Below are 69,723 nucleotides of genomic sequence, written 5' to 3' on the forward strand. Positions count from 1 at the left end.
TAGCAAAATTCTCGACTTACTTACCCAAACCTTTCGCGGGTTGTCCTCCCGGCAGCTTATTCTTGACTCGACGAACGGGTTGCCTCCCGCAAAGCGCTTCGTTTATAGTCTATAGCTAGACTTTCTTCTTCTTCACTTCGGACCAATGCTTGGTGATGGCACTGCAGTCTTGGGTACCCACTTCCACACAATCCATGGTGCAGGTTTTTCTTCTAGGTTAGTCGTCTTTTTGGTCTTCACAGGCGAGCTTTTAGCTTTCTTCTTGACGGGTGCAGCGATCTTCTTTGTCGCGATGGACGCGACGACTTCTATCTCCATCTTCGCTTCCTTCTTGTTCGGCTCCTCCTCTTTCTTTGGCTTCTCCTCTGTGATACGGCGGTGAGGTGGAACATATTTGACATTGATCATGTTGCATACCTTGAGGCGTGGACGAAACTTGAATTCGCTTGTGGTGCCATTGATGTCGAACTTTATCTCCCCCTTGCCAACGTCGATGTTCGCCCTTGCGGTCTTGAGGAAAGGCCTCCCAAGTATGAGAGGCGCCTTGCTCCCTTCTCCCATATCGAGAATCACAAAGTCAACAGGGACTAAGTGTTCTCCAATCTTCATGGGCACGTCTTCGGCGATTCCCAAAGGATAGCGAACGGAATTGTCCGCTAACCCTAGGCACATGGCGGTGGGCTCCGGTAAGCGTAGCTTCTCGAACACATTCTTTGGCATGACGCTCACACTTGCACTGAGATCACAAAGTGCTCTTTCGAACATAAGAGATCCAATGGAACATGGGATGGTAGGACATCCGGGGTCCCTCTTCTTTTCAGGAGCTTCATTAGCGATTGCCGCGCTACACTCCTCGGTTAGCTTGACGGTGCTTGGCAGTATCTCGCGCTTGTTTCCCATGATGTCTTTGAAGTAGCGAGAATACGTCGGAACTTATAGAGCATCGAAGAGCGGCATATTGATGCTCAACCTGCGTACCATGTCAACAAATTTGTTGAATTGCTCATCTTCATGTTTACCTTTGCGGTATCGTGGCCTTGGCGGTAGAATCTTTGTGTCTATGTCATCTAGCTCAAACTCTGGCTCTTCGGTGACTATCTCTGGCATAGGAGTAGGTACCTTCTCCTAGATGATGGTCTCCACTTCAACTCTTGGATTAGGCTTCCTTGCTCCCGCTGCATGTTCGGGTTCTTCGGTCTTCTTTCCCGAGCGAGTTTGAATTGCCTTAGCCGTCTCCGGACTTTGAGGTTGCCCGGGCAATTTTCCTTCGTTGCTAGATAGGCGTCCGGCGAGCTGGGCTACTTGTGTCTCTAGCATCTTCATCATGTTGAGTACTTGAAGGTTAGAGCTCCTGACCTCCGTCACCTTGCCATCAATGTTCTCCAAGATCTTGTCCATGGCCTTGAACTTGGTGACGGTGTCCTTGTTGATCTTGCCTTGCTCCTCCACGAACTCCTTCAATTGTATACGAAGAGGCACCGAGTTTTGAATGGAAGAGCTTGCATTAAATTGGGGTCTACCTTGCCCGTAGCGGAAGTTGGGTGGCGGAATCCATTCTCCCTTCTTCATGTAGTCGAGCATCTTGGCTTCCTCCGGGCAATTCTTTTGGATATGGCCATACTCTCCACATTCTTCACATGTAGACCTTGCTTCGGCCGCCTTCAAATCAATAGCTTGGGCTTCTCTCTTTTCCACTTCCATCTTCTCCAACCTTCTCATGAGCGAGTCGATCTTCCCTTCTAGCACTTCTTCACGTTCCACTTGCAATACACTCTTCGCGGCGCCCATGGCTTGGAGTGGTTGTAGGCGCCCCGATGATGCCCATGCGTCATTGTCTGTCACTTTCTTGAATAGCTTGAAAACTTGAGTAGGCGTGAGCTCAATGATAGAACCTCCGGCTGATGCGTCAATGATCCCCCTTGATGCAGTAGTGAGGCCTTGATAGAACTTCTGGACCACATCCTCCCATGAGAACTTGTGATGAGGTACGGCGCGGATGTAGTCATTGAAGCGCTCATAGGCTTCCGCAATAGTCTCCGTCGTGGCTTGCGCGAATGTTGCAATCGTGTTGCGCAGAATCTGGGTCTTGCCCGGCGAGTAGAACTCCGTCATGAACTCTTTGATCAAGGACTCCCAATTTTGTACCGTGCGCGGTGGTAGAGAATGAAACTATTGCAATGCTCTCCCAAGTAGAGAGAACGGAAAGAGTCTCGCTCTTATTTGATCTTGAGTCATCCCTTGCATGTCGAAGGTGCGGCATAGTTGGAGGAATGCTTGAAGATGTAGATTAGCGTCTTCTTTTCCAGTGAAGGGCGAGCTTTGCACCATCCTTATGATTGAAGTCTTGATCTCGAACGGAACTCCGATGTTGTCGAGATTTTGGATCGGCAAGTCCCGAATGTCCGGAGTGCATAGCTCTCCGATCGTACGCTCCTGCTCCGGTAGCGCCATCCCTTGGTGAAGTGGCGCCTCCTTTGGACTTGTTGGTGGAGTTGCTTGAGGTGAAGACGATGAACCGTCGGCTTCGACTTTTGGATCTACTAGTTCTGGCTTCCTTGATCGTGCTTTTCATCTCCTTTGCCTGTAAATTTTTTCTGGATCATCCACAAAATTTTCGGGTTTGTTGGAGAGGCTCCCGTCCATCTCCTGTTAGGGGTTACTGAAAAAGAAAAATATATACCAAATCTAAAAGATGAATATACAAGATCTAAAATATAAAAGAAAAATAAAGCAAACTCTAGATTAGATTGATTTTCGTGGAATAGATCCGTTTTTTTAGTTAGCTCAGAAAAATAAGGGATCTAAAAAGGTCAAAAAGAAAAATCAAGAAAAAAGAAATATTTACGAATACAAGTAAGATTGGATCTTAAATCGATGGTTCCCCGGCAACGGCGCCAGAAAAGCTTGTTGACGCTCCTTAGCGCCCCCGATTTGTATACCGCAAGCGCACGGTTCGTGTAGCTTTTCCCTTAGAGTATTCCCCCAAGGTTTATCAATCCACGGAACCAAAGATACAAGTAACAATCTACTAGCATAGAGATTCCTTTGTGTTGAGATGGTGAAAAACGAATCTAATCTACTAAAAACGACAAACACCGAAGGTAGCAAGAGAAAGTTAGAGATAACCAATCTAGATCACCTAGATCATGCATATGTTGTAGTTCCAGCTAGATGTAGTGAAGTAAGATAGATGTGAATCTCAATGAAAAGCATATTTAAACTCAAAATCCCCAATCCGATCCCTCGATACCCCACCTACTCAGTGGCAACGCCCTGTCACGACGCCGCCCCTTTGGACGAAAGTACCCTGAAGCAAGTCGAACCCCCTTGGGTAGTTCCACCATGGACCTCTAGCCACCATGACTACAAGATCATGCTATGCAATCTATCTCGATAATAGATCTAGGATGAAGCAAACCCAAAGAAAAGAACGAAATCGAAAGAGAGAACATGGTCGCTAAACATTCGGAATCACAAATAACTTCACCATGAATGATTGTACATCACAAGATCACAACCGGGGCCCTACCTTGATCTTGATGATCCTAGCTCCAGAACTCCGACGTGGTCTCCCTTGCAAGGTTCCCACGTCGGCTAGGGAAGCCCCTAGACAACTAGCACGACCCTCGGCTCTCCGAGAGGTGTCCCTCTATCTTCTCTGCTCCTTGGCGTCGTCTCCCGAATTGATCTCTGCGTGAACCTTGGGGAGGGGTCTTTAAATAGCCTCAGGGAACCCTAGGTCAAAGGGGAGGCCGAACCGACCTAAAAAAGGGCTGGGCCGGCCGGCCCAATGGGCCTAGGCCGGCCGGCCTGGCTCATTTCTTCGCCGTCTCGTGTCCTTCTTTCTCCCCAAGTCTCCTGGAATCTTCTAGAGTTTATGCCTTTCCCGATTGCACCCCATTAGACGTCGTTATCTTCGAGATTTCTTCGAGGAAAAGGATAGGATGGAAAATCCTTCCTTAAATATCTCTTTGCTTTGCTTAGCCCCGAAGTATCTTGATCTTATCTTGTGGGCTTTGTCCTTTGGGCTTCATTGGAGGGTGGATGTGCATGAACGGGCCTCTAATCATCATGGCCTTCGATCCTTTGTTCGGGCTTTGGCCTTCGTCTTTCTTCGTGTCATCGCGTGATCGTGGGCCTCGTAATTTCATGCTCCAAAATTGGTCAAAAACCTGCAAAAACGAAGTACCTCCAAAATATATGGGCAAACGCGAAAACGACCAATAATTGGGCCGAGGTTAGGATAGTTAGTGATTCTGATATTAAATTCATGCCATTCTCAAAGTTAAACAGGGGATAAAATGGATACTTAAGGAGCGCCAATAATTTGACAAAAAAATTAAAAAATACGAAAACATTTGAAAAAATAACCAAAATTTAACATAAACCAATTTATGAGGTCTATTGCGTATATAAAAAATTTAACAAACTTTAGCCAAAAAAATTCCATTATTTCATGCAGTAGAAGTTCAAATTCAATTTACATAGTACTAAAAAACTTTAATATTATCAAATGGCCTAAAAAAATAATGAATATTTACCATAAACCTATCCATCATGACCATTGCCTACACAAAAAGTTTTGAAGTCATAACTCAATTGGATGGTCTGTTGGACTCAAAAACTTAACTGACTCATTCAAATGTCTCTGGAACTTCTTCGGGATTCCTCATCCTGTAACCAACGTATGTGATAACTTTTTCGAAATCTTCTTAAACTTTTTCCACAGCCTCAAATTATGATATCATGATTTCACTACAAATTTCATAATTTTCTGACTTCATTTGTGTTTTATAGAATTTAAAATCTATTCGACCACAAATTTGTTGCTATGTTTTCTGAATAAGATGTTTGATTTTTTTTCTTTAAATTCTTGTACAAACCCTCAAATTTGACTCAATAACATGAATATAATTTTTCCATTAATTATCCACACCTTTGACAACATTTTGCAGTTTAAATTTGAATTATCCACAAAATATTCTTGTAATGAAATAAATAATCTAAATATAGTAAACATAAAGGATAATTTGCCAAATTTAAATATGATATCTTTCACATAGTATGAGAACGTAGGAAAAAGTTTGGAGGGTGTTGGAGAAAATTTTTGTATTTGTTTGCCGAGTGCCAAAGCAGATACTCGGCAAAGTTTAGTAAATGCCGAGTGCCTGCTCTATTGCACTCGGCATTACAATATATTTGCCGAGTGCCCCAAGCTGACACTCGGCGAAGCATGTTTTTGCCGAGTGTTACCTAGCTGGCACTCGGCAAACAATAACGGTAACAGTCGTGGAAAAATGGGAACGTTCGTGGCAACGGCGTGTGCGGGGCACGTGATAGAGTTTGCCGAGTGTCGACTGTGGGGCACTCGGCAAAGATCTATTTGCCGAGTGTCCCCTTGTAGGCACTTGGCAAACAAAAGCAGCCCCCACCGTAACGGTCGTCTGCGGGTGGGTGCGGTGCACATGACGGTATTTACCGAGTGTCAACTGGCCGGCACTCGGCAAAGTGTGTCTTTGCTGAGTGCCAACTGGCCGGCACTCGGCAAAGAGATATTCCGCCGAGTGCCAGTTGTTTGCCGAGTGCATGTTGTTTGGCACTCGGCAAATAGTAGCTTTGCCGAGTGCTCGTGATTCTGCACTCGGCAAAGAACCTGGTACTCGGCATACGTGGGTTTTCCGGTAGTGATTACACCGTTTTAAGTGCGTGGTAACTTGATTATTCATTAAGATGATTGTTAGCGCACTTAAGCCGGTTTAATTTGGGCGGATCTGCTACACTGTCGATGCTCTAGTCCCGAGGATTTCTTACAGTTTCATTTGGGTCGGCTTCCTGATATGCTTAGGAGGCGAAGATGGTGGAGGTGATCTCTGGACCTCAGAGCTTGCGTTTCAGTGGTTCTTCGGCATGGCGATGCGAGGAGGAAGAAAGACCTCGATATCATTTCTATATTACTTAGGGGCCCTTTTGTAACAAGGGGTTGCACTGAGCTTGTACCTGTCATCATCCTTTTAATGTGATGTTATCCCTTCTCGAGAAAAAAACTAATCATTGCTTAGCCACATCTAGTCAATCACTATAGTCATTCGGTGTGAATCAGATCTGTTAATTTTTTGGATAAATTTTTATGGGTACCTAATTGAGAGGATTTACTGAATTTTTTATGGACTTTACATCTTCAACTTAGCATATTATATGGTCAAACAGGGATTAGTCAGATGATTTGTGTGGCATAAATCGTCATTAGATGGACTAAACCATTGTTAAACTGAGATGAGGATGATACATGCACCGATTTAGTTAGTTAAGGGGTTAATTTGCACCATATAAAATATCAGGGATGAATGTCACACTTTTATAATACTTGAAGGATGCAAAATATGTTTTTTTCTTTATGTAAAGGCTAAACTAAGACTGTTAAAGAGTGCTTCATCGTAGCGCTGGCCGGAAGGAGAGAGCCAGCTGCAATGTTTCCTGTGATATGTACGATTTGGTTATAAAATACTTCCTCTGTCCCATTTTATTGGTCGTTCTGTCCATTTTAGGCCACATTAATTAAACCAACGAAATGCCATTTCTACCCTCTTTAATTTGAAAAGTGGAGTAGCTGGTCCGTCCAGCTGTACAAAGCACACGTCCCGCACGTCAGTCCAACTGTACAGACAATTTGAAATTCAAATTCCTCCCATGCTATGCTGCGTCCGCTCTCCAGCCCCGCGATCCCGCTCCCCCTCCAGCTCGTGCTTGCGTCCAGCAAGCAAGCAAGTGCGATCACCGCTTGTGCTGTCGTCGACGTGCGATCACCGCTTGTGCTGCCGTAAAAGTGCCGACCCCGTACTCTCCATCAAGCAGCAACTCTAACGTCGTGCTGGCCCGTCCAGCAAGCAAGTGCTGGCCCAATCGTTGCTTCCGCCGGCCACTGGTCGTACTCTCGAACAAGCAGTAGCTCTCGCGTGTGCACTCTATGGCAAGCAAGTCCTCGTGGCCAGATGTCCTCAACCCATCCGCAACAATTTTGACAGATTAGAGACACATCTTCACATCTATGGCAACTCTCCTACTGGACCTCAATGCTGCTCCTCCAGAAGAACTGGATGGTGGAATAATACCTGGAGGCATGGCTAAAGCTGATGATGAAGCCGATGCTCTCGCTCAGAATGCAGGCAATGCTCGAGAAGCTACAGGTACAACTTGTGCATTTGCCTCTCTCTTCTTTCTTGCATTCAAATGAAAATGTAAATCTGTGCCAGACTATACATAATCACTTCTCCGAATTGTTAGTATTGGTACTTGTCTGGATTCAGTAGATTATTTCTTTTCACATGGCCATATTCACCACAATTTGTTTGCCTTTGTAGATGTTGATATGGCAATGAGTGTTTCCCTGGACCTCAACACTACACTAGCAGAATCAGTCGATGAAATGATACCTGGAGGAAGTGAGTCTATATCTGACATGGAAAGCAATGCTATGGCTCAACATGAAGGCAGCCCTCCCGCTCAACATGCATGTACAACTCTTACTTTAGACATAAACAAAGTATGTTCCCACATGGTACTGGGCAACAAAATTTTAAACCATGGATCAATCATTCAATTCTACTTAGAATTACATACAATCTTTGCAAAGATCTGGCTCTGCATATTGTATTCCTACACAACCATGACTAAAAGATAAAATGAGTGATACAGAGCATTACTAATAGGTATACTATGAAAATATAACTAATAACAAAGAATCTAATGATATTTAATTGGTATCATAAATGTTATTATTTTGTTATATAAATTTAGTCAAACTTGAACACTTTGACTCTTCAAAATTCTTGGAATGACTTATAATTTGGAACAGAGGGACTAGTTAATTTGACTCTATCTGTCTTGTCTCACATTACCTTGCAAGTGTGCAACAACCAGAAATGAGGTTGAACAAATGGTTAACAGATGCTCAGCGATATGCTGCTTACACAGCACTACATGCAAAAAGCAAAAATGGAAAACTACCCAATAATGCAACAAAAGAGGTTGCTGCTTTTTTCCAGTAACATGTTCGAGTTATTCAAAAGATTTGGAAGCATGCAAGGGAGCAGATCGCAATGGGGCAAGAGGTTGATATCTCCAATAGAAAAACAGGTCAATGCGGTCGGAAGACAACTGAGCTTGATCTCTCCCGAATCACCTCAATTCCCCTAAATCGAAGATCCACCGTAAGGTCACTTTCTAAGTCTTTGGATGTCAGTATGTCAACATTGCATCAGAAATTCAAATTAGGAATGCTAAGACATCATTCTAATACATTAAAGCCGTTTTTGAAAGAGAGCAACAAGAGGGAGAGGCTCCAGTTCTGCATTTCTATGTTGGATCAGACCACTATAGGGGATGATGAACCTAGATTCATGATATGCGAAATATAGTGCATATGGATGAGAAGTGGTTTTATATGACCAAAAAGGCAAGAAAATATTATTTGCTTCCAGAAGAGGATGATCCTGTGTGTACTATTCAAAACAAAAACAGCATTGGCAAAGTAGCGCTCTTGACCATTGTGGCAAGACCAAGACATGATGCTCAAGGGAATGAGACATTTTCTGGAAAGGTTGGTGTATGGGCATTTGTTAAAGAGGTGCCTGCAGCTAGAAAGAGCCAGAACAGGCCTAGAGGGACTTTAGAGACCAAATCCATTATCGTCAACAAGGAGGTCATGATTGAATATCTCATTGAAAAAGTCATTCCAGCTATCAAATCTCTGTGGCCACAAGATGTTGTTCATGATACCATTTTCATCCAGCAAGACAACGCTAAAACGCATGTTTGTCCCAACGACCCAGCCTTCCTTGAAGTTGTGGGAGCTACAGGGCTAGATATCAAACTGTGCAGCAGCCACCTAATTCACCGGATATGAATGTGCTAGACCTTGGTTTCTTCAGGTCCATACAGTCCTTAACCAATTGCGGAAGCCATACTACTATTGAAGAGCTAATTCAAGGAGTGGAGGAGGAGTATGAAGGATATGACGTGGAAAATTTGAATTGAGTATTCCTAACTCTTCAGATGTCCATGAAAGAAGTGATGAAGATTGGAGGAGGAAATAAGTACAGAAACCCACATATGAGTAAGCGACGGTTAGAGCGGGAAGGGAGACTACCTTATTGACTGTCATGTGATAGAAGTGTCTACGAGAGTGCACCAGCCTATGTAGCAAAATATAGTTGAGGGTGGTCCAATAAACTAGTTGTGTAGACAAAATTTGTGCTATAATTCAGTTTTTGTTATAGTTGTTGTGTCATGGTTAAAGTGATCCTGTTACTATTCAGACATTTAATTGTTGTTAATCCAAGGAGTATATTTAACATAACAAATGAGTGTATTGCTGGGTTAATATCCTATATGCAAATGCAAGGACATGTGTTACTGTCCTCTAAGCAACTTCTGAAAATAGACAATACTGTTATGAAAAATAAACTTATCTAAAAATAGAGAATACTTCAAACTTTGGTTCTGAAGCCTTGAATTGGAACCTGAAAAAAAGGAGTAATTAGTAAATGATGGTATGGTGGCGAGATAGAAATGTTGGTCAAGAAACAGGCATAAACATTTTACTCCAAAAATATGTAGGTGATCTGTAGGCAATGACAGGTATCATGAAGGTTTTGTGATAGATACTCCAAAAGGTGACAGTAGAAGAGTGCTGAAAAACTATAGGTAGCGATACTTTAAAACTACCAAAATGATATATGCGCAATATGTACTTCAGATGTGGCAATTGAAAAGTTTACGTGCATCAGTTCCTACTCTCTCAGATGTGCTTCTTGCCCAAAATAGGGTGATTCGCTGAATGGGTTTCTGTTAAGGAGAAGTTCAGAGATGACAAAAAAAAATGGCAGAAAATCAATGTATGAGTATCATGCATGGCGATGTACTACTCCATGAAGCTGCAATCCGAGGCTTCAGTGAGCATTGCCACGACAGGCTGCAAATTCCCAGAAAAAAGATTTATTTTTTCCATCAAATAAATCTGCTCAAGTTTTTTTTCCTTTTTCTTTCATAAACCAATCAGCAATCTCTGTCAAGATTAAGAACTGAATCAAAACCGGCCACCAGACATCGCCCCATGGAGGTTTCATTGGGGATGAAGGTGTGGGCAGCAACTAAGAGGAGGGACATGGCATGCCCAGACCTTGGAGAGAATACCGATGAAGTCGTTGCTAGCGATGAAAACAGACGGAAAAATCTCATTTCTACTTCCGTTTCTATATTTTTTGGCGGAAACGGGATCGGGTTCGGAAAATACAGGTATGGAAACGGAATCGAAATACACAGAAGTACAGAAACGAACTAATACAGACGTTGAGTCGGAAAAAATAACGCGATCAAATATTCTCGAGTATACATTAACAAAGTCACAAAATAATATACACGTATGAAGTTATTAATCTAATATTCACTAGTATGCCATGTGTTAACATGCATACTTAGTGATTGGTATGTTTTTGAACATATCAATTTTTAGACATATCTTATGTAGATTAAAAACGGGATGAAAAACGGAATAAATACGGGTCAATTCCATGTAAAAACGGGATTCCTCGGAAACGGACGGAGAAACCTCATTTCTACTTCCGTAAATACAAAAACAGGACCCCACAAATACGGAAACGTACGGACAAAAATAGAAAACGGAACGGGTCGGAACGGAAATATTTCCGTCCGTTTTCAACCCTAGTCATTGCAGCGGCGAATGTAGGAGATGGAGACCTGACGGCGGGGCGGCGGATGGGGTCATGGCCGCCCCTCCTCCCTCTCGAATGGTGGGCTCCCCGGCGGCGGTGGTTCCCCTCACGGAGGCTGCATCGGCGGTGGGGGTGACCCCCTTCCTGGCCTCCACACCCGTCGCTCAAGGAGGTGGGGAACGATGTACCGCCACAGCACCCTTAATCGAGCCAAGGGATTCATCAATCGGTAGATCCAAAGGAGGGAAACTCGGATCTGCACTCAAAGTTGTGAGATTTAGGAGGATTTTTGGTGTTTTTTGTGGAATTGATAGAGGCAGCCAGTGGGAGTCGGAGAGGAGCAGCGGAGAGAAGAAAGGCAACCGAGAGAAGGGCAGTAAGTGTGAGGGTATATTTGGAAATGGTAAAAGCAAATTGAACTGCCGAGCTTAGGATGACGAATAAAATGGGACAAAGGGAGTATTAAATTGAGTTTTTTTTTAAAAAAAGAACATCAGCGTTTATTATATGATTTCGATAAAACCTTCGGAGCTATTTGGTATTTAGTTTATAAAAATGAAGATATTGTACGAGTATATTTATACTAAATTTACCAGTATTATAGTTTACAAGTCATTAATTTATTGTTCTTATACTAAAAGAATTATCTTCACCCGTGGGAATCTCCCCCACAGTTTCCGCTCAAAAAAGAATTATCTTCACAAATGAAGCATATGGCATAGATGGAGTGCTTGGGGCCATGAAGAGCTTTTCATTGATAATAAAATTGTGTCACTTGTGGTTGAGATGAGGGTTCACCCGAGACCTTTAGGTGTAAAATTATGTTTTTGCTTTTCTAGCGCTAGAAAAATACTACAACAAAAAAGATTTGTAGCAACACTCTGATTTTTTTAGGGGCAAACTAAAATATCACTCCTTCTACAAACGGAGCATGATTACTTTAGAAGTTGAACCGTCCCTGGAAAAGTGGAAATCCATTTCTAGGGGTAGGTGGGGTGATTCCCTCTACAAATGGATTTCTAGGGCGGTTCGCCCACCCTCCCCTAAAAATGCCTGATAAAAGCTTATAGACTCTCTTCTTCCTCCTCCCGACAAGTTATTGTTTGCTTGGGGGAGGAGCTTCCCGAAAATCCAAAAGAAAAAACAAAAAAAAAAGGGGAGGGAAGGTTTTAAACTTGATTTCCTTCAAGTTGGGGGCTCTAGGAAGTAAGCTGATACTAATCCCATATCATTTCTAATCTCTTTTGTTACATTTAAAGTTTAAATGGAGCTCTCTTTGCCTCTAGCTAGATCTAGACCTCCATAATGTGTATTTGTCATTTGAGGCACCATTTGGCTCAAATTTTTAGATGAAGTTGTGCTATTTTTGTAGAAAAAATGATTATATAATTATTTGGACTAGATCTATATGTTTTAGCCCCATTTCTAGGTAAATTATTTACTAGATCTATGGAGGAGAGAGAATAAGATTTGTTTTTTCTATTTTTACACACACATGATAGATTTTTTTTCAAGATTTAGTGGTACAATAATATATTTATTTTATTATTTTATTTATTACTATTTGAATTAATTTTGTTTATATCTATGTATATATAAGTATATATTTTCGTTCATTTAGGGCTCCGTTTTCTTTGAGAAAAAATTTGATTCTTTTCTATCTTTACATACATGCATGATAGATTCTTTTTTCTAAAATTAAGTGGTTCGATAATAGGTAGGTTTTTATTCTTTTTAGTTAGTACATGTTAAATTATTTTTTTCAACAACCATATTTATGGTCATTTATAGTTTTTCTTCGAGAAAAAAATTCTTTTCTTTCCTGTGTACATTATGGTGGAGGGGGGCAGGGGCGCAAGCCGCAGAAAGCGACAAATAGACTGCCTTTCTTTTTCCTCCACGGTTCTCACGGGTTTTTTCGGCTCCAGAAGCCGGAACAGGAGTTTTTTTTTTTCAGTCAGAGCGAAGCAGCGCGGGTGCAGCCGTGCAGCGCTAGACGTTCAGAGCCGGCGAGCCGCAGTGGAGAACTGGAGATGATGGGGGAGGAGGGAGACGGGCCGACGACGGCGCTGCTCCGGCGGCACTCGTCACCAATCACGCGGCGGCTGAGTACCCTGTTGGCGGACGACAAGGGCGCCTGGCGGGCGCACGCCGGGATGGTCTTCGTCCAGCTCGCCTACAGCGGCTACCACGTCCTCACCAAGGCCGTCCTCAACGTGGGCATGAACCACAGAACCAGGTCGTCTTCTGCGTCTACCGCGACCTCCTCGCGCTCGCCGTCCTCGCCCCCGTCGCCTTCCTCCGCGAGAGGTGCCCCGCTCCTCCTCCTCCTTGTCTTTAGCTCCGCTCTCCGCTCGCTAATCTCGCTTCGATCCATTTCGGGGCCGTTGCTGCAGAGGGGTGAGGCCTCCGGTGACCCCTCAGCTCATCGGGTCCTTCGCTCTCCTCGGCTTCACTGGGTACGGACTCCGATCCTCTGCTGATGGAACAGTTCGTGGCGAGTCTCTACAAGCATTCCGTCGGCCGGTGACGACGCAGGCTGATCTCTCCGACCATGATTGCTGCTGCAGGCTCTTCGTGAACCCGCTCCTCTTCCTCATCGGCCTCCGCTACACCAACGCTTCCTACGCCGCGGCGTTCGAGCCCTCCGTGCCGGTGTTCGCGTTTCTCTTGGCTGCGATCGCAGGGTAACGCACCCAACTCCATGTCTCCATCAGAGCGTTCACCAGATCTGGGTGTTAATCTGAATAAGAATCTGAAACTTGTTTTTGTCAGCGTTGAAGCGATCAACATCTCCACAAAGTACGGCATCCTCAAAGTTGCCGGCACGGTTGTGTGCGTCTCCGGCGCCGTTCTAATGGCTCTGTACAGAGGCCCGTCCTTGATCAGCCTGGGAGGCACCGATGCTGCAAGTGAGAGCGTCACTGTCACTCCCGCTGAGCGGTGGTTGGCATCAACCATGCTCGAGTTTGGTGTAGGAACATGGCAGCTTGGTGTGCTGTGCCTCATAGCACATTGCTTCTTGGTGGGTGCTTATCTAGTCATACAGGTAATGCAAATTCTGGATTCATCCTGCTTGTGTGATCAATATTCGTTGATCAGGTTTTTTTTGCATATTCTAATTAACCCAAGTGACAAGGTAGAGATAGGGGTACTAATTTGTGGTCATGATTGATGCAAATTACTGTCCTTCAATTTTCTGCTGTCACAAATACAGGTTCCTGTGATTGTAAGGTATACTGCAAGCTTATCCTTGACAGCTTACTCCTATTTTTTTGCCTCCATCTTTATGGTGTTAACTGGAGTATTTGCAACCAATGGGCTCCACGAGTGGGCCCTGACAAAAGCTGAGATCATAGCTGTTCTATATGCTGTAAGTATTTCTACATGCCTCCAAGCTTATTAGAATACATCACTTGCATGGCAATGATGCTAATATTTAGGAACCTGTCCTGGTTACTGACCAAATTTCTTACTTGTACCTTCAGGGCATTGTTGCATCTTGTATGTGCTACGCGATCATGACATGGGCAAACAAGATTCTTGGGCCTTCTCTAGTTGCCCTCTATAATCCACTCCAACCAGCATTTTCCACCGTCCTCTCAACGATTTTTCTTGGTGCCCCAGTTTATGTCGGAAGGTTTGACTCAACACACTGCCATATAATTGGAACATGTAGCAACGAACTTGTGTACCTGATCTAAAAGAAATGAAATTGAAAAATGTGGCAGAGTAACATTGATCCTGACTTGTGTTATGCATGTATTCAACTCCTTTCAGCATTATTGGAGGAGTCCTCATAATTGCTGGTCTGTACGTAGTTACTTGGGCTCGCTCCACTGAAGCGCAGCGAGCACTGACGGATGGTTATTATTTGGACCCACTTTGGGTTATCCTCCAAGAGTCCCCGAGACACAAGAATGTTCTTCGGTCTCGGTGGATCCTTAAATCTCAGTGTATCAAATGGTTGCCTCAGTTGTTTTCTCCATCATAAATAATATGTACATATTTATATTAAAGACCATTTGTCAAACTTCATAAATATTTCTAACGAAAGAAGCAGTCAATTAAGCACACATATAAGCAGTGGCGGAGCTACGTATCGGCAAAAGAGGGCCATGCCCCCCACCCCCTTGGTTCAAATGAAATCATAGAGGTATATGCAAACTTAAAGTCTTGAAGATCCATCTCGTGTGCACCCAATGACCCAGACTGGCAGCCACGCTAAAAGTTGCAGACATCGCGCAGCACCGGAGCGACGGCCGCATCGCTGCTCGCGCCTCACCGCCTTGTCAGCCCCGCCGCCCCCATCTTCTGCTGCTCACGGCCTTCGCTACGCGGCTGTGAGATGAATCGGACTCCGATTGTCACAGTCCGTCAATCCAATCAGTTTGTGGTTCGTCCAATCCCTAACACCACCTACCAAGGACAGGCTTCTTCCTCCTCGGTTCTTAGTCAGGGAAAAATGGTCCCCTACAGTTGATTTCTAGCTCCGCCACTCCATATAAGAGATTTAAAATGTGAGGTACTCAAGTATCTTTTAGCCTAGAATATGATTTATAATGTTAATATGTTATACAGTACCAAATCGTGTCCTGATTCCAAATTGTAGGTTATTTTAGAATAGCTTTTACTGCTCACAATAGATACACGGTAGTGATTGATTCCTTAAAAATATCTAATTCACGCATGCAGTCCCCTCGCTAGAAAATCAACATGCAAGGAGCGTCCAAGCCGTTACCTCAAATAGTCGGGAACAAGACATGCTCTTCGCGTGACGTCGTGACGTCTTGTCGGTTGCGAATTGCAATTGCAAACATGGAGCAGGTCAGCATGGATGCACACGGAAGCGGGAGTATGGACAGTAAAATCAATGCTTTGTTTAAATCACTTTGTATTTTACATTTTTATATTTTTGGAAGGGAATCTTCAACATTTGAAGTATTGAATGTAGATTAATCACAAAACTAATTACATATCTCGTTTGTAAACTACGAGATGAATTTAATGAGTCTAATTAATTCATCATTAGAGCATGTTAACTGTAGTATTATTGTAATAATTTAGTGTCTAATCACGTCTTAATTAGGCTCATTAGATTCGTCTCGCGATTTACAGTCTATTTGTGTAATACAATTTATTTTTCAACTATATTTAGTACAACAACCATACAAATGATTTATAAAAATTTTGCATTTTACGTTTTGCATCTAACAGCCCCAAATGGAAGTTACGCCATCGCATGGACTACTACGCCCACGTGTCCCGTCTCCCAAAAGGCAAAAGTCCCTGGAAGTCCGTAGCGGGAGATTATTTTTTAGACAAATCCAAACGAGGGAGTGGAGCGTGGAGATGGGAGACGGCGGCGGCGGGCGGGAGGCGGCGCTGCTCCGGCGGTGCTCGTCGTCGCGGTGGGGCGTGAGCGGCCGGCGGCTGCTGAGCGGGGCGGGCGACGGGGCGTGGCGGGCGGGCGACGGGGCGTGGCGGGCGCACGCCGGGATGGTCCTGGTCATGCTCGCCTACAGCGGCTACCACGTCCTCACCAAGTCCGTCCTCAACGTCGGCATGAACCAGGTCGTCTTCTGCGTCTACCGCGACCTGCTCGCGTGCGCCGTCCTCGCCCCCGTCGCCTTCCTCCGCGAGAGGTGCCCCGCGCTGTTCCTCCGCTCCTCCGCTTGCTAGTCTTTTTTTTTTAAATCTCGAATTCCTCCGCTTGCTAGTCTCGCTTCAATTAGTTTCCTTTTCTTCTGTATTCACATCTTGTCAACAGTTAGCACTAAAGAATTTAGTGCGCTGACTGCGATACTACTGAACTGAATAAGGAGTAGAAATCAATCGAATTAAACTGTATCGTTGACTCCAGATCGATGAAATTGGAATGCTCCTAGATAATTTATGATATACTGACTGCAGATAAGGATTAAGGAATAGATAATTACTGCCCTTTATGCTTGCCATGATCTTGGTGCCCGTTATTGCAGAAGGGTGAGGCCTCCAGTGACCCCTCAGTTACTTGCCTCCTTTGCTCTTCTTGGCTTCACAGGGTACTAGCTAATTCCTTCCTTCCTTCCTTTGCTCATCATTGCGCAGCAATTCAGTTAACACCGGGAAATCTCAGTTACGCTCAATTTCTGCAGGCTCTATGGGAACCCCCTCCTTTTCCTCGTCGGCCTCCGCTACACGAATGCTTCGTACGCTGCGGCTTTCCAGCCCTCAATACCAGTGTTCACATTTGTCTTGGCTGCAATTGTCGGGTGACTATCATAACACTCATTTCAATTGGCAATTCAGGATTCGACATTCATTGTCTCACTGACTTGTCAGTTGTCACCCATGAATTGCCACCAATTTGGGTGTTAATCCTGCATTCAGCGTTGAAGCAATCAACATCTTCAAGAAGGATGGCATCCTCAAAGTTATCGGTACAGTTGTATGTGTCTCTGGTGCCGTTCTGATGGTTTTGTATAGAGGTCAATCCTTGATTGGCTTGGGAGGCAACAATACATCAAATGGTATTGTTATTCCGGGCACATGGAGCAGCAATCCCTATCCACCCGACTGGTTGACATCAACCATGTTTGAGTATGGTGTAGAAACATGGCATCTTGGTGTCTTGTGTCTTTTAGGAAACTGCATCATGGTGGCTGCTTATCTCGTCATACAGGTAATTCAAATTTCAGAGCTTGCACTTGATCCTGCATTCTTGCTTGTGGGTTTAATCTTTATTGACCAGATCCTATTTTAATGTGTTCCTACACATCAACAAGATAGGAATGCCAGTATACTGTTTATGTTCACGATTGATACAAATTAATGTCTTTTTTTGCCGTGACCATTACAGGCTCCTGTGATGATAAGATATCCTGCAAGCTTATCCTTGACAGCGTATTCGTATTTCTTTGCCACCATCTTTATGGTGTTAACTGGAGTACTTGTAACCGATGGGCTCCATGAGTGGGCACTGACAAAAACAGAGATCATAGCTGTTCTATATGCCGTAAGTATATCATGTGCCTTACTGCGTAGACTGCATCACTTGCATGGCAATGATGCTAAGATTTGGAACCTCACATGGTTATCTAATCAGATTTCTTACTTGTACCTTCAGGGGATTGTTGCATCTTGCCTAAGCTACTCAATTATGACATGGGCAAACAAAATACTTGGACCTTCTCTAGCTGCTCTCTATAAATGAATTGTCTATTTTTTTTGGTTGAACTGGTCGGTGCATGTAATTCAATAATAATGTATCCTTCAAATCCACATGTATTGGCTGCAGAGGACCCAGGTCGAACGAACTGGTCGTAAGAGAGTGGCATGTGAAGCAGGCTTAACAAATGGTTTGCCAGCCAAACGAGACAATGAGGTGACTATTGTAAGACGTACTTCGTATGGGTTAGTCTCAAACAAAACACCATCCTGGTGCAGTGGTTGTTTGTCCATTGGTAGCACAAATGAGGTGGCTCTCCGCCCCCAGAGATTGTTTTTGACACAAATCCAAGCCAAGTAACGTGGGGGTGGAGATGGGAGCCGGCGGCGATGGGCCGATGGCGGCGCTGCTCAAGTGGTGCGCGTCGTCGCGGTGCCGGTGGGGCATGATCGGCCGGCGGCTGGTGAGTGTGGCGGGCGGCACGGCGTGGCGGGCGCACGGCGGGATGGTCCTGGTCATGCTCGCCTACAGCGGCTACCACGTCCTGATCACCAAGTCCGTCCTCAACGTCGGCATCAACCAGGTGGTCTTCTGCGTCTACCGTGACCTGCTCGCGTTCGCCGTCCTCGCCCCCGTCGCCTTCCTCCACGAGAGGTGCCCCACTGCTGCTCCTCCTCCTTCTCTGCTCTGCTCCTCCGCACGCTGATCTCACCTCGATCCATTTCCGCCGTTGCTGCTGCAGAAGAGTGAGGCCTCCGGTGACCCCTCGGCTCCTCGGATCCTTTGCTCTTCTTGGCTTCACTGGGTACCAGCTCATTCCTTCCTTCCTCTGCTCTTCTCTTTAACCCCTGGAAATCTCAGCGACACTTGCTCAATTTCTGCAGGCTCTACGCGAACCCCCTCCTCTTCCTCGTCGGCCTCCGCTACACGAACGACGCTTCCTGCGCGGCAGCTCTGCAGCCCTCCATAGCAGCGATCACATTTGTCTTGGCTGCGATCGTCGGTTACGGTGACTATATATCATAAGTTCATAACACTAAATTTGATTGGCAATTCAGGATTCACGTTCATTGTCTCACACTGTCAGTCTGTCACTGACTTGCACCCATTACATACATTGCCTCAAATTTGGGTGTTAATCCTGCTTTCATCAGCATTGAAGCCATCAACATCTTCACGAAAGATGGCATCCTCAGAGTTCTCGGCACGGTTGTATGCGTCTCTGGTGCCATTCTGATGGCTTTGTACAGAGGTCCATCCTTGATTGGCTTGGGAGGCACCAATGCAGCAAGTGGTACTGTTACTCCAGGCACATGGAGCAGTAGCACTCCCTATCCGGCCCAGTGGTTGACATCAACCATGCTCGAGTATGGTGTGGAAACATGGCATCTTGGTGTCTTGTGTCTTGTAGGAAACTGTCTCATGGCGTCTGCTTATCTGGTCATACAGGTAATGCAAATTTCAGAGCTTGCGCTTAATCCTGCATTCTCCCTTGTTGGTTTTTAATGTTTCTTGACCAGACCCCCTTTTTATGATCATGATTGATACAAGTAAGTGTTATTTTTGGCCGTGACTATTATTGCAGGCTCCTGTAACAATAAGATATCCTGCAAGCATATCCTTGACAGCTTATTCATTTTTTTTTTTTGCCGCCATCTTTATGGTGCTAACTGGAGTACTTGCAACCAATGAGCTCCATGAGTGGGCACTGACAAAAACAGAGATCATAGCTGTTCTATATGCCGTAAGTATATCATGTGCCTTTCTGCGTAGACTGCATCACTTGCATGGCAATGATGCTAAGATTTGGAACCTCACTTGGTTATCTAATCAGATTTCTTGCTTGTACCTTCAGGGAATTGTTGCATCTTGTCTAAGCTACTCAATTATGACATGGGCAAACAAAATACCTGGACCTTCTCTAGTTGATCTGTGTAATCCACTGCAACCAGCATTTTCCGCTATCATCTCAACTATTTTTCTTGGTGACCCTGTTTATCTCGGAAGGTTTGATTCAAACACTGCCATATCAAATTTACCCAAATGTGCTGTTCAAACATCGTCATGTTACTTTAAAATTTTGGCATGTATGATTTTTTTGTTGTTGCATGATACTCTTTCAAATGATCTAACAATATAGTATATGGTGCTTGGTGAAACACAAAAGTGGCGAAGTTTTTACTGATATGATCTAGTGTTGATATTCTTTCTTTCTCTCCTTATAATCTCAATGAACTTATTATGTAACAAACTAGTACTCCCTCCATTCTCAAATATATGACGTTTAGGTCAATAAAATTAGTTCATTGTCATAAACGTCATATATTTGAGAATGGAGGGAGTATTGTTCCTAACCTTGCACGCTTTCATTCTGCTCCTTTCAGCATTATTGGGGGAGTCTTCATAATTGCTGGTTTATACATGGTTACTTGGGCTCGCTACAATGAAGCACAGCAAGCTCTGATCAACGATTGTTTGGACCCTCTTCTTGCGGGACCCTCGAGAGTTCCAAAGACACAGGAACATTCCTTCATGGATCCTTAAATCTCAGTGGATCAAATGGTTGCCTCAACAACATAAGTCACATTGTATGGAGTTATGCTGAAATATACTTTGAGAAACATAATAATCCTCTCCAATCCACTTGTATTCGAGGCACTGAAGTGAAAATTATATTAGCTTATTTTTCATTGCAACCCACATAGATTCAAAGCAAATGTGTTTATTCAAACAAGCCCTCAAAATACAGAAAGCCCTGTTTGTATTTGTTTAATTAATATATTTTTTAATGTCAGTATGACTTGCAAGGTTCACAAGCAACAATAAAATTGCCTATTATCTTGGCACCTAGCCTATATACAACTAGCAAGGTGTCCCGTGTAAATAGCACGGCTAGCTAGTTTTTTATTTGACTATTTTTAATCCTTAAATTTCATGCATACATACACCTATATTGTCATACCGCTACTACATCTTTCCCCATTATTGAGTTGCATGCACCGACCAGTTCAACCCAAAAGGTTAAGCTGATGGGGAGAGGTGGGCAATTCACTTATATTCCAACACCCCCCTCACGTGGAGGCTCCCTCAGGCCTCAAACGTGGAGTAAGAGCGAGCAACAATTATTTTATTTAATTGCGCTAATCAGAATTCGAACTCGAGACCTCTGGCTTTAATACCATATTGAGTTGCATGCACCGACCAGTTCAACCCAAAAGTTTAAGCTGATGGGGAGAGGTGGACAATTCACTTATATTCTAACACCCATCATAGACTACGACTTACTATTAATAAGGTACGGTCATACACAGTCCTCTCCTTTATACTCACCATTCTCTATGGCCGTCATCATTATCTCGCAATCTGACTCGTGCTAACTTTTTTCTCTATTTTCTTTTACACATAATTGTTCCATGTAAGTTAATGCTATTCAATTGTGCTTTTCCATCAATATTATAATAATTTTTGGGGGGTTCTTAACACACTCCCTAAATTGCGCACTAATGACCTGTTTAGGTGGGCCTCATCTCCTTCTAAAAGTGCTTTAGTTTTGACTTCAATGGTGAAACTATATTTTTGATGGAGCCGAAACTATTTTTTAAAAGTATTTGTCAAAGCAACTTCTTAGTGGTAACGTGGTAACTCTGAGAACACTTCAAAAATTAAGGAGGAAGGAGAAGTTGATGAAGCTATTTTTTCTCCACTTTATCATAAGCCATTCCAGGATTTCATTTGGATTTAGCAGTTTTATTTTTACATATTTGGTTTAAATTGAAAAAATAAAAACTATTGGAGAAACTTACAACAAACAGACCCTAACACTTGAAGTATTTGATGGAATTTTACCAATAGCTATGTTTTCCCTAATTTGCTTCTTAATTGTTCTACAAAATAACTACTATTTTCTCCTATTTTATAATTATTAAATTTATATAATTATCAGTCACATTCGATATGGACATTTGATAATGCCTAATTTTATTATGATTTAATTTTAAGTTTAGTTATTTACTAATTGTAACTCTTTTTTGTCTAGTACTATTTTTTCTTATTTTCTACAAACTTGAATTTAGATAGATATAGAGTCATTGGTCAACAACTAATTTTTTTATTTTTTTCTAATTTGAAATTTAGTTACTCATCATATTCGGTATGAACTTTTTGTCCATGTTCTATTTTTCAAATTTAATTCAAAAATTATATAATTTCTAGTCGTACTTAATATTGACTCTTTATATTTATATCGTGGCTTGGCGATGGAGACACCAATTCGGCCCTTTTTCACTCCTTCGCTAGGCATAGAAAGAGGAAGAATTTTATAAGTAAACTTGTGACAGATGAGGGTATGGTGCTCACAAAGCATGAGGAAAAAGAGCAAAACATCTTCAGCTTCTACAAATCACTCCTAGGGAACAGCTCTGATCGCGAGGTCACAGTTAATCTTGCTGAACTGAATGTTCCTAGCTTTGATCTAGCTGATTTGGATAACCCCTTCTCGGAAGAAGAGGTCTGGAAAACAATTGGTTCTCTTCCTTCGAACAAGGCCCCTGGCCCGGATGGTTTCACAGGAAAATTATATAAGGTGTGCTGGCCAATAATTAAAATTGATGTTATGGCTGCAGTTTCTGCTGTGTGGAGTAGAAAAATGAACAACTTTGAGGTCCTAAACTCTGCATATATCACTCTCCTACCAAAAAAAGATGTTGCCACTAATATCAAAGATTACAGGCCTATTAGTCTGGTCCATTCTTTTGCCAAACTCATCACCAAATTGCTAGCTAACAGGCTAGCTGGGCGACTTGACCAAATGATCACACAGAATCAAAGTGCATTCATCAAGGGTCGATTCATCTTAGACAACTTCATGCTTGTTCAGCACACCACAAAATTTCTGCATCAACAAAAACAGCCACGCATCCTCCTGAAATTAGATATCACCAAGGCTTTTGACTCAGTATCTTAGCCCTTCCTTCTAGAGGTAATGCAGAGAATGGGATTTGGACCTGCTTGGTGTGATATTATTAGTGGCCTACTTGCTTCCTCCTCCACCCAGATTCTTTTGAATGGCTCTCCTGGAGAAAGAATTGCACACCGGCGTGGGTTGAGGCAAGGTGACCCACTTTCTCCTATGTTGTTTATTATGGTCATGGATGTTCTGTGTCATTTAATAAAGAAAGCCTCCGAGGAAGAACTTCTCCAACCACTGGCCAGGAAAGCCTTGCAGCACCGAATTTCTCTCTATGCGGATGATGTGGTCATCTTTTTACGGCCTACTTCAAGTGATATTAACATCACCTTGGATATATTACAGCTTTTTGGGGAAGCTTCTGGCCTTAAAACAAATGTCCAGAAAAGCAGTGTTCATCCCATCCAATGCTTGGAGGACGGCATTGCAATCCTGAACAGCAATCTCCCTTGCCAAATCTCAGAGTTTCCTTGCAAATATCTTGGTGTGCCTCTGTCCCCCCTCAAGTTAAGCAAAGCACAGGTTCAGCCAATCATTGATAAAATTGCTGACAGGCTGCCAGGATGGAAAGCTGAACTCCTAACCAAAGCTAGTCGATGCATCTTGGTACAATTTGTTCTTACCTCTATGTTGATTTATTTGTTGCTGGCCTTGGATCTGCCTCCTCAAGCTCTCAAAGCCATTGATAAGATAAGGAGGGGATTTATTTGGAGAGGAAGAAAAGATGTGAGGGGGGGGGGGTCACTGTCTAATTGCTTGGCCTAAGGTCACTAGAACATGCTTCCTGGGAGGACTGGGCATCTCCCACTTTCAGTTTTTAGGCTGGGCTCTGAGGATGAGATGGCTCTGGTTACAAAAGACTGAACTAGAAAAAGCATGGGCCTTTCTTCCTGTCAAAGCTCAACCCCAGGTCAAAGCTTTCTTTGCTGCTGCAGTGGTTACAGTAGTAGGGAATGGAACCAACACCCTCTTTTGGACTGACAGATGGTTGGATGGTCAGAGTTTGAAACATACTCTACCAAACTTGTTCAGAATTGTAACTGCCAGAGGAAAGGGAAGGACAGTTGCTGATGCCCTTAACAACAGGAGGTGGATTTCAGACCTAAAAGGTGCTCTCACCGTGGATGTCATAATTGAGTATCTGCAACTCTGGGATCTTCTTGAGAATTTTGAGTTGCAGCCAGCTGTAGGAGACACACACATTTGGCAATTCCCCACCTCGGATTCCTACTCTACAAAGTCAGCTTATGAGGCACTTTTTACTGGGGCCATCCATTTTAGTCCCTGGGAGAGAACTTGGCAAAGCTGGGCCCCGGGTAAGTGCAAATTCTTCATGTGGACAGTGGCACATAAGAAATGCTGGACAGCTGACAGACTTGCAAGGAAAGGACTTCGTCATCCAGCAGCTTGCCCACTTTGTGATCAAGCAGATGAAACAATTGACCACCTGCTGATCTCATGTGTTTTCAGTCGGCAAGTTTGGTTTGCGGTGCTGCATGACCTTGGCTTGCAGTCACTCGCACCACAAGCTGGGGAAAGAATTTTCGAGGATTGGTGGGCGTCTACAAGCAACAGAGTTTCAGGTCAAGTGCAAAAAGGGGTGAACTCCATCATCATTCTTGGCTCCTGGTCCTTATGGAATCACCGTAATCGCTGTGTCTTTGATGGAATCAGCCCTAATTTGTCCAGTGTCATCAGGATTATCAAAGAAGAAATGCAGCAATGGTCTTTTGCCGGGGCTCGAGGAGTATCTCATCTCCTCGCCCTAGCAGCTCCAGCCACTTAGAGGCTTCTGGTCTAGTGTTTCGGGTCATGACTATCTTTTTCTTTTTGAAAGAGTCTCTTAAAACTGGTTTTTGGGTGAGTTGCGGGCCCATCATTTCTGTAACATTTTAGGGATCTTTTCCCCTTTTCTTCTTAATATATTGATGCGCAGCTCTCCTGCGTGTTCGAGAAAAAAAAAGATCATTAGATCTTCGTAAAATCCAACGGTATAAATTCTTATCATGTGGGTTCAACGGCACTAACCAATACGAGGGACATATTGGTAGCACTGTCACAAGCTGGGAATGTTTTTTTTTAAGGAAAAGCTGGGAATGTTCATGTTCACGTCCATGGCGCAAATTGTCCATCGATCTTGCCCTGCTCCACTTCCTTTTTGGCATAAAATGGATTAGGAGCAGCGTTCCTGATTAGTTTACGGCTAAACCGCTAGAGGAACCACAATTTGTTAATGTTACTTCAGGCCTTGTGGGTCGTTTGCTCCGGCTACAGTTGCATGTGCACCACATGTTATTTTCGTTTTTCTTTTTGCTGGGTGAGAGGATGAAGCAGAATAGTACAGTCTTCTCAATAATATTAGAATATACTGTTTCTCATACTGAGCCGGTTTGTTTGACGATCTTTTGAGCACATGTTATTAAAGATGTACTGTACCACCCACATCATGCATGACCTTCAAAAAGGCTTGTTCATGCAAAAAATGGGTTGATAACAAACTTAATACCACTTTCATGTAACAGGTACAAACATATATGGAGATGATAAGAAAGTTGTGGAACCATAATGTAAAGCTCAGAAAAAGAAAAAAAATCGATAATAAGAAAAATAGTCACTTTGTAATATATCCATAAATAAAATAAACAAAAGGACTGTCAAAAAAATTAAATGAAACAAAAGGAAATGGAAGAAGAGGCCAAACAGAGAGAGAGAGAGAGAGAGAGAGAGAGAGAGAGAGAGAGAGAGAGGGCCAAACAAGAAAAAAGAAAAGTAGAGTGAGGACCCATGATGACAGTACACCAATGAATTTGGCCAACTCGAGTAAATGTACGTTCTTTTTTTTTTTATGAAGACTCGAGTAACTGTACGTGTTAAAAAAAACTTGACTAACTGTAGTGGGCCGTAGGCTGCCTTGCTCTTCCAAGTTCCAACAAAACCTTTTTTGCAGCGCGCAGCCCAAGGCTAGCCTACAGGGCTGCAGTTTCCTAGTTGGCCCTGGAACTAGTTGGGCTTTCTGGTTTCCTCCGACGATCCACAACCATTTCGTCCATCCCTGGCCTGGTGGAGACTGGAGACGAACCAACCTGAAAGGCTGAAACCTCCTCTCCCTCCCACCGATCCGCCGCCGCTCGCGTAAGCCCCCCGCCGCCGCGACCCGACCAGCCCCAGCCGCCGCCGGCAGCCATGGCGAGCCGGCTGGGCCGACGCGTGATCCACTTCGCCAACCTCCCGCTCAAACTCATGCTGCCCCCGGCCCCGCTCTCGTCCGTGCAGGAGTTCGCCGTCCGGACCGTCCCCTCCGCCTCCAAGGTGGACATCCGCCGCTGCCTCGAGTCCATGTACGGCTTCTCCATCGCCGAGGTCCGCACCCTCAACATGGAGGGCAAGAAGCGACGCCTAGGCCCCCACCTCGCCGCCAAGCCCGACTACAAGAAGGCCTACGTCACGCTGCGGTCCCCGCTCACGGTCTCCCCCGACCTCTTCCCCATCGGGGCCATCCTCGGGGAGCGGGAGCGGAAGGCCAGCGCCGCCGCCGCCAGGAGGAAGGCGGTGGAGGGCGCCGAGATGGAGGGGCAGAGGGAGGGGAAGGGGAAGCACTGGATGGAGGACGAGAGGGAGGGCTTCTCGAGGGCCGGGTGTGGCAAGGTCGTGTACGGGAACCCCGGGAGGCTGAACCAGAGGAGGAGAGGGCGCGCAAAGGCTAAGGACGGAGCTGGGGAGGAGGGAGCCAAATTCCCGTGGACCGGAATGCAACGGGCTACCGAGAAACCTAGGTGAGCATCTCTATGTCCCTCGACTCTTAGTGATTAACAAAATGCTTGTGCTCCTAGAGATCTAGAATCTTAGAAATAACGGATTCGAAGGGTAATGCAGAAATAATGTTTTTCATCACTTGGTTCTAGCTCCCCTTATGTAGAAATCTAGAATATTATATGGGCAAAGTTGCACATGTTGTGATCTTATGAAGTAACAGACGCTGATGCGAAAATGATGTTATCTGTTACTCATTTTACGATGGCTTTTATGCTTCAAAGTACATGAAGGGCTTGGCTGCTCAGTTCTCAAGTTTGTACACCCTCATCCCCCTTCCACATGTATGCACACAAGCACGTTCATGCTGGCACTGTGAGCACGAGGGCACTCATGAAATTAGTCAAGTGCATGCAACCGCCATTCTTGCTGGAAGTGGAAATGAAACGGGTGCATTTTGCTGTACAAAAATGGCTATAAGCAAAAAATGTTACGCCAGCATGAATTATTTTATTTTATATTTTTTTCAGCAGGGAAGGGGGTATAAGATTTAGATGTGTATGGCATTTTAGTGCAGTTTTTTATATGGTCAGTCAAAGTATCACAAATTTTAACTTCTTTGGTTGCTCTGATCACACTCTTTTGAACTTAGTTCTTTTTCCTGCCACGGTTTGCCACAGCTGTATACAGTATACCACTTGAAGATGAAATAGGAGAATACAATGTGATGTTATTGTAACTACTGAATTTCTTAATAGCCAATATTAGCCTTTGGTGTGTAGTAAAATATCAAAGCCAACTCTGTTGGTGTGAAATTGCATAGGTTCATCTTCGAAGTGTGCATCTGATAAGGGATCACTGCTATTGAGAGAAGAAAAATCTATCCAAGTCAATGAAGAAACTCAAAGTAAATAATAAGTTGATTCACTAGGTTACTGGTCTCTTCCTTGGCATGATCAGTCCTTGATTAGATCAAACAATAAAGTTGTATCTGCAAGAATAGGAAATGCAATGTGGCACTAGTGGTAGTTTAAAAAATATTAGATTCAACTAAATGTATAAATGTAGAGTTTGAAAAATGGAACTCAAAGAACTAGTGGAAGATTTTGTTTCTCAGAGAGTACCCATGCTAATCAAATGCAATGTTGTAAGAAGCTATACCAACCTTACTATCTGGGGGTTTTTTCTCTGTCTGGAGACAATTGTTGCATATATGCATTGTCGAAGTTGTACATCCCTAGTGAAGGATAATGGACCATGATAATGGTTCCCTCTACACCACCAAAGGTGTCTTTGCTATAAACAGTATTATGCAATCAAGTTGTGAAATTAGTCACTTTGTCCCTTCATCACCCTTCACTGTAGTCCACTTCCTTCAAGTGTTTTCTTTACTAAAAATTCTGAAGGCTGGAGATCCAAATCCATGAATAGTTCACCATTTGTATCCCATGTGTGCCTTTTTGTTGATTCTGATGCCACATTATGGTGTTATGATACCATGTTGAACTATCCTATAAACATTTTTTGAATAATTTGGTCAGAGTCTCCTCTTCTTGGTAGTTGAGTTTTGCATGTGAGTGACTAACTGGCTATGATTCTATCCTTCTGATTTTTACAAGCGCATCTGTTCTTTCTAGTGTTGTGTTTAAAACAGCCATCTATTTTTAATTAGCTTAGTTTAAATGACATTCACTTGACATGTAGGGGGATGACTTTGCTGGAGCTTTAAGACTTGCCTTCATACTAACCTGATGCAGAGTTTTACCCTATTTTTATCTAGATTCACCATCCATGGCAAGATGCAAAGTTTTGCCCTATTTTTATGCTAGATTCACCATCCATGGCAAGATAATATTAAGATTTATATTCTAAAATTTAAAGGAAGCATAACTCTTAGGTTTCAGTTGTGTGAGAACAGAACATTAGTCTTTGTAGTAGGCATATTGTGGCCATTTCGCAGGAACAAGCTTTACTGTACTAGCTCTGATTCTTTTCCTTGCTTTGGGATATAGTTGGACAAAATGCAATGCACCTCAGTAAATAAGATGCAAGTGGTAGTGGGCTAGTGGCACCATTAACTGAACTGACGACCTAGCTTGCTGCAGTAGCGAGTCTGTTGTTGCACCTCTGATGTTGATACCTGAGGATATTGCTGGTTACAATGTTTGATGCTCAGTAAGAGAACACCTCTACATTTTATTGGTGCATTTCTGCCTTTCTGGAATTGGTTATATATGAACTCAAGAAGGAATGGCAACTAGGGATGCAAGTGGCCACACAAAATGCAATTCCTTTTCTTGCTTTGTAATCCAGATTAGTGCATTTAGAGGAGTTTTGTCAACCCAATGACACAGAAAAGAAACTCACATCCCTAATAGCAACATATGGTAGGCTCGTTTATATGTATGTTATCCTCGTATACGCTGTATTCTGATCATGTTCATGCTGATTCTTTCCAATAGGAGGGTGAGATACTCTCCCCCGAAGAAGGCGGGTATAGCGCTGAAGCAGAAGTCACCGAAGGTGTCTCTGCAGCGCCGCTCGAAGAAGTTGGAGGCTTGATAGCACTTGACTTGGGCGGCTGTACTGCGACCACGAGAGGATCCTGCCATGAAGCGAGATGCAGACCGTGGATCGATAACTACGATGGCAGATCCGCCCTGTCTTTAAATTACCGAATAAACACTGAATGTTGAAGAAATCTGCAAGGATTTTATGCGTTCTGTACGAAAATGCAGATGTAATTTAGATGCCTGCCTGAGGCTGATGCATGCATGTTTTGCTGAGAGACGGCTCGAGGGCTAACTGTCAAATTCTTTTTGAGTTTTGTCATGTACTGATTGACTGTTACTCCTGCTGACTATAGAGATTGTGCACCTGTTTTTCTTAGTTGGCTGTTGCTATGGGATTCCATCCGGTGCTACCATAAGCTGGCGGCATGCGATGGGCCGCGACCCACCCCCTCTGGCTCTGGCGTCTTTTTTATTTTTATATTTTTCAAAAGAAAATTACAGAAATATATTTTTGGTTTTAGAATTTACAATTCTATACCCCTGCCGCCCCCATCACTTGGCGGCAGGGGGCCTGCCGCTCGGCAGGGGGGCGGAAGGGACCTATATGTAAATAAAAATAAATTTTATTTGTGCGAAGGTCCTTGGCAGGGGCCTCCCGCCCGGCAGGGGGGCGGCAGGCTCCCGCCCCAAATATAAAACTCTGCCCCTTCCCTCTGCGCCCTTATTTTCTGCCCACGAGATCCAGAGAGGAGAGAGGGAGAGAGGAGGGGTGAGGGAGGTAATTCCAACGGTGAAGTCTTGCCGGATTTTGGATCCGAACCGCAGGTAACCAATATTTCTCAACTTTGTCATTGCAGAATTTTTGTATGTTTAATTTAATGATTAGTATTTTTTATTATTGTAAGCATTTAGGGTTCGGATTAGTGGTTATAATTGAAGCCATAACATATTTCTAGATATTAGATTAATTAAAATGAAGTCTTTGCATGGCCAGATATGTCGAGCAAAGTGGCGTTTCAAGTTCATTACGGTGACTTCTATAGAATTACTCATGATTCCTATGGAGTAAATCTATCAGCATTGGAAAGAAGACAATGCAGTCTAGATAAACCCCTAGAGAGGAGTTTTGAGTCCAAACGGAAATGTCTTCACAGGATGTTGAATGTGAATCCAAAGACCCATTTGATTACGGTTCATACCTTGACTTCATGGGAAACTAATGGGGATTTCTGGGAGTTGACGCATATAAGTAGTATGAAAGAATGGCAACATTACATGCACGCAGCTCTTGAAAGTGGGTGGCCTCTCGCAATGGTAATTCAGATTCACCAGAAGACCGGTGATTTAGGTGAAGGGTCAACATCTTACTGCAATGAAGAGATGGAAGAGGATAAAGAAGAAGAGAACATGCAAGCTCCAGAACCAGAACCACATGGTTTGAGAGATGAAAGCGAGCGGATACCTGGAATTGTGGAGGAAATGGAGAAAGAAGACCAGGATGCGCGAATAATGGAGCAATGTGGGGGCTCATCGGATGATGAGGACGATGAGCGCTTCCCAGTGCTAGGTGAATGGCGTGAAGAGGGTTTTGGGAATCCAGTGGTACAAGATATTAAGAGTTCGGAGTTTGAATACAGAGTGAATGAGATTTTATAAGGGGCAAAGTATCGTACCATTGAGGATGTGAAGGATGCTGTGAAGCTCTGGGCTGTATCTTTGAGGAAGGAATTTAGAGTACTGAAGTCTAGCAGCAAAGAATACGAGGTGAGGTGTGCAGATAGAGACTGTACATGGCGAGTGCATGCATACAAGGGAAAGTTCAAGACACACTGGGAATGTTCAATTGTTACACCACATATTTGTAGATTGACAGGTGTTGTGGGACATCATCGTAATATCACATCAATTTTTGTGGCTAAGAAGATGTATGAGGTGATTCTTGACAAAATGGATTACGAGCCTGCATTGATAATTAGGGACATTGAACAGAATTTTCAGTATGTGATCAGCTATGCAAAGGCTTGGCGGGCTAAACAAAAAGTATTTGAGATGATGTTTGGCACTTATGAAGCATCATATGACAACCTACCTCGTATGCTTGAAGCAATAATAAAAATACTAATCATTAAATTAAACATATAAAAATTCTGCAATGACAAAGTTGAGAAATATTGGTTACATGCGGTTCGGATCCAAAATCCGGCAGGGCTTCGCCGTTGGAATTACCTCCTTCACTCCTCCTCTCTCCCTCTCTCCTCTCTGGATCTCGTGGGCAGAAATTGAGGGCGCAGAGGGAAGGGCGCGGAGTTTTATATTTGGGGCGGGAGCCTACCGCCCCCTGCCGCCCCACTTGGCGGCAGGGGGGCGGCAGGCCCCGCCAAAGACCTCCGCGCAAACAAAATTCATTTTTATTTACATATAGGTCCCTACCGCCCCCTGCCGGGTGGCAGGCCCCCTGCCGCCAAGTGGTGGGGCGACAGGGGTATAGAATTGTAAATTCTAAAACCAAAAATACATTTCTGTAAATTCTTTTTGAAAAAATATAAAAATAAAAAACCGCCTGGCTCTGGGTTCGGTGAAGACCCAGCCAGCAAATCGAAAAAATTTTGGGTGTCACATCAGTGTTTGACCAGATGTCGGGAGGGCTTTTCGAACACTAATTAAAAAACTAATTTCAGAACTTACTTGGAAACCGCAAGACGAATCTTTTGAGGCATTTGACCATATCATTATCACATGTGGGGTTACTGTAGCATTTATGACTAATCATGCTCTAATTAGGCTCAAAAAATTCGTCTCGTCGTGTACATCCAAACTGTGTAATTAGTTTTGTTATTTAATTACATTTAGTGCTTCATACATATATTCAAAGGGGTGTTGAAAATTTTTGGGTGAAAATTTTTGGGAACTAAACGGCCCCGAAGTATCGAACCGAATGGATAACCCAACGCAACGCCCGCCGCCAAGAAGCGCCACGAGGATTAGTTTACATACTACCACCAAGCTCCCGCAGTTAAGGAGGTCGTAGCAGAGCAGCAATGGAGCCTGCGGTCGGTACGAGGGCGCCCCTCCCTCTCCCCGCCGCGGGGAGGCCCGTACTGCTGGCGGCGCGGCCTCGCGGCTGGTTCGCCTCCATCTCCGCTCCATCCTCCTCGTCCAGTGGCGGCGGTGGCGGGGACCGCTTCTCCGCGGGCGGCGGCGGCGGCGGGAGGGGAGGCGGGGACGACTCCGGCGCCGGTGCTGCAGCGGCCGCCGCGGCTCTGGGTGAGCCCGACTCGTCGGACGCCGACGCCATCGTGGTCCATGTCGGGGTAATGCTCGTGCATAGGCCCAGGGCCGTACCGGCAAATTCGAGGGCCCTGTGCGAAACAATGGACTGGGCCCTAGTGGCCTAGTGCAGGATCGCGAATACCAAACGATAGCAGTCGGCAAGCGCGATGTGCTGTGTGAAATCACAAATGTTAGAAGTCACCCGTGTGACTGGCAGTTAAATCATCACAAAAAGTCCAATAACTATTTTTTGTTCCGGAATAATTTCTTTTATTGCTGGAACAATTGTTATTGTTTGAGCAACAAAAAAAAATCCAAAAAAAAGTTTGTTCTAGCAACGAAGCAACCCCGGGTAGCACCCATGTAAAAGGAAGTGACATGTGCTACGCCTACAACGATTTATCTTTTAGGAGCAATTTGGGCCATATTTTGCCACAAATTGGATCAACAATCAACTAAATTAAAGTCTTTACATGATTATATCTAATGTATATCTAATATTTTGGGGTTCTTTAAATTTGGAGGCCCTGTGCGATCGCACGGCCCGCACGTGCCTGCATAGGCCACTGGTCGCTGCTACATTTTTGTTCCCATGGGTGATGTGATGCGCCAGGTTACGAGCTGCTGCGTGTGCCTTGTTCGCGTGCAGGGGATGTCGTGCGGCGGATGCGCTGCCAAGGTCAAGCGGATCCTCGAGAACCAGGTACGTTACATGCGCTGCTTGCATCTTCTTCGTACCGTCTCCAGCCTTCCGATTCGATCCGCTTCGGTTATTGGAGACAGATACAACGGCAAACGCATCTGAACTGAACAACCTGGATCCAGTATTCTTACCACTTCCTGTGCAGTGTCCTCCTATCCATCAATCCATGTACTTGGAATTCAAATTCTGAATCGGTCGCAGGGTGTCGCGCATTGTTCGTGTTTTGAGACAGAGCAGAACAATCAAATCAATGTGGCTGCCAGTGATGTCCTGCGCATTCTTGATAATATGATGCGAATGATGGATCTGTAAAACTGGCACTTGCATACACGCCTGCACGGGTTGCTTTCGCATGCTTGGATCAGTCTCTAATCCACCACTTCTGCTCTGTGACTCCGAATCCGAACCCATCTGTGGCTACCTTGTTTTGGACACCTTATCAGCGGCGTCTCCAGGTACCATCACCATCTAACTGAAACTCAGCTTGGCCGTTTTCGCAGCCTGAGGTTGCTTCAGCCACGGTTGATGTTGAGAAGGCTACCGCCGTTGTGTGGACGACACCTGAAGCGAAGGCAACCAAAGATTGGCAGAAGCAGCTGGGCGAGAAACTGGCGAATCACCTCACCACCTGCGGATTCCACTCTCATCTGCAAGGTGATAACCTGCACTTTTACCCTTCAATCCATTTACAGAAACCCGTTATTTATTTCAAGCAGAGCTACAGAATAGGCTGTTCTGTCAACTGAAGCATGTCGTCTTACCAATTGTTGTTTGGTACCTGCAGGTGAAGGCGAAGCTGAACAGACTGATGCTTGACCTACGCACTTGCCAATGAGTGCCCATGAAGTTCTTACCATCGAGGCAGAGTCCTTGCAGGAAGACAGTTCCTCCTAGTTGAGAAGCAGTGCAGGCATAATATGGCAATATGCGGCTCCACGAAGTAGTACATTTTTACTGAGAGTTATACGGTTTTTAATAACATTATTATTATGCTTGTACTCTACTCGCAGTAGCAGCTACCAGAGCATTCTTCCATCCTGAACCACAGACATTTCATTATTTGAATTGTCAACTGTCAATCCAAGAGTTTATTTGCAGAACCTTCTTGTTTCTTCAATCAATGAGCTTGCAAAAGTTTTTTCGCCTCTATTTTCTACATTTGCAAAATATTTAAAGGAACTATATTTGTATGGTGCCATTTTACCATAGTAATTTTGGAAAATCACATCAGGTTTTGAAATGATTATTAGGACATTCGAATTGAGTCCCTGGAATGAGATTTCAACAACCGGAAAACAATTCTGAGAATTTACTCTCTCTCTCTCTCTCTATGTGTGTGTGTGTGTGTGTCTTTTGTTTTGTTTTGCTAGGATTCTGTAGGTGAACTTATTTTAAGAATTAGTGAATGAGATACAACTAAATAATTAAGCATATTTCGACATAAATAATAAAAGTCGGTACGGCACCCATAATTCCAGTCTCATCTTAATTTTGAATATCTCGGATGTCACAATCTGCAAAATTATAGATTTTCTTTTTGCAAATTTGGAAATTGAAAACGCGGCGAATGAATTTACTTGGCAAAATCTAATTTTCTAGGGCCACGGGCAGAGGCCATCTGACCGTTCACCCCGTCCCGATTCCCAAACCCCAAACAAACCCTGACCAGAACCCCTCGCCGCCGACCTCAGTTCCCGACCGCCACCGTCTCCGGCGATGTCGCACTTCAGGCGCTCCGGGGCGCCGGAGAACCGCGACTCCTTCTCCCTCCTCGTCCTCAACGTCTCCTTCCGTAAGCAACCTCGCTCCCCTACCCGTCCGTGCCCGGCTCCCGACTACAGCGCACTCCCGAACGGTTCGCTCACCTCTCCGGTGAACCCCTACTGCAGGCACTACGGCCGACGACCTCTTCCCGGTCTTCGACCGCTACGGCGATGTCGTCGACATCTTCATCCCGCGCGACCGCAGGTGGACGCCATTGCAATTTCCGCCTCAAATCGGGAGGCTGGCTTTGGAGTTGTTTTGGTGCTTTTGGGAGGATGCTTATGCCTGCTTGTTCGCCTGCAGGACTGGAGATTCGCGTGGCTTCGCGTTCGTGAGGTACAACTACGAGGACGAGGCGCAGAAGGCCGTCGACGGGCTTGATGGTGAGCGGAGCGAAATCTTCCATTGTCCTTGAGATTCTTCTTATCTAAAACTTGTGTTTCCAATATTATTTCTTGTGCAGGGAGGAAGGTGGATGGGAGGGTGATCATGGTGCAGTTCGCAAAGTACGGACCCAATGCTCAAAAGATGTAAGATCTCACACTCTAGTATCCTGTTTATGTACTGATTAAATTATTTGTTGACTTATATTAAGGCAGCAAAAGTTTAGGTTATATGGGTCCCATGTGTAGCAGTAACAGATGCCCTGCAGTAGAACGAATAAATAGATGTAAAGTATGTATTTTTTGTATCTGAGAGATTAAGGGGTGGGTGGCTTTAGTCATTTAGATAGATGGTTCTATAGTTGAATGAGGTATTGATGCTTACAAGTTTGACTTCAGTTTCCTGCTTGGATTTTTAAGTTACTTGATCTGTTATCAAGCTGTCCTTTTCCCCCACCCATCATACTTAGGCTCTGTATTTAAATACAAGGAAAACCACATTGTAATTTCTAGTGTGGTTGAAACGTTAGCCATCCATGATAATGCCAATAAATTATAAACATTAACCACCTAATTTAGGCTAGGTTGTTTCATGCCTGAAAAAGAGTATTTAGAAGTAGACAGGAAATCACATGTCTACATAAGGATATGGCTACGTGAGACTCTAATACTCATGACAAGGAGTGTTTCTTGGTGTTAAGTTTCACAATCAAAAGATTGTTAACTTCTATTTACTTCCATAATGATAGGTCGTGTAGTTTAATCGTCAGCATCCCTGTGGTCTAGATTGATGTATATATTCAGTGGTTCGAAATCATTTCCTGCACTTTCTTGCAATGGATTTCTTTTAACTATTAATTGTTGATACACAGTGGTCCTTGATGTGAATTGTGCTTAGGTTTTGAGCTGTTACCCATTGCATTTGTGTTTGTTGGTTTCATGTGTCTTTTTATTAGGTTGGGTAGGTGTATTTGTTGGTTGATTAAATTTCATAGTCAAGAACTTCATCTCTACTTATATAAGTGAATGAACCTCAGAAATAGCATCTAAGAGTTTATATGGTATGCATACAAATCCGAACTACTTGTTTACTCGTCTAGTAGAAGGAAGCCCAAAAGTCAACTTACATGGCCAATTTAACTGGTATTGTCTTTTTTTCTAAGAAAATCAATTACAAGAATGCTGCTTGATTCGTGTAAACTATATTCATACTCTTGTTTTAGTATTGATTAAGTAGCTCAGAGAATGGCGAATCATTGAAAGCAATTTCACTTATTATGCACTACTTTCTTGTTTGTGTTTGCAGTCATAGGGGTAGGATTACAGAAGAAACTTCAAAGCCAAGGGGTCATTTCAGAAGCCGCAGTCCGAGATGGAGGTAAAGTATGGCCTGCAAGATTCATGATGTCTCAATGACATGTTACCTTTCTATATGATTATATGACCTCTCAGAATTACACACACTGAAGGGAAAGCAAGCTATGACCCCATTTCCCTACTGACTTTCTTTATCTTGCTGCCTGCTAAATTCATTTGTCTCCTAAACTGCTCATATTTAGTCTTATCAACCAATAAATAAAGAGATTGAGTCTTCAAAAGTTTAGCCTGCACTAAATGAAACTGGTGCACTTTAGTAAGATATAGCTATAGCTCCTTGAACTACTATGGTACCAAATAAAGAGGAATGATCTTCAACTACCAAAAATATGAAATGAAAATGAGTGTAAGTAGCTTTTCCTTGTGATTTAGAGCCTAGCCCCTGCAAAATGGTGGTGTGTTTGGTCACATCACTGCTCAAGTGTCCAAATGGTGCCACCAAGTTGATGATATTAATAAGATTGTGATAGCAAGCTAGTTGGACATGTGACCATGATATGCTGATACAAACCCTTGATATGCAGTTTTCGTAAGTACACATAGTTAGTCCAACAATGCAGCTTAAGTCTTTTCAGGTCTGATAGCCCTGTTACTCGTACTTTTAAATTTGGTATAACATTTCTGAAGAATCATCTTTATTTTTTATCTGAAGGTATCAAAATGATTATCGGGACAGAGATTATAGAAAGCAAAGCCGGAGCAGAAGTAGGGAGAGGTATGAACAGGAAAGATACAGAGATAATCATTATCGTCGCCGTAGCGGAATTCGCAGTATTAGCCCTGATTATGACAGGAAACATACCAGATACAGGTTTGCCCACTGGACTTGTACTATTTTTCTGTTTTGTATTGCCATATCTTAATGCGTTAAATTTAACCCTGCTGTTCAATTATTGGCAGTCGCTCTCCTGCACGTAGAAGCCCTGGTCATGGCAAAAGCCACTCTCCTCGTATGGCACCTTCTCGTGAAGTAACTCCTAGCAGGCCCAGGGATAGCCACTCTCCACGTTCTGGATGCCCTTGAGCCCACGCTAAATAGCATACATTCTCATAATGCAGCTTGAGGTGCCTATTGACAGCTCACATCATTTGTATTTTGTTACTTTTTACTGGCACATTACTAAGATGACCTTTGCTACAGTGCAGGGTGAGTGGACTAGAGCTTTGGCAAAAAACAGATTTGTCTTCTTGGTTGCTAAAGCTATATGGTGGTGATGTGGAAATATTCCATGGGCATTCGACTCCCAGTACTGCACTTTGTGAACACCTGCGCCACTTTGAGAACTACATACATATTAGATATTGTCATCTCAATACGGTTTCTTACTGTAGCCTGTGACCTGTATATTTCTAGTTACTTGATGGAACGAAGAGGGGTTTTTTGGATAAAGGTCAGGATGCAAGTTGATTACGTGTCCTTGCAGTTGACAATGGTACTGCTGGTTTTCCTTGGATGATGACAGTGGTGGTGCTGATGATGCTGATCATTTCACTGGCATCCCTTGCTGTATGTCAAATGAGAGGTTTGACTGGCAGATTGCTTAATCATTCTGAACCATCTATCAAGCATGGGTTCTGCTGGTAGTAGTATTTGTTTGCTAATGGTCGTGTTGGTTCGACTGGCAGATTCCATAAGCATGTTGATTATGGAATTGTGCAAGTCACCTAGACATGCCCTAGAGTGCCAGCATTAAAAGAATCTTAGTCATCTTGATGTTCTGGTAACATGGTATTTCTAGGTATGAACATATCCAGGATATTGATGTCTGTGGTATCAATGTCATGATCTAGATAGTAGTTAGAGCACTACATGTTCATATATTCATGCATGGTGCATTATATGCCAAATGTCAATATAGAATTATAGATTCCTTTTTATTCTCTGATGCCAGGACTATAACCATATGGGCCTTTTCATTTCACCCTAGAACTGTGCAGCTTATACCATCAGCATAAGGCATAGGACGAACGAGGTTTTGTATTCCAGATAACTTTATATACAGGATTAGAGCAGATGAGACAAACCACTCATTTTTTTTAGAAACTAGTGTATGATGCTCACAAGGGTTTGTCTCATATTTGTCAACAGGCTCCATATTTGTTTGACCTCGAAGCAGTGGTTGCACAAGCACAAGTTTCTTTTCAAGGCATGTCGAATGGCACCGGTTGGCCGGCCGCAGATAGGGCACTTTTTGGAGGTGGAGGATTTGTACGTTCTCTTTCTGGGATCAGAAAATTGAGTTGGAGTTGCTACGTGTATTACTTACTGAAAACTGAATACTTCGCAAAAAAAAAAAACTGAATAGAAATGGGCGTCTGCTACTCATCGCTAAACTTGTCTGGGAACTGTCGTAGAGCTATATATTTGAAGTCGCTGTCTAAACTTGTCTGGGAACTTTTCAAGAGCTGTTGATTGCTTATCAGGGAAAAAAAAAAGAGAGCTGTTAATTAGACAGCCCCGTTGGTCGGCCAGTAGGATAGCATAAAATGCAAAGCAGTATGCGTAAGCATAGTAGCAGTAAACGCAAAGGATATCTCGTTGCTAGATTCAAGCTAATGAACTAGCTCAGGACACGTTCATCGCAAGGGCGACACGTGTTCATCGCAAGGGCGACAGCCCGTGTGTTCACGGATGCGTATGTACATGTACTTGCCATTTTAATTTGTCACGCATGATGCCACTAAGTTGTTGCCTTACACTGCACACTTCCATTCAAACAGCAGCTCCTTTCCGCGAGTCACTACTGCCAAGCTAGCCAGCGAATGAACTTTCAGCAGCCGAAGCACCTACCAAATTTTGTAGCGGTAGAACTCGCAATGATTGAGATGCCTGCCATCTTTAAGGAGAGGACGAGAGGTCAACCGCTAATGCATTGTTGGGCCCACTGTGTTATTGCTCGGTCCCACCCAACGACACCAAACAAAGTCTGCAGCAGCTAATAAACAACATAATACAACCGTCATTTTACTAGCATGGCATTTGTTGAGACTGAAAGTTTTAAAACCCAACCCTGTCCATCTTCTGTACCAGTTCAAAGGTACATCTAGAGACCATCCGAACACTTGAGCACTTCAAAAAAATAGGTAAATCCTCTGGGAGAAAAAAGGAACTATGTTTTGAGATTACACGAAATGTGAGTCAGCAGACTGCTATGGTCACAGCAGCAGCCTTCACAATAGGGTACACGCATGTCAAAACCAATGTGATTGGGACTGACTAGAGACTACTGGGTACACCATAAGCTTGCTTGACAGATCGTAGCTAAGAAACATCATGTGAACGCCCCCACACGTCTGCAGCAATAGTACACTATGAACAATCACAGACGTTGGAAGCTCCCACATCATGTGGCTTTAACCCGGACAATGGAGAGAAGCATCGTATGCTTAGTAATTGTCCCGGGATTGTGCATCCTTGGGCCCAACCTGCCCTCTTGGCGAATATATCGACGATGAAGCTGGCATCACGCCTTGGTTTCCAGTAGGGCCCTGGTGTTGTTTTTTCTGCACAGCAGAAGTAAAAAGGTTCGGCATGCTTCAAAAGTTATAACGCCAGATGGTTTTGTGCGACAGGGAAGGGAGGACAACATACGCTAGCAGGGGATTTTAGTGATGAGGCGTCGTCCACAGCTCCAGCAGCATGGTCCGATGACTGGTGGAAAAGTAACAGAGCGATAGACCGGTCGATTGGGTTGGTCTGCGTCTCAATGCTCTGAGGATCAGCAAACCTGCCAAACAGAAACATCAAAAGGCTACACACAGGAAGAGCCATTTTCATGCCTCCCTTGCATTGTAAGTACTGTAATGAGATTAACTTAAGAAATTATGCCAGGAGAGCAATTGACTCCTTTCTTGTCTCTCGTTCTTTTTGTGATAAAGTAGGCAGCTAAATGCAACATTAGTAGGGAAACTGACCCCTCTGTTATTGTGCATAATTATCATGGCATCACAGATAAAAGCTATGAATCAAATCAAGTTAAAAGCTAAAAACCTTAATTAATCAGCATCTCAAGGACTAAGATACAAGAAATTGTTCCTAAGGTACAAGGTTCAAAATTACATAATGACATTTTAGAGATAGCAGGTGGTGCGAAAGGCTTTGAATTAGGAGCAATCAGACAACACTGTTTAGTTTGTAATTAAACAATAAGGAAAATGTATTTAAATCTACAATTCAGTCTTCAAAACCATAAAACTGATTCATGATTTAGAAATTCTAGATAACATCTTTTGTTAGGAACAACGTACTTGCGCGAAGTTTCTGCATCCTTTACATCCTGGCTATCTCCATTGCTGTTCATCGTATTTGGAAAAACTTGCCTATGTTGTGCGCTTCGTGCCAATCGGTATAAACCATCTCTAATGCACGATTTTGTTTGGACATCCAGCTGAAGCAGACATGCAAAGTAATTTTAATACTACAGTAGATAGTTTATTAAAACTAGTTTAATTTCCTCTAGGAGGAAGGATGCCAACAGGAACTTTGGTTGTACCAAAGCTAAAGGTCCTGCATTTGATCAAGTTTTATGACATAGTGAAATCAGAAAGCCAAGACCAAAATATTTTGGAAACACAACGTGAATTTGTAATAAGAAATGGAGGAGCTGTACGTTATCTATGAAATTTATGTTTCATGTCACATTAAAAAAAAAGAAGCTAGTAAATCATGATACCTGACTAACAGCGTCCTGCAGTTGTCGAAAGCTGCTTTCTTCAACTGAGTTATCAGAGGACATAGATGATACAAATGATCCATCCACTACCATTGAAGTGCCCATTGTAACTTGATGATCCCCCAAAGTTCTTTTCCCTAACCCCTTTTCTTCAGTTCCATAGTTCTCACAAGGATATGAAGCTCTTCTTGTCAATGTTTGAGGATGTATGTTCACCACATTATCGGTTGCAAGCTGTCTTGGTTGTATGATCACAGTTTTCTTCTGCGCTGCATTTGTAGAGTTAAGGGTCACATCAGCTAATCATACCACAAGAGAACAAGACAAACAAACATGTTCAGAAGAACAATTAGAAAGTAATCTGAAATTTTACTTGGATACTACCTTTTGAATTCCTTTGTGCAAACGAACCACCAGATGGACTAAACTTTTCTGGATAGGACTCAGAAGTAATGTTGCTTGGTGAACTGGAATCTAAATAGTGCCTTTGCTTCAGTAAATTCTGAGAGGAGCTCAGCTGAGAAGTTGAGGCTATCGAAAATTTCTTGTCTTCTATACTTTGAATGGCATTTTCAGATGAAAACTGATTTCCAACCTGCAACAGCAACCATGACAATAAGTCGATGATGAAAATGAGATTAGATTGCATAAATGATCCATCCGTTATGGTAATTTATCTCTCAACCTTGGAACAACCTATTCAGCACTACGCATCCTCAGAAACAAACATTCCAGTGGTAAATCCAGTACAAATATATACAAGCAGGAGGAAATTGTACCAAGATCTTGCAGCCCCAAAACATAGAAACATAACAGTAATAGGTAACAGCAACACAGTAGCATGATTGTGCTTAAGTTTACTTTTCCATTTTTGTTTTGTAATAGAGCATCAAATCAACTATATGTTCATCTAAGGGGCTTAGGCCATACACCAAAATCCAATTAGTATACCCCTATGCCACCAAAGAGGCAAAGACCATGAATTTTGGCGTGACTGATTGAAATAACCTGAAGAAATTACCATATCAATGTTTCCATGTCCATTGGATATTTGTTCTGTGGGCAACAGCTCCATCACATCCTCTTGGTAGATCTATGGTTTACAAGAGATACAAGAATTGAAGATAATAGAAGATAAATATTTGGCCAATCAATACAGACTAGAAAAAAGGGAACAAATGCTCTTGCCTGTTCATCATATGTGTTTACATTCTTTTGCTCATCGAACAGGTAGGTATCATTGAATTGATTGTCGCATAGAGCAGTTGAAGGATCAACCGAGGGTAGTGATTTATCTTCTGCACATTGGAATGCTGAGAGACCATCCAGAATACCATAATCTGAATAAGACGATTCAAACCCTTGCTGCAAAGCAACATCAGAAGAGTAAACAGCATCTGAAGAAGAAGGAATCCAGGATAGGCTATCTGTGTTCTCCAGCTGCTGCTGACCATATGTAGAATCAGACCTCCTTTTTACAAAAATAAAAAATGGAAAAAAGAAGTATAGTTATCATAATGACCTTTTTACACAACTTAAGATCTTAGCCAACAAGCTGGAAGTTCTGAATACCTGAATAATGTGTCGACATCCTCAAAATTGTCAATGCCAGGCCAATCAATATAGTTTAAATCATTATCTCCATAAGCGAGGCTATCATGCGGAGTACTGTGATTATTGAGAATGGATGAACCATTGCTCAGTCCAAACTGACAGGAGTTCCAGTTATCTGTTGGACATCTGGTTTCGGCAATTGTATTTTCCTCTCTCAAAGTAAAAGCATTTGAGCCATCTTTGCAGTCACCAGTACTGTTTATATTCTGGGATACTATCCCATTGGCACATTGGATGTGCTCTGAATTACATTTCTGCGAATCTGAGTTATTTTCTCCAAAGATGACACCCTGGTTGATTTTCTCACTGGCAACTGCATGCTTCAACTTCTTACTATTAGTGACACCAGGAGCCTCAACTCCACTTTGATGTTCGTTTCTATTACTCTGGGCAAAGTCATCGGTGAATTTACCTTCAAACTGTAAACGCACTGTTAGTCACAGACCTGAAGCAGACAAATTCAGTAACCTCTAATGGAATGTCAAGAGAAGACAGGGTCCAGAGAACGTAACAAAGTACTGTTATTAGCCAAGGTCCAAGACAACAGTCAGCATATGATTTCAACTAGGGTTCGAACATTACAGAGCCCAGCATCAAGTTGATTAATGCTAGAGTGGGAGTGTGTCGGATCAAACCATAAAATGTTAATAGTGGTCAATTTGCTTCAACCAAAGCAAACTCTTTGTATTTGACACCTGACACTTCCCCATATGAGGGGTTAGCCCACTAAATCCCCACTCATCTATCCACAACAAAAAAAAATGAAGATCTATTACAGGTGGCAAGCGCACTTCAGTGAAAGAACCTGTTTCCTTAACATGCTAAGCTCAGTACCAATAAATAAGGCTAACCCATTCAAGCTAACTAAGCAGCGCATGGATTTGAAGCATTACCATTAGATACTGAACCAAATTAGCTTGAAGCCTTGAATGCTACAATATAAATATATTAGTCATTCTTGCATCAGTTGATTGAAAAGAGAATAAAGTAGTGTACCAGGAATATTCTACACACTGGGCAAAGCCCTGGCATGCTAATTTATCAATCTATACACCTACACAGATTATTTGAAAATGTGTAGTATTATCCTCAGAAAACACACACAGAGACCTATTGTTGTTCACTTGCTCTCAATTCTTTCGCTTCTACTAAACTACTAAATCACTGGGATTTTTAGATCTAACTCTTAAATCCCGAAACAACTACACCACATATCATTGGTTACAATCTCGTGTACCAAATGCTGTGGCTATAAAAAGTAGTAAGATGCTATGCCCATTAAGAAATTCATGAAACTGAGATTACCTCGCCCACCCTCCAATCTGGCATCCCTACAAATTCTATCCGGGTCCGAAACTATACCAATCCACAGGATTTGATATCATATTCAACTCAGGATCCCCAGTTCTTGATCAACTCCTGCAAACCAAAACGGCAGGAATTGTCGAATTGAAATGAATTGTTGAAAAATATGGAAAAAAAACTGCAGACTGAACAAGTAATCATATTCCCATCCAGAATATTATGGCCATTGGCCAATAGTCTGAAGTCTAAACAAAATTACCTCAGCTACGCACAAGCATAGTTACCTACATGTACCTAGGAGCTCAGTCAGATCAAACGCTGCGAAAAAAACATAGAGAAAATAGGACAAAAAAAATCCATGTCTACATCTATGTATCTAACGCGTAAACATGCAAAAGGGCCTGTAATTGAGCCATGACAAGCACACAGACAAGAATCCTAAAGTAAAGTAGAGCAAGCAAGGGAATTAGATGAAGATGTTCTCACCTTGCTGATATCAAGAAGCTGTAGATCAGATCCTGCAAAAACAAAGAAAATCCCCTGTAAAAATCAGCAGACTGCAGAAGCAACTTCGGTAAGATCCAAAACAGTAAAAAAATTCAGGAAGTCATAATAGGGAAAAGGAATCAGTAGAATCACATCAAACAGCAACCGGAACCCAAAGCCAGAGCGCAGAAATTTTGCAAAACCCCCCAATAACTCGCAAGAAAAATGAAAACGGAGAGAACCGAGGCGCCTCTACCAACCCCCAACAGGGGAAATCCAAGGCTCCCCTTCCCCCAAACGTGAAAGACGAGAGGACGGCAGCGGGAGCGGAGAGAATTCCAACCTCGGGCGGATGAAACCGGCGCTCCGCTTCACCAAACGAACAAGCAAAGGGAGGGAAAGAAGAGAAGTGGGGTGAATCTTAACCCTTGGCGCCGCCGCCGCCGCCGCAGGGAAGTCCTGCTCGCTCCGCTCGTCAGGCCGTACCGCGCTGTCTCCAGATGCTTCCGGAAAATTCCTCCTTTTTCTTTTTCCAGCCTCCAGCAGTAGAATATAATAATCTTTCTCCTCCTAGCACCCAGACGGATGAGAAGAGAGGCGACGACGAAGAGGAGAGGGGAGAGATGTGCCTTGCTTGAGCACCGAAATTACCAGAAGCGAGCTGAGGGAATGGGGGATTGGCTTTGGCCTTGGTGGCGCGTATCCGGGGGTAGTTTACTAACTAGCGGCTGGGAGCGGGCGTGGTGGGCCCGCGGGCGGTGGCTAGGTAGTGGACACGAGGCGCCGGCGCCGGCGCCGGCGCGATCCGATCAGTTGCCCGCGCCCCATTGGCTGGACCCGGGGGGCCCGCGTGGCGGCGGGCGGAGGCTTCTGGAGGCCAGGACCGGGTGCGGGCAGCACGCGTGGACTCGGCTCGGCTCTGCGTGGGTGGAGGTGGCGCCCGGCACGTGACACCATCTCTCTGCTTGGCGGCAAGCGGCTGGGGGGGACTTGCCGTGGGTCGCTTCGCTTGGGCTCATCTCTCATCCTCACCCGTTCCCGCCGGCGGAGGTGGAAAACCAGGGTGGTTTTCCCGGGCGCTCGGGTGGCGCCGACGCCCCGTCGTTTCAGGCGACCCCCGGGATTATCGCCCGGTAGAACATATCCAGTGTTGCAAGCATTTTAATTGCACTCCTTTCGTAAAAAAAACTTGTAAATCTTATTTTCCGAGAAATCAAATAATTTTAATTTTAACTAAATTTAAATAAAATAATACTAATATATAAATATATATATAAATATATATATACATATAAATTACAACAAAAGTATCTTTAGATTAATTATGTAATATATTCTATACTATATCAATTTAGAAACACAAATATTAATATTTTTTTATAAATTTAGTCAAAATTAAAAGTGTTTGACTTCTCGGGAAGCGAAATTTATCCATCTAAAATTTCAACAAAAATATGAATGGATAGAACATGCAAACATCTACCATCATGCAAAATTTAAGATACAACTGAAATGTGTGCAATGAGAAACAAAAGAAATTATCCTATAAATAGTAGCATGTTACGAATTTGAGATGAACAGTTGAACTCGCAACTATTTAAATGTAAATTTGTCTTTTTTTTGTTTCTCATTGCACAAATTTGAATTGCATCTCAAAATTTGCATGATGGTAGATGTAACATCCCGTAAATTTGTATAATATTTATAAGTGCAAAAATATGGATTTTCAAAAAAAAACTTTGTGTGGAGTGTAAAATTGATAGAACAATTTAAAGATAATTCTACTCATTCCTCTCTTAGTAAGAATAAAATCAAATTAAACATAAGGATTTAAACTATAGTGTGAAAAATATTTGGATCTCATTGGGATTTATGCCTCTCCGATGTCTAAATTTAATTGGAAGATTTTTTTTAAAATTTGAGTCGTGTTTAATTTGAATTCGCTATTCAAATTAAACACAAAACCTAACCTAAACCCTAACAGCTTTCAGGCCGAAACCCGCTAACTTACCCAGCCCAAGCCCCGAACCGGCCTAACCCACTAACCCCAACCAGGCCAGCCAAACCCCAGCGCCAGCCCAAAACACCACGCACGCCCCCGCGCGCATCAAGCATGCTAGCGCGGCCCAAGCCGCTGCCTCTCCCTCAGCCCATCGCCCGCTCGCCCCGACCCGCCGACAGGTGGGCCCCACTTGTCAGCCGCACAACCAGGGGACTATTCCCCTTTCCCTCTCTTCCCGCCGCGCACCGCCCGCTCACGCCTTCGCTCGCCTTTTCCGCCGGCCGCGTTGACACCGCCCTGCCCTGCTGACGCCACCGCCTGCACCCCTAGTCGGCCACCTCCTAAATGCAAACCCGAGCACGGAGCGGAGTCGCTTGGATGCACGCCATGTGCCCCAGCGCCGCCCCCGCTCCATCCGCGCCCTCCTCGGCGTCCGGGCCCGCCGGAGTCTTGGCACCGCCTATAAGAAACTTCCCGTGCCGCCGCAAACCCTAATCCTAACCCAATTGAGGTTTTCCCACACCACCGTCGGAATCGAAGGCGAGAGGGAGAAACAGAGGAAGGGGAGAAGAAGAGGAAGGAGAGAGAGCTCCGCCGCCGGCCATCAGAGATTTCCACCACGCCAGCGCCCCGTACCTCTACACCACCGTCCCTGCACTGCACGGCACGGCCACGACGCTCCTGCACCTCCTCTCCACTGCGCCGAGCACCATCATCCACAGACCCAACGGTGAGCTCTGCGCCGCACCCCTGCTCGCCCATTTTCCCGTGCCGGCGGCGCCAATTGGCCGTCATAGCTAAACCCTAGCAGCCTAGGCAACCCCCTAATCCCTTTGTGTGTACCTACCGAAGCCTTGTCACCGAGAACTGCGGTTTGCCGTCACCGTTGTCTGCTCTTGCCGCTGCCACGGTCTCGCCATGGCTTTGCCATGCGACCACGTGCGCGTGCGTGCGCTCGGGCACCCAAGGTCAGCCCTTTGGCCCCCTTGTCACCCAGGGCTGTCGCCGTTGCCATGCAGCGGGCAGCTGCGCCGCTGCCGGCCAGCCATGGCATTGCCATAGCCGTGCTAGCGTGCGCACACGCACCTCGGCCAAAGGTTGTGCCTTTGGTCCTCCCTGGACACATGCTCTCCTAGGAGCAGGCCATCGACTGTTTCGCCACTACCCCGGATAGATAGCCGTGCTATCAAGAGGGGTCCTTGCAATCGTGCTTGACGGGTCTCTAGTGCCATCTTGCTAAAATTATCTAGTTGCATGCATGAGTGCTAACATCGTTTTGAGAACAAGGAAACTTGGTTTCAATTTTTGTAAGTTAACTGCCTAGTGTGGCGGACGGTCCGCCACTTGTGTTCAAAAACGTCCAGAGAAATGGTTGTCTCTGGTGGGAAAAATTATAACGGCTAGTTTTTTAGGGGAACTCTATATATACCCATTGGCCGGCCATTTGAGGGTCCTCTTGGCCACTTTGGAAGCACACTTGACATATTTGAGCTGGTCTTCCCCTCTCACACACTCTTTGCTTAGGGGTTGCCTTCTTGTGAGTGTGAGAGCTTTCTTGTGCATTGCATCAAGAGTTTGAATTTTGTGGCACTAGGAAAATTTCAAGCAAGCGTCATCGACTTGTTACTCTTGGAAGTTGCGGCTCCCTAGACGGCTTGGAGGAGTTGATTTCGTGGAGCACCTCCAAAAAGATTGTTGAGGAGCCCCGTAATTGGTTGTGAGAGGTCTTGTGCTCACCTCACCGGAGTGGTGAAGAGCAACTCTAGTGGAATCGTGGTTTGGGGAAATTCTTTGATTCAAGCCGGCTCAAGATCAAGAGGTCTCTTGATAGAGGAGCGATTGATTCTTTGAATTCGCCTCAACATGGATTAGGGGTGACCGGCAAATCATCGACACCACGGGAAAAAATTCTTGTGTCAAGCTCGGTTATTTCTTTTGCTCTCTTTAATTCTTGCATTTACTTTGAGCACTTTACTTGACTAGAGCTTAATTTGTATCTTGTCATCCTAGGTTACAAATCCAATCTAGAGTTAGTTGTAGCATGACATAGGGATCTCTTGTGTTACTAATTAAATTTTCTTAGTGTTTGTGTTTTTAGTTTTAAACCGCCTATTCACCCCCCTCTAGTTGGTGTTCTTGATCCTACAAGTGCTTTATATACGAGGAGAGGGTGGATACGGTTATACCGCGGGAGTGAGCAACTTAACTCGATCGTTGATTGAGGGCCAGGGACGTGTGTTGGGCACGTCCTGCGAGTATGTATGACAGGTACAAGTGTTTCTATAGGGGGAAACAATCCTTGGGATCCAAGATAGATGGACCTGGTGACAGAACTTTGTCTGTGTGCGCACCACTTATCCTTTATGAGGAATGATCCGGTCCGAGCTAGCTATGCGCGGCACCAAGCCTGCAGGAGGATAGAGATCAGTGCAGAGGGAGGGCCAGTACTGGCGTGGAGGGGTATTGGTCCTCATGAACCCCGATACAGCAGGGAGATGTTCACAATCCCGGGACAATCTCTCACGGGAGACGGTACCCAGACCCGGGAAAGTAGGATGGTGGTCGTAGCCGTTAGTTTCGTTACAGTAGACCGATGTCTCGTTATCCGGGAGGGTCATTCCTGACTGGCTACGATTCGAGTGGGTCCAGGTGTATAATCCCTGCAGAGTGTAAAACTATACGTACAACTCTTGATCCGGCTTCACTAACTAAAGTAGTGTTACTTAAATTCTACCTCCCCCTAGTGATGTTTTCCTACCGATGTGCAGCTGAGGTGCGAGGAGAGGGAGTTCTCGTACCGACTGGGTGAGTGGGGATATCTAGATGTGTTAGTGAGTTTGCCATGAAGAAGAATGAGAGTGTGGCCGAGATATTCAACCGGCTAAATGACATTGTGAATGAGCTCAAGGGCTTGAAGTGCCGGATGTGGATTTCTCTCACAAGTTTTTTAGAAACCTTCCGATGACACAATTGTGACTTTGTTGGTGCGGTCGGATGTGAATACCGCCACTCCTACACAACTATTGGGAGAAGTGCTCACTCATGAAAAGAAGAAGAGTGTGGCTTTCAAAGCACAAAATAACAAGAATAAAGAAGATGATGATTGCAAAGAAGAAGAAACGGATGAAGAGATGGCTCTCTTTGTTAAGAGACTCAATAGATTCATGAACAAGAAAAGCTTTGGCAAGAGAGGGCAATCATCAAATAAAAATCCATTTGTGGACAAGACATGCTTTGAGTGTGGTGAATTGGGCCACATTATCATAAATTGTCCAAACAAGAAGAATGACAAGAACAAGAAAGACAAGAAAAAATGATGAGAGGAAGAAGATGAAGTTCATCAAGAAGATGAGAAATGGTAAGCCTACTTTGTTGAATGGGATTCCAATGCAAGCTCCGATGAAGATGATGATGATGACGATGACAAGCCTTCCAAGGGAGTTGCCGGGATCGCTATCAAGGAGACTCCATCACTCTTCTCCACACCACATTGTCTTATGGCAAAAGGTGGTGTAAAGGTATTGCAAGATGATGAACTTGAAAATTTTTCATATGATGATCTTGTTGACATGCTCAACGATGCCACTGAACTCATGAGAAGCTTAAGGAAGCTCACAATACCTTGCTTGCTCACAAGAACAAGGCTAAGTTGAAGGTGGGGTTAGTAGTGAAACTTGCAAATTATGTTATGTATCTAGCTCCACTAACCCTTCATGTAGCACAAGTGATATGTCTTCTTGTGATGAATCACTTATTTTGGAGAATGAAAAATTGAAGAAGAAAGTAATTTGTTTGACCAATGATTTGAGCAAGTGCTATGATAGTAGAGCCAAATTCAATCATTGTTGGTCAAGTCAAAAGTTCACCTTGAATCGGCAAGGTTTTGGGTATATTCTAAAGAAAGGCAAGAAGGCCTTCTATGCTACCAAGGCCACATTTATGAAGAAAGATGGACGACCTTATTGTAAGAAGTGCAAGAATATAGACCATAATGAGAAGAATTGTACAAATAAGAAATTTATATCCTTTGATTCTAGTTATATTCTTATGAAGGATTCTAAGGGTATAGTTAGTGCTAAATATGTTGGGTTCCCTATATTTGGTGCTAAAAGGAATGTCATTTGGATACCTAAAACCTTTGTCACTAACATCCAAGGACCCAAGAAAATTTGGGTACCTAAAAGAGTTACTTCTCTTTTGTAGGTGAATTACAAGGCCGGAGGAAGGCATTGGGTGCTTGATAGTGGATGCACTCAACATATGACCGGAGATTCAAAAATGTTTTCCTCTCTTAATGAAAATATTGTTGGCTATAGTGATATCATCTTTGGTGACAATAGTTGAGGCAAGGTTGAAGGAGTTGGTACAATCTCTATCTCAAATGATCATTCTCTCTCGAAGACCTTTAGAATTATTGTATATGAATTTATTTGGTCCTACCACATATAGAATCATTAGAGGAAATTATTGTTGTCTTGTGATAGTGGATGATTATTCAAGGTATACATGGGTTTTCTTTCTTCATGATAAGGCCGATACATATGATATATTCAAAAAATTCATAACAAGGGCCGAAAATGAATTTGAACTCAATGTGAAGAAAGTGAGATGTGACAATGGAAGTGAGTTTAGAAACACAAGAGTTAAGAAATTGTGTGATGATAAGGGAATCAAGCATGACCTCTCAACCAAATACACTCCGGAACAAAATGGTCTTGTTGAAAGAAAGAATAGGATCTTAATTGATATGGCAAGATCAATGCTCTTCGAGTATAATGTTTCGGATAGTTTTTGGGCCGAGGCAATCAACACAGCTTGTCAGAGTTCTAATAGGATATATTGTCATAGATTTCACAACAAACCCCATATGAATTGCTTATTGGAAGAAAGCAAAATATCTCATATTTTCGAGCGTTTTGTTGCAAATGCTATATTCTCAAGAAGGGAACTAGATTATCAAAGTTCCAAAGTAAATGTGATGAAGGTTTTCTTCTTGGGTAGCAAGGTTTATCGGGTCTTGTAGAAAACTCAACTAGATCATCTTGTAGCAAGGTTTATCGGGTCTACAACAAAACTCATGGTATTGTTGAAGAAGCATATGATGTAGAGTTGGATGAAACAAATGGGTCTCATAATGAACAAGAAAATCTTGAAGATGTGAGAAGTAATGGCTTGAGAAATGCAATCAAGAATATGTCAATTGGTGATATTAGACCAAGAGAAGAAGATGAGGATGAAGGTGGTCCTTCTATTTCTATTAGAGTAAATCCTTCAACCTCTATCTCAAATGATCATGCCCAACCAATTATACAAGATTCAAATAATAATGATTTTCAAGTACAAGATCAAGTAGGCTCAACTACTTCACCTTCTCCATCATGTTCTTGCAAAAGATCACCCCATGGATCAAATCATGGGTGATATTGTTGACATCGGATTTTGACACGTGTCAAGAAAGAGTGTTGCAAAGGAGAAAAGGTTCTGTATAGCGCGAACGGTGGATTTGGAAGGTTGATCGTGCGTCACCGGTAGAAATCCTGTTGACCGAGGGAGGTGGAGTTGACTAGATAATTTGGCTTCGGTTCGGTAGGAGATATCTTGTTTTAGAATTAGTTTTATTTTCTAGAATAGAATCGTGCTTTGGCGTGATCGGTTAGGATTGTGTTGGCGTGGGGTATAAATATGAACCCCCGGTCATTGTAAAAGATTGATACACATCCAACAAACACAACTTTGCTCTTTTCGCAATTTACTTTTCTGTCGGCGACTTCACCATCCTTTTTCTTTTTGACGAGTTCTTTCAAGATGATCAAGGACGCCTCACATTCGAGCGATTTGGTTTACTGGTAAGTCTTCGTTTACCGAGTAAATCTGAGCTTTAGCTTTCGGGCGCATCACTGTGGCTTCATTCAGATCTATTCAAAAGTTATCGAATTCATCTAAGCTTTGATCTCGGGCGCATCGCTGTTTTCTCGTTTAGATCTATTCACAATTTACCCGGCTTAGTAACTTATTTAATCGGCTTTAAGCTCTCTAGTTCTCACGATAAATCATGTAAAGCTGGTTAGATCAGTTACAAACTTAGCTTTGTTCAGATCCATACATTCGTGGGTCTGCACATTGTTACCTGGCACGTGTCGGCTCTAGATCTAGCCGTCTAGCTGCGTACTGGTCTCGGCAGTTCTTTGCCGATTTCTCGTAGATTGCTTTTAATATACGCTCTTTATACCCGATCTGCTGTCGTTATCTGTATCGGTAGAGCCTTGCCGATACGCTGCGTAAGAACTATTTAGAAATCCAGCCGATACGCTCTCATATTTGACGGAGCCGATACGCTCTCGTATTTGACGGTTTGCTATTTCCTTGTCAATTTACATGTCAAATTGACTGTCACGCCTTGGATTAAATCAAGTGCAGTCCAAGCTTGGCGTACGGGGCTCTCGGGCTTTGGTGTGTGATCGTTTTGCGTCAACAGATATTAGTAAGAGTGTTCAAACTCGATCTCATATTCCTTCATTTTGTGAACACTATTCTTTTATCTCTTTTCTTGAATCTAACCGTGTAGATGAAGTTTTGAGGGATCCGGATTGGGTGAATGCTATGCATGAAGAATTGAATAAGTTCACCTGGAATCAAGTTTGGGATCTAATGGAGAGGCCCAAGAATTATAATGTAATTGGTACTAAATGGGTCTTTCAAAAAAAGCAAAATGAAGATGAAATTATTGTGAGAAACAAGACAATATTGGTAGCTCAAGGATTCACTCAAGTTGAAAGTTTCGATTTTGGTGAAATCTTTGCTCTCGTAGCTAGATTAGAAGGCATTAGAATTTTGCCATCTTATGCATGCTCTCATAACAAAAAAAAATTTCAAATGGATGTGAAAAGTGCTTTCTTAAATGGCAAGATTAATGAACTTGTGTATGTTGAGCAACCTTCCTATTTTGAAGATCATAAGAAGTCAAATCATGTGTACAAGCTCTCTAAAGCATTTTATGGTCTTAAGCAAGCACCTCGGGCTTGGTATGAAAGGTTTAAAGGATTTTCTCATTTCTAAGGGCTTCAAAATTGGTAAGGTTGATCCTATTTTGTTCATTAAATCAATTGACAAAAACTTGTTCGTTTGCCAAATTTATGTTGATGATATCATTTTTGGTTCAACTAACCCAAGTTTTTGTGAGAAATTTGGTGAAACGATGTCTAGGAAATTTGATATGTCCATAATTGGTGAGTTGAGTTTCTTTCTTGGACTTCAAATCAAGCAACTCAAGGAAGGCACCTTTGTGTGTCAATCTAAATATATGAAGGATATCTTGAAGGAATTTAGTATGCAAGATGCAAAACCAATCAAGACTCCTATGGCTACCAATGGGCATCACGACCTAGATAAGGGAGGTAACCCGGTTGATCAAAAGCTTTGTCATTTTATGATTGTTAGTTTGCTTTATTTGACCGCATCTAGACCCGACGTCATGTTTAGTGTTTGTATGTGTGCACGATTTCAAGCTGCACCTAGAGAATAACATTTGACCGTCGTCAAATGCATCTTGAGATACTTGAAATTTACTCCAAATATTAGTTTATGGTATCCCAAGGGTGCTCATTTTGATCTAGTTGGATTTTCGGATTCGGATTATGCCGGGTACAAAGTTGATAGAAATAGCACCTCCGGTGGTTCTTTCAACCGCCGAAGCGGAATATATTTCGAGCGGGAGTTGTTGTGCACAATTATTATGGATGAAGCAAACTCTACTTGATTTTGGGGTGAAATTTGATGAAATTCTCGTATCGTGTGACAATTGAAGTGCCGTGAAAATTGCAACTAATTTGGTGCAACATTCAAGAACTAAGCACATTGATATCCGTCATCATTTTCTTAGAGATCATGTGAACAAGGGTGATATCAAGATTGATGGAATTGGTACGGATGATCAATTAGCGGATATATTCACCAAGTCTTTAGATGAATCTCGATTTTGCAAGTTGAGGAATGAGCTAAACGTCATTGCCTTCTCAAATGTGGCTTGAAAACTAGTATATATGGCATTTAGTTCTATGCATCTTTTGTTTCAATTTTTTGGAATTTTTTATGCATTTTTGGGCTATCTTTGAATTCTCTTTGATTTCACTTATTTGTTTTTTGATTTCTTGTTCTTACACACTCAAATAAGTTGTTGGATGTTGTTCATGCTAATTATGAGAAAGTGCACTAAAATCTGAGCAGACTGAAAAATGAGACGCGGACAGTCTGCGGGTAAGAGGCGGATGGTCCGCCGTTCAACGGATTTTTTCACCAGAGCCTCTGCAAAAGCAAAGCCAACAAAAATTGTGTACTGCGGGCAGTCCGCCATTGGACCGCAGGCGGCCCGCGCTAGGTGCCAATAGGGTAAGCGCGGACGGTCCGCTACAGGTCTGCGGACGGTCCGTCGTTGACTGAAAAAGATTTTTACAGAGGCATTGTCAGTTCGGGTCTGAGTAAAAAAATGTGAGGCGAACGGTCCGCCCATGGACCGCCGACGGTCCGCGCCTGCGGAAATAGTGTGGGGCCAAGTCGCCCATGGACTTATATGCCAAGGTCCACTTTCTCCTTCCTCCAAACCGACACCACACCATCAAAAGGCCTGTTTCTTTCTCTCTCAAGTACGTGGGGAGAACATCAAGGTCAAGGATTTTGGCGTGATTCTCGGACGGTCCGAGCGCATCCCCGGACACTCCGCGACATCCTCCACCATGTCTTCCCGGTATTTCATTGAATCATGTCTCATGTTCTTGGATTTCATCAATGAAAGAGGCTAGGGTTTGGGGGCTCTGATATGAAATTGGACCATGAATTAGTGAAATAGGTTTGGAGGTCTTGTTGCTAGTGTTGAGGAGATGTTGGCGTTAAATTTTGGTTGGTAGATTTGACCTAGAACTCAGATTATGGATGGATCAATGAATGGGCCGATTTCTGTGTCACTGTGTCTGCGCAGGAAGTCGCGGACGGTCCGCCTGCTGTTCGTGGACGGTCCGCGCTGGTATTTCTGTGAACTATGGACTGTCCGTGTTCAGTTTGCGGACTGTCCGCCAGCATCAGTTTTTGCAGAATCATGTTGACTTGTGATAATTGATTGTGGCTAGGTTCTTACACTTGTGTCTTATGATTGATTCTTGATCTCAGGCCTCCCAGAAAGATACTCAAGGCCACAACTTCAAAGATTAAGAATGCCAGTGCATCTAAGAGGCAGCGTGATGGGGATGATTCAGATTATGAGGATTATGCTCCTAATCCCAGTGACATGGCTATAGCATCATCAGTTGCTGGTGTGGGGGATTCTTCAGATGAGGCTGTTGAGAGTGATGAGGACGAAGTCATTGATTTCCTTGGGCTGAATCTTCCTAGCAGGCAGTGGACAGCTAAGTCCTATTCAAATGCAAGATCAGTGAATCAGTTTCAGCTACCACGTGACACCAACATCCTATACTTCACCACTCAGGTACAGCAAGTTGTTTTCTTTGGTCATATGGTTAAGAAAACTGTTTACAAGCATCAGACCATAGACCTAGGATATATGAGATCCCATCCGGTGATGACTGAGCTTGTTGATCGATTTGAAACCATGGGTCTCACTAATTTTCTTCAGCATAGATGTGATTGGAATGAAACAGTAATCCGCCAATTCTATGCAACTTTAGAAATTAACATGGAAGAAGAGAAGTTGTGGTGAAAAACAGGAAAAAAGATTTATTATGCTATCTTTGCTCAGTTTGCTGCAACTAATGAGTTGGATTATGATTTTCTTAAGGACGAGCAAAGTGTGAATATTATGATGGAAAATCCACTAGATGAAAATAATTATCCTGCTTATTATGAGCCTGCTCATTTGGGAATTTCCAGAGTTTTTGGAGGCACCCAAGGTCTTAGGCATCACCCTGTAGTCATTAATAAAATTGCAAGAGTCACCTTTATGTCTAAAAGTGGAAACAAGGACAAGGTTAGAGGTCATTATTGGAATGTAATTTCTCATGTCATAAATGGAAACCGCATCAATATCATTGCTCTCATCATGGATCAGCTTGTAGACCTGAGGGTCAATCTTGAGATGAATCTCTACTTTGCTCCTTACATCATGTCAATCATGAAGGCCAAGACCAGCTTCAAAGGAGTCTGTGAGTGTAAGCATACTCCGTTCAGGCCGTTCAAGAATGACATTGCTTTTCTTCAGAGGCCATTGACCCCATTCCGTGGTGAGGCTATGGATGAGGAGGGACATGATGAAGAGGATGAGGATGTTGGTGGACACATGGGAGGAGCTGCAACACAGCATGCTATGCCGCCTCCAGTGCAGCCATAGTGGGCACCTTCTGCAGGTTACTTTGACCCATACTTTGCATCTATGCAGCAGGGCATGACTAGTCAGATTGAGGGCTTAGCTACTCAGATGCAGAATCAGATGACTCTCAGTTTTCAGAACATGCAGCAGCAGATGAGTGCTGAGTTTAGGTCTTTTGGGCAGCACATTCACAATACCATGTATCATCCCATTATGACCCAGATGAGGAGTGTCCAAGAAGGTCTCCACTCTGACATTGCAGTCTTGGACACTAGATTTGATGACCTGCCGTCCTCCGATCAATTTGAGCAGCTTGAGATGAGACAGCAACAGTTGCAGCAGAGTCTTAACACGTTCAGCAGCACATTCATGAGCTTTTCTGATCACTTCTACTCTGTCAACCCAGCGCTAGTGTCTCCTCCGGAGTTCTATCCACATCAGCCATTCTACCCACCACCACCGCCTCCGTCGTCGATGGATGATTGAGCCTCTTGGTATTTGATGCCATAGGGGGTGAAAAGCTCGGGCTTGGAGTGATGCATGGATTTAGGGGGAGCTCATGGATGTCATGGATTTTAATCGCTTCCGTTGTTACTCTTGTTATGTTTGTGTTGAATCTTGCATTGCATGTTTATCTTATTGTCATGCATGAATGTTGAGATTTACGTTTGAACTTGATGAACTTGGTTTGTAATATGTGATGAACTATGTTGGGTTGTGAACTTTCTTATAGTTGTGGTCTTCCTTGTGGTATGTTGAGGTTGTGCTAACCATTTTAAGATAATATCATATATATATCTTGTATTCTTGTATGCCTCGATCACCACTTGTAGGGGAAACTCCGTCAAAATTTTCAAATTCATATATATGTGCTCTTGTTTTCATTCAAATCTATATGCACATATCAAGGGGGAGTTCTCTCTACTCATTCAACTTGGTAAAATTTATCCATACAATATTCTGAAAATTTCAAAAAAATTGAGTAAGTTCCACACAAGTTCAATTCCAAGTCAACCTTATGCCTTGTGTATAAAGTTGACTTGAATCTTTTTATCACTTCAAAGTTAGTGTTGTCATCAATTACCAAAAAGGGGGAGATTGAAAGCATCTAGGCCCCTAATTCGAGTTTTGGTAATTAATGACAACATTTGTGGACTAACAATTTCATTTGAGATGATAAGCATAGGTTAGTTCATGGATGAATGAGGTTGTATCATGATTGTGGAACACATTGGAGATGATATGCAAAGCTTGGGCTCAAGGCAAATGCATAATGTAGGGCTTTTGTATTTTACTGGTCATAAGATGATTAGTGGATGAAAATTGACCAGATTTATTGGATAGATAGCCATGCTATCAAGAGGGGTCCTTGCACTCGTGCTTGACGGGTCTCTAGTGCCATTTTGCTAAAATTATCTAGTTGCATGCATAAGTGCTAACATCGTTTTGAGAACGAGGAAACTTGGTTTCAATTTTTGTGAGCCTAGTGCGGACTGTGCGGCCATGTGTGGTGGATGGTCCGCCACTTGTGTTCAAAAACGTCCAGAGACATGGTTGTCTCTGGTGGGAAAAAGAATTGAAGGGCAGACGGTCCGGCCCTGTTGGGCGGACGGTCCGCCCCTAAAGATCAGTTTTGTCCAGAGACGTCTTTTACCTCTGTGTGCGCAGAAGTTTATACTACGGACGGTCCAGCCCTAGGGCGCGGACGGTCCGCAGGTCTCTTAAAGTTTTTGACCAGAGAGGTTGCAAGTTTGGTTGGGCTCGAAGGTTGAACGGCGGACAGTCCGCCCCTGGGGCGCGGACGGTCCGCCGGTCTTTTAAGAAAAGCATCCAGACACGATTTCGTCTCTGGTGGGTTGGAAGTTTGAACTGCGGGCGGTCCGCCCCTAGGGCGCGGACGGTCCGCCGGGTCTGTAATGGTCACTTCTGGCACACAATTATTGCACTCTGACTCACTAGTTTATAACGACGGACGGTCCGGTTTTTGAACCGCGGACGGTCCACGAGTACGCAGAAAAAAGTGTAACGGCTAGTTTTTGAGGGGAACTCTATATATACCCATTGGCCGGCCATTTGAGGGTCCTCTTGGCCACTTTGGAAGCACACTTGACATATTTGAGCTGGTCTTCCCCTCTCTCACACACTCTTTGTTTAGGGATTGCATTTTTGTGAGTGTGAGAACTTACTAGTGCATTGCATCAAGAGTTTAAGCTTTGTGGCACTAGAGAAACTTCAAGCAAGCGTCATCGACTTGTTACTCTTGGGAGTTGCGGCTCCCTAGACGGCTTGGAGGAGTTGATTTCGTGGAGCACCTCTAAGAAGATTGTTGTGGAGCCCCAAAATTGGTTGTGAGAGGTCTTGGGCTCACCTCACCGGAGTGGTGAAGAGCAACTCTAGTGGAATCGAGGTTTGGAGCGATTCTTTAATTCAAGCCGGCTCAAGATCAAGAGGTCTCTTGATAGAGGAGCGGTTGATTCTTTGAATTCACCTCAACATGGATTAGGGGTGATCGGCAAGTCATCGACACCACGGAAAAAATTCTTATGTCAAGCTCGTTTATTTCTCTTGCTCTCTTTAATTCTTGCATTTACTTTGAGCACTTTACTTGACTAGAGCTTAATTTTTATCTTGTCATCCTAGGTTGCACATCCAATCTAGAGTTAGTTGTAGCATAATATAGGGATCTATTGTGTTACTAATTAAATTTTCCTAATGTTTGTATTTTTAGTTTTAAACCGCCTATTCACCCCCACCCCCCTCTAGTCGGTGTACTTGATCCCACAAGTGCTTTATATATGAGGAGAGGGTGGATATGGTTATACCGCGGGAGTGAGCAATTTAATTCGATCGTTGATCGAGGGGCCAGGGACGTGTGTTGAGCACGTCCTGCGAGTACCTATGACAGGTACAAGTGTTTCTGTTGGGGGAACTGATCCTTGGGATCCAAGGTAGTAAAGGGAAGGTGTATAAGGGGCAATACCTGTAACTGGTGCCATTCGTGGACCGTTGCGGTGGAGACGCACTTGTGACGAAGATGGTCGTTTCGGCAAGTAAGGACCGAGTTAGATGGACCTGGTGACGGAACTTTGTCTGCGTGCACACGACTTATCCTTTATGAGGAAGGATCAGGTCCGAGCTAGCTATGCGCAGCACCAAGCCTGCAGGAGGATAGAGATCAGTGCAGAGGTAGGGCCAGTACTGGCGTGGAGGGGTATTGGTCCTCACGAACCCCGATACAGCAGGGAGAGGCTTCACAATCATGTGACTGTCTCTCACGGGAGACCGTACCCAGAGATGGTGGTCATAGCCGTTAGTTTCGTTACAGTAAAAGTCATTAAAACAATGAGAATGTCAAAGAAATCAAGATGTTCATAAGGAGGGTATTAATTTTGCGAAGTCAATATTGAAAGTGTCAAACTTACGAAGCAACACGAACAGAGTGTCAAAAATCCAAATTTCTCATCTATAGTAGGGATTATTTGTAAAAGTTCGGGCCGGTTACCGTCGTCGATCCTTGTCGCCGTTGTGCGTCCGAGTCGAGCGTCGTCGAGCTCATGTGCCGTCCTGCTGTCTCCACCGCCTCCCACGAATGGAGATCCTCCGGAGATGCAACTGCTCGTGTGGCTCCATGCCGTTGCCCGGCTACCCTTGCAACATAGGAAAGGAGTGTTGTTGGGCAATCCATCCACATATAGAATAATTTGGAGCCTATCAAACTCATAAAGACAGCCCACAAGTCCAAGTGCTTGTGCACCGTTGATTGGGTGCTTGATCCAACGGTTGAGAACACTTCAAAGGGAAGTATAAAGCACAAGAAAACTCTAGCTCCTTCTTAGCCCATTGCTGGCTGTCATTTTGAGTGGGTGAGGTGCAGAACACACACAACACAACTAGAGAGAAGTGGGGAAGAAGGAGAAGGAGATCTGTCCAAATTTGGTGGCTGTAAACCGATCTGCTTTAAACCAGTGATTGGAGGCTCAAACGTGCTTGGATTTGCGCCAAACTTGGTGAGCTCGTTCTACACTTAGAGTAATTCAATCTGGTTAGTTGGTTTGAGGATCGGTTGAGCAGAGCATCAGATTTGATGGGGTTTTGTCAGTTCGGGTGACTGTAGTTTCAGCATAGAGCAGTTTCGGTAGATGAGCAGTTTGGGAGGTGAAACGGTGTCTGATTGAGCTGAATTTTTGTCAGTAGTCAGAGGACTCGTAGATCTACTTGCCTACCAAAATTTGTGCACAGTGGAGCTATGGTTTGTGAGATATGAAATAATTACCGAAGGGGACAGAATCTGTGGCTTCTCTGTTTGACATTGGTCATACCTCTTGCTAGATAGTTGTGGTTGTTGTTATTATTGATGCCAAGTGCATAATGATGAATGTGTTGCTGCTGGCGCAATCCTCTAGAGGTCCTAGAGAAGACTCTTTGTAACCATTTGTTGATTATAGTGGAGGCTTGGAGTGAACTGATTGGTTCCGTGGTTTTTTACTCCTCACCTTGAGAAGATTTTCCCATGTAAATCGCTGTATCTCTTGTGCATGTGATATTTATTATTCTGCTGCATATCTATTGGTAGATGTTCTCCTCAATGATCATCACAAGATGATGGATTAAGTAATCCATTTGTTAGTGCATCTGTCCCAACAAAAAGATGCCTTTTGGTGTCCTCGGGAGCCACGGATGGCGGGCTCTGTTCATGGCCGCTCGCCGGAGAAGGGCGATCAAGGGTCCGAAGTGAGTCTCTCCTCCATCTCTCCCTTGGGTTGCATTTGATGCCCGGTAGGAGGCAGAAGTAGAACTAGTCACATATCTGAATATATCTAACTGACTGAGGGAGTAGTGCATCAGGCAACAATGTCGACTGCTGTGATTTCTCTGCTCCATTGGATGTTGAATGTCAGCAATGCTGATGCAAGATGAGGGTCGAAGGAGAACTGCAGGTACTTGTGCCTGAATTCTGAAGATGCAAATTATGCCCAAGTCTGAGAGGCAACAGAGCCTCATTGAATTCAGAGTGTTCTCACGATTTTGATCTGAGAGCTCGTAGCATAGTTTCAGGTACCGTAGAATAATTTCGGAGTTTTGCATTCATGATCTAGCCCTTGTACTTGACTAGAGGTTCACAATCTCCGCTAGCGACATGGCACATTTGTTTTGACCAGTGCAACTCTTCAAGCAAAAATTAACATTCTCTGTTAGTAACAAAAAAAAAAGACAGCAAGCCTTGCAGGCAGTGCTAACTTAATTAGTCATAAGCTGGAATGAAAAAGAAAAGTGAAACAAAATGATCTAGTACGTAATTTTGTCGAATCATTATGTTGCTGGTGATATAGACGAATAATCCCCCCTTAAAAAAGATAGACAAATAATTTCGGGATCCATGTTACGCATAATGTATGTCTTGATTTCTTCTCCTGCACCCCTGCTGCAATGATGGTTGGCAGCCTATATTGAAAATCTTCAGGAGTTGCCTGATAGGTTGATGAACTCTGCTGCCTGATGCTGATGGTCTTCAACTCAGACGGCCCCAAAATTGCTCGCCCAGTAGACTCCAAAGTCCTCTTCAGGCATCAGCTAATTCAGTCCATTCCATCCGTGCAGGCCTGCAACGCATGGATGATGGTTCAAACCTCTGAAACCCAAAATACAGCACTGCTGGTAGAAGCGATGTGACTGAAATGATGATTAAGGCAAAAGAAGGACGAAAAAAGGGTGTTAATTCTACTGTCTGACAGTTTCAAAAAAATTCTACTGTCTGATGATGTCCAAGTCTAAAAGACCCCAAAATTGCTGGTTGCTCAGTTAATTCAGTCCATGCCATCGGTTGATACCTTCAGGAGTTCCCTGACAGGTTGATGAACCCTACTGTCTGATACTCCGATGGTGTCCAAGTCTGATGACGTGTCACAAAATTGCTCGCTGTATAGACTGCACTTCAGGCTTCAATTAGTTCAGTCTATCCATCGGTGCTTTGCCAGCAACATATCCGCGATGGTTCAAACTTCTGAAACAGAAAATGCTGCAATGTGACTGAAGTTTGCCCAGCGCATGTGTCTCGTGCTCTGGGTGTGCCGTCATGAGATTCACATCACTCGATCTTCATCGCTTGGATTTGTTTGACGGAGACCTGACTGACTACTGACATGCAGAGACAGGTTTCAAAAGGGATTCCGCTGAAAGGTTCTGAGATTAATGTCGGTGGCACGCTTTGACGGCCGGCAGGGAGTTCCATGGAAGCGCGGCAGAGCATGGTGGGCACGAAGCTGGACGCCCGCGGCGAGGAAGACCTCTGCAGCGAGGTGTGCCAGTCCCCGCCAATCCGCCGAGCTCAACGCACGCAGGTCGCAGGGGGGCCATCTGGGCGAGGAGTGCCATCGAGATGGCGGGGAAGACGCTGGTGAACGGTCGGATCTTTCACGTCATGTTCTCGTCGCCGGCGACGACGCCGCGCGCCGCCCGCCGGGGGCGTCGGGTCATGTCTGCCGTTGGTCCAGGATCCGATCTGGGAGCCTCGAGAAGAAGGGGAGCCGTCTGGGCCAAGCGGACGGAGGCCCAACTGCCAGATTCTGCCGTTCGTTTCCTGAGGAGGCCCATTCCGGCGACTGTCTGGGCCAAGCGGACGGAGGCCCAACTGCCAGATTCTGCCGTTCGTTTCCTGGGGAGGCACATTCCGGCGACTGGCAAGAGAGTCAGGCAGGACCGCAGGACCAGTACGTTGTCGAGATCGTGGCGCAGCGGTGGGTGCGCTACCGTGGCAAAAAAAGCCTGCCACACGGAATCTTGAAGCCTCGAACCAAAAGGAGCTTCGATTCTTCTCTCTCATCGTCCTGCTAGTGACACATAGGACTAGGGTGCGATCACTGGAGAAAGCCTTACAACGCAACAAACAAATGAGGTGTTGACTATCAGATAGGCCAATCTTAATGTAATATGACAGAAGATAAAGGAGCGTCATAGAATGTGAAAGAAATATCATCACCATAACACTCTAAGATCGTTTACCTAATTTACAGTTTTGATAACCGTGCGATAACACTCTCATTTGATCCACCAATGGCCATCACACATTTGGTTCCATCTGGCATTGCATTTGTTTTTCAATAACACTTGATCCTAGATCAAATATTCCAAATACATGAGCTAATTAGATGCATCCACTTAGGATCTAGCCCTGCCCTAATCTTTCACTAATGAGGTTGGACGTTGCCCATCAGTTAGGCCAATCTAAATGGAAGTATCATGAGCTAATATGGCAGAAGATAAAGGAGTGTCATAAAATGTGAAAGAAATATCATCACCATAACACTTTTTTAGCTCATTTACCTAATTTACAATTTTGGTAACCGTGCGATAACACTTCCATTCGAGCCACCAATGGCCATCACACATTTGGTTCCATCTGGCATTGCATTTGTTTTTCAATAACTAATCCAGATATTCCAAATACGAGAGCTAGTTAGATGCATCCACTTAGAATCTAGTCCTGCCCTAATCTTTTCACTAATGATAACAGCAAAAACTAAGTCACCTGCTCGTTGTGAGAACAGAACAGTACGTAAGGCAGCATTTAAAAATGCTGGAACAACAAAAGGTAGGTAACTTCTGCGAGAGATCAAAGAACACACTAAAATTAACAACCAAAGCAGAATCACCCCGTGCGTAAGGCTGAAATAGCAAAACCAAAACTAACATATCGGGAAGAAACAGACAACAGTAGCCCAGCAATCCAGATAATAAACGAACACACAAGCCAATTCCTAGTACAACATAAATAAACCAAAAGATTAAAACCAGAACACTAGGCGTAGGGGACGTTTCCCAACACCATACTCATCCAGTCAAGATACCAATTTCATTTCCAAGCATCCATTTAACCCGAGGGAACCAATTGATCACTGTCGGTTCATTTTCAACTTCACGCTTAGTAAGAATCAAGATCAGTCCCAAGCGCTCATACTCTGACCACCACCATAGCCGCTGCCGCTGCCGCTGCCGCCTCCATAGCCACCACCATATCCCGATGACCCCCCATATCCACCACCACCATAAGCGCCACCGCCGCCACCATACCCACCACCGCCCCTATCTCGCCTGAAGTCACGGCCACCAAATCTGGCACCGCCACCTGATCTGCGGTTTCTACCGCCGCCGCCACCTCCATAGGTTGAACGGGCAGCGTACCGTTCAAGCCACTGTGGAACCTCCTGGTTGGCCTCTTGCATGAGCTCACTCAACTGCCTTGCTAGCGAAATGTTGCTCTCATTGAAAAATGCAGTCGCCAGGCCAGATTTGCCGGCACGCCCAGTCCTTCCAATACGATGGACATAGTCATCTATATCATTTGGGAGGTCAAAATTGATAACATGAGCAACATGTGGTATGTCAAGACCACGAGCAGCGACATCAGTTGCCACAAGGATGGGAGTTGCTCCACTCTTGAATGATCTTAGAGCCTGCTCCCTTTCCTGCACAATGAACAGTACCATATATGGTAAACATGGTATTAAGGAACCTAGAATATTAGAATTTAATAATAACCACATCACTGCGGCAGTTGCAGGTTAAAAATAAACAATACAGTGAAAATAGAAACATATGCAATCAAATTTCAGTAGTTCATGAAGTTGAACATTGAATCTATTTCTTAAAATATCCAACTCTTTCTAAGTTTCTGTTCACGAACTGTGCTCGAAGCCAATACAATATCATTCCGGAGCAACAAAGAGAGTGATATTTTCATTTTATTGGAGTACCAAGATGTGTTCTTTTGTACTCGTATAACTTGCGGAAATAGTAGCACTTCAATTTAAATTTAAAAACACACAACAATGGAAACTTTTAAAGTATCAAAAACCCAGAAAAGAATTCTGAATCTTTAACTTTTAAAGTATCAAAAACCCATTAAAGAATTCCAAATCTTTTGAGGTCAGGCAGACATACCATATGCTCAGATTTCAAGTTTCATTCATTTAGAGATCTAGCAGATGCAAAATGATGTCGCAAAAACACAAGTAACAAATTGCTCCTGATGCGTTAACTCGTGATATAATTGTGGCAATTATAAATCCAATTTTTACAATGAACTCCCCATATTATCTTCTAAACATATCTATTCCTGTTTGAAATCACAAGGTGTATTTCATTCCATTATGACAAGGCTATGACCGACAACTCTATTCACCGGCGATATAATTGTGACAATTACAAATCCAATTTCTACAAGGGAACATATTAGGTGCAAACCAACCTCTCCGTGCAAACCGTGCAAACTCCAATCTGGACCACCAGATCAACATCTAAGGGGCATGGGGGATTGGGTAATTTTACAATTAACCGCCCAACCTTGGATTGGGTAATCACACTTTTGCAAATCCCCCCTCCTCCCACTCCCTCTGCGCCCCCCTTGGATGTTGATCCGGTGGCCCAGATTAGAGTTTGCACGATTTGCACGGAGAGGTTGGTTTGCACCTGATATGTTCCCTTTCTACAATCAACCACCCCTATTATCTTCTAAACTTATATACTCCTGCTTGAAATCACAAGGTGTAATTCATTCTATTAGGACAAGGCTTTGACCAACGACTCTTCTAAATGCCATTCATGTGATATTAAATAATAATCATAGATCAGTAAAATTTTGCAATACAAAACTTTATTGAGTTTTGAGTCACAAAAATTATGTACTAATAAAGTCTTGTCCTCACGAAATGAAACTTGTCCTCACGAAATGAAATACACTTAGTATTTTCAAATTGAGGGAGTACTACATGATTATAACAAATCAATGCACTATATGACAACTTTTTGCCACAAGGTAAAAAGCATGCACGCAAGTCAAATCTGTACCTGTTGTGACCTGTCTCCATGAATGCTAGTTGCAGGGAAACCATTTCTATAGAGCCAGTCCTCCAGAGCATCAGCCCCCCTCTTTGTCTCCACAAAGACCAAAGTAAGAGCTTGCTGCATCATAAAAATTAAAGAGTAAACATTGGAACAAAGCATCATGAGTTCAGAACTGTAAAAACATTTGAAAATAACAAAATACAAAAACACAAAATTAATAATTACTTACACTAAGTTTACTTGGTTTCGAAACTTAAAAATCAATCACGTTCGATCTAAGAAACAACAAATCCTAGAAAACACTATTACCTTCCCATGTGTACCATTAGCCTTTTGCGCATGAAGAAGGTCCATGAGGTAGCTACGTTTGTCTGCATCTAGGACAAACTCCACCCTCTGAACAATCAAATCGGTACTTGAACCAACCCTCCCAACAGCAAGAAAGATGTAATCAGCAAGGAAATCTGCAGCCATACTCTGCATATAACAAATATACAAAACCTTCAGCACAATAAAAAAATGAGTATGCCAGAGTATTTATGACAGCAAACATGTGATGGATTAATCATTTAATCCTGTCATCTAAGAAAGAAAACAGTCTGAAATGACAGTAAAGTCAGCTCTCCTAAAAAAGCTTTGGCAAGCAAGACATAGTTAACCAAGCTGTGACCTAAATGAACTAATTGATGGGGGTAGTTCTTACTCCTGCTTTCAGAATTTGTTCCCATGCAAGTTACTACAAATGTTATGGCACACATTTTCACATAATAGTTAATCATCCATTCTTAACACCGTAAATAATTGTAAATAATTGAACTACACTTTTCCAATAGAAAGCAATACCACTACACACAGAATAGTACTAAAGAAGTTATGGCATTATAAAGACATGAGATGTGAACAAAGTCTGAACGGTACATCAGAGCTTCATTACAAAGCATTTACATAAGAAATGGATAGGAACAAACACTACATGCATCCTGCAAAATAACTAAGTTACAGGCAGTCCTTACATATTTGCATGTGTACTTCCTAGGAAAAGAAAACCCTCAATTCCAACGCAATCTTACGTATTTGTGAAACTCTGCAGTTATGCAATGCAATGCAATGCAAGCATAGCCTCTGTAACTCTCTAAAACAATGCCAGACCCTTGTTGGGAAACTACTGCCACAAAAGGAAACAGATACTATGGTTTTTCACGCCTACATTTAATTTTTTTGGTTAAATACTGGTTGAGAGCAAAGAAGAAACTCATTACAGCTTTATAGGGCACAGTAATAAAGAACAATTAGATAAACAGCCACACATGCAAGCATAAAGTGTAGGCCTTACAAACCCATAGGTTTCTACATGTATGCTCTAGAATTATAAAAATAGACAATAATGGAGAAATATAAAAGGTTTAGGCGGAACTGGAAAGAAACAAACCTGTATCTCTTTTGGGAATGTAGCACTAAACAACATTGTCTGCCTCTGACCACGTGGAGGCATGTCCATCTGCTCAACAATTTTACGTATCTGTGGCTCAAAACCCATATCAAGCATTCGATCAGCTTCATCGAGAGCTAAATACATAATGTTTTGCAGTGAGACTCTAGCCCTCTCCAACAGATCCATTAAGCGTCCAGGAGTTGCCACCAGGATTTCAACACCTCTTTCTAACTCCCTCAGCTACAATAGATAGGAAAATACATGATAAATAAATATGATTTTCACATCACACAAGTGCAATGAACAAAAAAGGAGCCAACGATTACAGCAATCAGATTCATAAGAAAATTAAAGATGCATGAATCGTTAACATCTTGTATAATCGCTTTTCATGTCTCTGTCAAGCCCCCACAAAATAAACTTGGATTAACAAAAAATCCCATTTGCATTAATGTGATAATCAAAAGTATTTATGTAGTTTATTAACCAAATCCATTGCCTAAATTTGGCAAATGGCATGTTTGCTTACATTTCCAGAGACCTCTAAATACTCCGCGTGGCAAGGGGACTAGCAAACTCAGTCAGAAGAAAACTTCATATCTATTTTTGCTACACTTGCAGTCTAGCACAACCATGTCATTATAACAACATTACAGAGAGAGACAAGGCCTTTTTCATTCTTTGCAGTAGAATACAACTACAATATTTGCAACTAAGGACCATGTAAATTCCAGTTCGTGGTTAATGCAGAACACAAATTTAACCATTAAAGTTCATGGCAATAGTATCGTTAAGAATCTAAAGTGAAGACATAAATGCATTGAGAATTTAAACTGGAAGGAACCACAATCATTACCAGCCAAACACATCATGAACAAAGAGGTACCTGATTTGTTATCGGTGCACCTCCATATGCAACCACAACTCTGACACCAGTCTGATATGCAAACTTCTTTGCTTCTTCATGGATCTAAGGCATCAAATGTCACAAGAAAACCAAACAAAGTTTAAAAGGAGATCTACATTACATGACTACTGCCTAAACAATAATTGTTTGACATACTTGGGCTGAAAGCTCACGGGTGGGAGATAAGATCAGAGCCAGAGGACATGCAGTCCTTGAACTACGCTGCTGCCTCTGGGGTGGCCTTGACTTCAAGATGCCACTGATGATTGGGAAACAGAAGGCTGCAGTTTTTCCAGACCCCGTCTGTGCGCAGGCCATAAGATCCCGTCCAGCGATGGAGATTGGGATGGCATAGCGCTGCACTGGTGTTGGTCTCACATACTTGCACCTCCGGATATTCTCATTCAGCGCATCACCCAAATCAATCTCTGCAAATGTGTTGACTGGTGCGGGTACATCGTGGCCGCTGGTCTCAACAGGGATGTCTTCATAGGCATCAAAATTGATGCCAGTGTTCTCACCCTCAAAGTCAACTTCTTCTGCCTC

At 43.4% G+C, this 69,723-nt stretch overlaps 6 protein-coding genes and 1 pseudogene across 10 annotated transcripts in view; 5 read left to right on the forward strand and 2 right to left on the reverse strand.

Moving 5' to 3' along the window:
- The first annotated feature begins 12,657 nt into the window (after positions 1-12,657).
- Positions 12,658-14,772, forward strand: LOC120691573 (annotated as a pseudogene).
- Positions 14,773-16,014: 1,242 nt separating this feature from the next.
- Positions 16,015-20,626, forward strand: LOC120691571 (WAT1-related protein At5g45370-like). Of its 3 annotated transcripts, XR_005682304.1 has the most exons (11): positions 16,026-16,375; positions 16,712-16,774; positions 16,868-16,984; positions 17,103-17,394; positions 17,572-17,727; positions 17,839-18,534; positions 18,623-18,685; positions 18,765-19,329; positions 19,466-19,624; positions 19,736-19,887; positions 20,265-20,626. XR_005682304.1 is itself a non-coding variant. In XM_039974669.1 (8 exons), the coding sequence occupies exons 1-8, from the start codon at positions 16,083-16,085 to the stop codon at positions 20,422-20,424; spliced, it is 1,233 nt and encodes a 410-aa protein (XP_039830603.1). In that variant the 5' UTR covers positions 16,019-16,082; the 3' UTR covers positions 20,425-20,626. The 3 variants fall into 3 exon arrangements, 2 of the variants coding, with proteins under 2 accessions (XP_039830604.1, XP_039830603.1); XM_039974669.1 differs by lacking the exons at positions 18,623-18,685; positions 18,765-19,329; positions 19,466-19,624 and having other exon boundaries at positions 16,019-16,375; positions 17,839-17,921; positions 19,819-19,887; XM_039974670.1 differs by lacking the exons at positions 17,839-18,534; positions 18,623-18,685; positions 18,765-19,329; positions 19,466-19,624 and having other exon boundaries at positions 16,015-16,375.
- Positions 20,627-25,906: 5,280 nt separating this feature from the next.
- Positions 25,907-29,485, forward strand: LOC120691585. The gene is made up of 2 exons (XM_039974682.1): positions 25,907-26,619; positions 29,059-29,485. Exons 1-2 carry the CDS (start codon positions 26,030-26,032, stop codon positions 29,156-29,158), a joined length of 690 nt encoding a protein of 229 aa, XP_039830616.1. The 5' UTR covers positions 25,907-26,029; the 3' UTR covers positions 29,159-29,485.
- A 2,588-nt stretch (positions 29,486-32,073) lies between these two features.
- Positions 32,074-34,216, forward strand: LOC120691675 (copper-transporting ATPase PAA1, chloroplastic-like). 2 transcript variants are annotated; one of them, XM_039974823.1, is made up of 4 exons: positions 32,074-32,420; positions 32,993-33,082; positions 33,583-33,736; positions 33,867-34,216. In XM_039974823.1, the coding sequence occupies exons 1-4, from the start codon at positions 32,148-32,150 to the stop codon at positions 33,896-33,898; spliced, it is 549 nt and encodes a 182-aa protein (XP_039830757.1). In that variant the 5' UTR covers positions 32,074-32,147; the 3' UTR covers positions 33,899-34,216. The 2 variants fall into 2 exon arrangements, with proteins under 2 accessions (XP_039830757.1, XP_039830759.1); XM_039974825.1 differs by having other exon boundaries at positions 33,029-33,082.
- Positions 34,217-34,363: 147 nt separating this feature from the next.
- On the forward strand, positions 34,364-38,389 carry LOC120691674 (serine/arginine-rich splicing factor SC35-like). Its single transcript, XM_039974822.1, has 8 exons — positions 34,364-34,874; positions 34,972-35,050; positions 35,150-35,229; positions 35,310-35,376; positions 36,536-36,607; positions 37,259-37,417; positions 37,507-37,671; positions 37,748-38,389. Exons 1-7 carry the CDS (start codon positions 34,799-34,801, stop codon positions 37,628-37,630), a joined length of 657 nt encoding a protein of 218 aa, XP_039830756.1. The 5' UTR covers positions 34,364-34,798; the 3' UTR covers positions 37,631-37,671; positions 37,748-38,389.
- A 1,180-nt stretch (positions 38,390-39,569) lies between these two features.
- On the reverse strand, positions 39,570-45,415 carry LOC120693168 (protein LNK1-like). The gene is made up of 11 exons (XM_039976584.1): positions 45,111-45,415; positions 44,685-44,716; positions 44,199-44,312; positions 42,852-43,312; positions 42,468-42,750; positions 42,301-42,372; positions 41,664-41,874; positions 41,280-41,548; positions 40,855-40,994; positions 40,199-40,334; positions 39,570-40,110 (listed from the first exon to the last, which is right to left on the reverse strand). The coding sequence occupies exons 3-11, from the start codon at positions 44,220-44,222 to the stop codon at positions 39,994-39,996; spliced, it is 1,713 nt and encodes a 570-aa protein (XP_039832518.1). The 5' UTR covers positions 44,223-44,312; positions 44,685-44,716; positions 45,111-45,415; the 3' UTR covers positions 39,570-39,993.
- Positions 45,416-64,607: 19,192 nt separating this feature from the next.
- LOC120688021 (DEAD-box ATP-dependent RNA helicase 52B-like) overlaps positions 64,608-69,723 on the reverse strand; it is a 6,462-nt gene continuing 1,346 nt past the window's right edge. The window contains exons 2-7 of one of the 2 annotated variants that reach the window (XM_039970144.1): positions 69,334-69,723; positions 69,157-69,240; positions 68,268-68,510; positions 67,148-67,315; positions 66,842-66,955; positions 64,608-65,460 (exon numbers count right to left, since the gene is read on the reverse strand). The exon at positions 69,334-69,723 is cut by the window's right edge and continues 460 nt beyond it. In XM_039970144.1, coding sequence (XP_039826078.1) covers positions 64,933-65,460; positions 66,842-66,955; positions 67,148-67,315; positions 68,268-68,510; positions 69,157-69,240; positions 69,334-69,723 — 1,527 coding nt within the window. In that variant the 3' untranslated portion in view covers positions 64,608-64,932. The remainder of the gene's footprint in view (positions 65,461-66,841; positions 66,956-67,147; positions 67,316-68,267; positions 68,511-69,156; positions 69,241-69,333) is intronic. The other variant, XM_039970145.1, reaches the window with a different exon arrangement.

The sequence above is a fragment of the Panicum virgatum genome, chromosome 9N (assembly GCF_016808335.1).
Source record: "Panicum virgatum strain AP13 chromosome 9N, P.virgatum_v5, whole genome shotgun sequence".
In the NCBI taxonomy this organism is placed as follows: domain Eukaryota; kingdom Viridiplantae; phylum Streptophyta; class Magnoliopsida; order Poales; family Poaceae; genus Panicum; species Panicum virgatum.

Bases quoted from the DNA above. Each gene is read 5' to 3' on its own strand.
- LOC120693168 (XM_039976584.1), bottom strand. From the start codon at position 44,222: ATGCCAGATTGGAGGGTGGGCGAG. The intron at 41,875-42,300 runs GTAATTTCTTCA...TTGCTGTTGCAG, and splicing joins GACATGGAAACATTGATATG to GTTGGAAATCAGTTTTCATC. The intron at 40,995-41,279 runs GTATCATGATTT...TGTCTGCTTCAG, and splicing joins TGCAGGACGCTGTTAGTCAG to CTGGATGTCCAAACAAAATC.
- LOC120691675 (XM_039974823.1), top strand. From the start codon at position 32,148: ATGGAGCCTGCGGTCGGTACGAGGGCGCCCCTCCCTCTCCCCGCCGCG. The intron at 33,083-33,582 runs GTACGTTACATG...CCGTTTTCGCAG, and splicing joins AGCGGATCCTCGAGAACCAG to CCTGAGGTTGCTTCAGCCAC. The intron at 33,737-33,866 runs GTGATAACCTGC...TGGTACCTGCAG, and splicing joins ATTCCACTCTCATCTGCAAG to GTGAAGGCGAAGCTGAACAG.
- LOC120691585 (XM_039974682.1), top strand. From the start codon at position 26,030: ATGGCGAGCCGGCTGGGCCGACGCGTGATCCACTTCGCCAACCTCCCG. The intron at 26,620-29,058 runs GTGAGCATCTCT...TCTTTCCAATAG, and splicing joins CGGGCTACCGAGAAACCTAG to GAGGGTGAGATACTCTCCCC.
- LOC120691674 (XM_039974822.1), top strand. From the start codon at position 34,799: ATGTCGCACTTCAGGCGCTCCGGGGCGCCGGAGAACCGCGACTCCTTC. The intron at 35,051-35,149 runs GTGGACGCCATT...GTTCGCCTGCAG, and splicing joins TTCATCCCGCGCGACCGCAG to GACTGGAGATTCGCGTGGCT. The intron at 35,230-35,309 runs GTGAGCGGAGCG...TTTCTTGTGCAG, and splicing joins GGCCGTCGACGGGCTTGATG to GGAGGAAGGTGGATGGGAGG.
- LOC120691571 (XM_039974670.1), top strand. From the start codon at position 16,083: ATGGGAGACGGCGGCGGCGGGCGGGAGGCGGCGCTGCTCCGGCGGTGC. The intron at 16,775-16,867 runs GTACTAGCTAAT...CAATTTCTGCAG, and splicing joins GCTCTTCTTGGCTTCACAGG to GCTCTATGGGAACCCCCTCC. The intron at 17,728-19,735 runs GTAAGTATATCA...TTGTACCTTCAG, and splicing joins TCATAGCTGTTCTATATGCC to GGAATTGTTGCATCTTGTCT.